Genomic DNA, 72,089 nt, shown 5'->3' with positions numbered 1-72,089 from the left:
CTGAGAAGCTCCTGGATCTGGGAACATTGGTGAAAAGGACCTTTTCCCAGGGCCAACAGAGAGAGAAAGCCTTCTCCTGGAGCTGGAGCCCTGAATTTGAGCTTCTAGCCTCCTAAACTGTGAGAGAATAAATTTCTGTTTGCTAAAGCCATCCACTTGTGGCATTTTTGTTATAGCAGCACTGTCTTACAACTAAGACAGTGAGTGAGGGAGACAGAGAGACAGGAAACAAGAGTGACAGGTAGAGAAAATAGAGCTATGTACATACAGGCTCTTAAAATATATAATTTGTTAGAAGTTTAATAAAGACACACATAGCTAAGAGGACAGAACAAGAAGGAAGAAGCTCTCTGGTGTATATGAGCTTAATAAAATCATTGACTAAACTAATCCATAAAGTCACATGGTATTAAGTTACAAGTAGTTTAACTATGACAGTATGAGTCAACTACTACATATTCTGTTCTGTTTTAACTCTGAAGACTAAGATGATTCAGGCTAAACACATCATTTTCCAACTGATCTAAAATCAAATCTCCATGCAAGAAAAGAGTATCAGTAGACTGCAACCAAAAATGGCAGCCAATCTTTATGTGATTCCATGTGGGGATCTATAGAACCCTGAGTGGGCTTCATGAAAAGGCCTCAGGCAGCTGCTCACACTTATGGATACAGCCCTTGAAAACAGGCCAACAGAACTCGCAGACAAAGCAGACCAGATCTTTCCAGAACTCAGCTCTTCTGCACAGCGACACAGAAATTGGACAAAAGCTGGCCTACTGCAAATGAAAATTTTACCATGCTTATGGAAATAGTGGAGTCCTTGAGTGGCACAAACAGTTAACATTCTCAGCCATTAACAGAAAGTTTGGAGATTCAAATCCACCCAGTGGCACTGTGGAAGAAAGGCCTGGTGATCTACTTCTCAAAACCAGCCAATGAAAATTCCCTGGGTCACAACAGTCTGGTCTTCAACCAATCATGAGGATGGTGCAGGACCAGGCAGGGTTTTGTTCCACTGTGCATGGAGACACCAGTTGGAGGCCAAATCTACGGCACCTAACAGCACCAACAATGGCATTTGTCACACTGTCCTGCAGCCTATTCAGATGCTCATGTCATCCCCAATGAGACTACAAGCTCACGAAAGACAGAAACTACATTTTATTCATCTTAGTATTGACAGTGCCTAAAACCATGGCTCATGGTGTCACATAAAAGGTATTCAGTAAATATTTGCCAAATGAAGGGATAGTGTGGAGGTGTGATGTCTCCATGACACTTGTCATGGAATGTTAACCAGAAATAACCCCTAAGTCCCACTGCCATCTGGAACATGAATGATTTCACAAACAAAGTGCCTGGGTGTCGGTGTTTTTATCCCAAGTGGGAATCAAGTTTCAATGTGGCTCCCACTCAGAAAGTGACCTTCTGTTTAAAGGGTTCAAGAGGCCCCTCCTACTAAATGGGCAGGCTCCCCAAAAAAGAAAAGATAAATGAGCGGGTTCCCTGGGTGATACAACAGTTAACATGCTTAGCTGCTAACCAAAAGGTTGGAGGTTCCAATCCACCTAGAGGGGCCTCAGAAGGAAGGCCTAGCAATCTATTTCCAAAAAATCAGCCACTGAAAACCCTATGGAGCATAGTTCTACTCTGAATGCACAGGGGGCCACGATGAGTCGAATCCACTCAACAGCAACTGGAGAGACACAGGCAGAATCCTCATCTCAACAGAGAGAGCAGATGGAGGGCTGAGTGGATGCCTTGTTGTTGTTGTTAGGTGTCATTGAGTCAGTTCCCACTTATAGCGACCCTATAGGACAGAGTAGAACTGCTCCGTAGGGTTTCCAAGGAGCAGCTGGTGGATTTGAACTGCTGACCTTTCTGGTTAGCAGCTGAGCTCTTAACCACTACACCACCGGCGGATGCATTAGAAAGAGACAGAAGAGCTGTGAGCGTGAGCCCATGGACAAAAACAAGCCTCGGGTTAATAAGCAAAACAAGAAAGCAACAGTTTGTAGGATGTTTTCAAGGGAAGCCAAACTCCATAAAAACCGCTTGAGCAGAATTATATTTAAAGTGAAATCCAAACCTTTGCTGATGAAAAGCCTAAAAGTTTTCCATACGTAAAACCAGTCTCCCAAACAAAAGCAGCAGCCAGTCCAGCACAGACACGGGGCGACAAGAAGGGTGTGAGACGTGGGAGAGGCTCAGCTGAGCCCCAGAGAAGAGGCTAAGAAGTCCAAGCACCAGTTTTTCATGAACACAAACAGGAAGCTGATATTATTTGTATTTGTAGATATTTTTATGGATTTATATTGCAGATGATGGATAGAATTCCTGAATGTAAATTCATTCTCAATAAATCATTATATTGTCTTCAGGAAGTCCTGAGTTAAAGAATCCCTCTAGCGTGATCTAATATAGATAAGAGCCTATAGACCCCTGTCTTAGTCATCAAGCGCTGCTATAACAAATACTACCAATGGATGACTTCAACAAAGAGAAATTTACTCTCTCACAGTCTAGTAGGCAACAAGTCCAAATTCAGGGCATTGGCTCCAGGGGAAGGCTTCCTCTCTCTGTTGGCTCTGCAGGAAGGTCCTTGTCATCAATTTCCCCTGGTCAAGAAGCTTTGCAGATGCAGGTACCCTGGGTCCGAAGAATGCACTCTGCTCCCGGTGCTGCTTTCTTGGTGGTATGAGGTCCCCATGTCTCTCTGCTCGCTTCTATCTTTTATATCTCAAAAGAGATTGGCTTAAGACACAATCTAATCTTGTAGATCTCATCAATATAACTGCCACTAATCCAGCTCATTAACATTGTAGTGATAGGATATACAACACACAGGGAAATCACATCAGATGACAAAAGGGTAGACAGTCATATACTACTGGGAATCATGACCTACCCAAGTTGACAGATATTTTTAGGGGGCACAATTCAATGCACGACAATCCCCCTAACAACTGGGATTGCTAGAGCTTCTCACAGTGAGTGCTGAAGGTCCTTCTAAAGAGAAGGTATCATGGACTCTCACTGTTACTATTAACTTACATTATTATAATGCTACTGAAAAATATAACAACACGAATTTAGGAATAAACCCTTCACATCTAGAGCTCTTATATAACTATAAAAGCAACATAAGAGGTGTGCATTGCTTCAGAGAGGTACTGAGTTTCTATTAAAAATGATGAAAAAAATTAGAAACTGATAGTGGTGATGGTTGCCCGGCATGGTGAACGTAATTAACGTCACTAAGATGTATACAGGTCTAATTAATTCAGAGCTATTGCAGGTTCAATTCCAGGACACCACAATAAAGAAAGTCAAACAATTTTTTTTTTTTTGAGGCGGGGGGGTTTCCCAGAGTATACAAAAGTTATATTTACACTCTACTGTAGCCTATGGTGGCGTAGTGGTTAAGTGCTACGGCTGCTAACCAAAGGGTCGGCTGTTCAAATCTGCCAGGCACTCCTTGGAAACTCTACGGGGCAGTTCTACTCTGTCCTATAGGGTCGCTATGAGTCGGAATCGGCTCGATGGCACTGGCTTTTCTTGGCTGTAGCCTATTAGGAAAACCTGGTGGCACAGTGGTTAAGTGCTATGGCTGCTAATCAAAAGGTTGGCAGTTCGAATCTGCCAGGCACTCCTTGGAAACTCTGTGGGGCAGTTCTACTCTGTCTTACAGGGTCGCTATGAGTCAGAATCGACTCAACAGTAATGGGTATAATGGGTAACCTATTAAGTGTGTAATAGCATTATGTCTAAAAAAGCAATGTACATACCTTAATTAAAAAATACTTTATTGTTAAAAATGCTAACCATCATCTGAGCCTTAAGTGAGTCGTAAACTTTTTACTGGTGGAGGGTCTTTCCTCAGTGATGATGGTTGCTGACTGATCACAGTGGTGGCTGCTGAAGGTTGGGATGGCCATGGTAATTTCTTAAAATAATTCAGCAATGAAGTTTGCCGCATCGATTGACTCTTCCTTTCATAAAAGATTTCTCTGTAACACGTGATGCTGTTTGATAGCATGTTACCCATGGTAGAAATTCTTTAAAAATTGAAGTCAATCTTCTCAAATGTTGCCACTTTATCAACTAAGTTTATGTAATATTCTAAATTCCTTTGCTGTCATTTCAACAATACTCACCTCATCTTCACCAGGAGTAGATTCCGTCTCAAGAACCCACTTTCTGCTCATCCATAAGAAGCAATTCCTCGTCTGTTAAAGTTTCATCATGAGATTGCAGCAATTCAGTCACATCTTCAGGCTCCACTTCTAATTCTAGTTCTCTTTCTGTTTCTACCACATCTGAAGTTACTTCCTCCACTGAAGTCTTGAGCCCCTCAAAGTCATCCATGAAGGATGGAATCAACTTCTTCTAAACTCCTGTTAATGTTGCTATTTTGACCTCCTCCAATGAATCACGAATGTTCCTTTTTTTTTTTTAATTTTTATCGTGCCTTAAGCGCAAGTTTACGAACCAAGTCAGTTTCTCATACAAAAACTTAAATACACCTTGCTATATGCTCCTAGTTGCTCTCCCTCTATTGAGACAGCACACTCCTTCCCTCCACTCTCTATTTTTGTCTCCATTCAGCCAGCTTCTGACCCCCTCTGCCCTCTCATCTCTTCTCCAGACAGAAGCTGCCCACATAGTCTTATGTGTCCACTTGATCCAAGAAGCTCATTCTTCAACAGTCTCATTTCCTATCCCATATTCCAATCCAATCCCTGTCTGAAGAGTTGGCTTTGGGAATGGTTCCTGTCTTGGGCTAACAGAAGGTCTCGGAACCATGACCTCTGGGGTCCTTCTAGTCTCAGTCAGAGCATTAAGTCTGGTCTTTTTACAAGAATTGGAGGTTTGCATCCCACTGCTCTCCTGCTCCCTCAGGGGTTCTCTGTTGTGTTCCCTGTCAGGGCAGTCATCAGTTGTAGCCAGGCACCACCTAGTTCTTCTGGTCTCGGGCTGATGTCATCTCTGGCTTAGGTGGCCCTTTCTGTCTCTTGGCCTATAATTACCTTGTGTCTTTGGTGTTCTTCATTCTCCTTTGGTCCAGGTGGGTTGAAACCAATTGATGCATCTTAGATGGACGCTTGCTAGCGTTTAAGACCCCAGGAGCCATTCTCCAAAGTGGGATGCAGAATGCTGAATAGATTTTATTATGCCAGTTGACTTAGATGTCCCCTGAAACCACGGTTCCCAAACCCCCGCCCCTGCTACACTGGCCTTCGAAGCATTCAGTTTATTCAGGAAACTTTTTTGCTTTTGGTTTAGTCCAGTTGTGCTGCCCTCTCCTGTATTGTGTGTTGTCTTTCCCTTCACCTAAAATAGTTCTTATCTACTATCTAATTAGTGAAAGCCCCTCTCCCTCCCTCCCTCCCTCCCTGCTCTCGTAGCTATCAAATAATATTTTCTTCTCTGGTTAAACTATTTTTCGAGTTCATAAAATAGTGGTCTCATACAATATTTATCCTTTTGCTACCGACTAATTTCACTTAGCATAATGCCTTCCAGATTCCTCCATGTTATGAAATGTTTCACAGATTCGTCATTGTTCTTTCTTGATGTGTAGTATTCCATTGTATGAATGTACTGTAATTTATTCATCCATTCATCTGTTGATGGGCACCTTGGTTGCTTCCATCTTTTTGCTATTGTAAACAATGTGGAATGAACATGGGTGAGCATATATCTATTCGTGTGACAGCTCTTCTCTAGAATATATTGCAAGGAGTGGGATTGCTGGATCGTATGGTAGTTCTCTTTCTAGCTTTTTAAGGAAGCACCAAATCGATTTCCAAAGTGGTTGTACCGTTTGACATTCCCACCAGCAGTGCGTAAGTGTTCCAGTCTCTCCACAACCTCTCCAACATTTATTATTTTGTATTTTTTGGATTAATGCCAGCCTTAGAGTTATATGCAATCTCATTGTAGTTTTGATTTGCATTTCTTTAATGGCTAATGATCACGAGCATTTCCTCATGTATCTGTTAGCCACCTGAATATCTTCTTTAGTAAAGTGTCTGTTCATATCCTTTGCCCATTTTTTAACTGGGTTATTTGTCTTTTTGTAGTTAAGTATTTGCAGTATCATGTAGATTTTAGAGATCAGATGCTGATCGGAAATCTCATAACTAAAAACTTTTTCCCAGTCTATAGGTAATCTTTTTACTCTTTTGGTGAAGTAGGTGTTTGATTTTTAGGAGCTCCCATGTATCTGGTTTCTCTTCTGCATTGTTAGTAGTGTTTTATATACTGTTTATGCCATGTATTAGGGCTAGCATTGTCTCTATTTTTTCTTCCATGATCTTTATCATTTTAGATTTTATATTTAGGTCTTTGATCCATTTTGAGTTAGTTTTTGTGCATGGTGTGAAGTATGGGTCTAGTTTCATTTTTTTGCAGATGGATATCCAGTCATGCCAGCTCCATTTGTTAAAAAGACTGTCTTTTCCCCATTTAACTGACTTTGGGCCTTTGTCAAATATCAGCTGCTCATATGTGGATGGATTTATGTCTGGATTCTCAATTCTGTTCCATTGGTCTACGTATCTGTTGTTGTACCAGTACCAGGCTGTTTTGACTACTGTGGTGGTATAATAGATTCTAAAAACAGGTAGAGTGAGGCCTCCCACTTTGTTCTTCTTTTTCAGTAATGCTTTACTTATCCAGGGCCTCTTTCCCTTCCATATGAAGTTGGTGATTTGTTTCTCCATCGCATTAAAAAATGTCGTTGAAATTTGAATCAGAATTGCATTGTATCTATAGATGGCTTTTGGTAGAATAGACATTTTTACAATGTTAAGTCTTCCTATCCGTGAGCAAGGTATGTTTTTCTACAGATTAAGTCTTTTTTGGTTTCTTGCAGTAGTGTTCTGTAGTTTTCTTTGTATAAGTCTTTTACTTCTCTGGTAGGATTTGTTCCTAAGTATTTTATCTTCTTGGGGGCTACTGTAAATGGTATTGATTTGGTGATTTCCTCCTCGATGTCCTTTTTGTTGGTGTAGAGGAATGCAACTGATTTTTGTAGATTTATCTTATATCCCGATACTCTGCTGAACTCATCTATTAGTATCAGTAGTATTCTGGAGGATTCCTTAGGGTTTTCTGTGTATAAGATCATGTCATCTGCAAACAGAGATACTTTGATTTCTTCCTTACCAATCTGGATGCCATTTATTTCTTTATCTAGCCTAACTGCTCTGGCTAGGACCTCGAGCACAATGTTGAATAAGAACGGCAATAAAGGCCATCCTTGTCCGGTTCCTGATCTCAAGGAGAATGCTGTTAGAATCTCTCCATTTAGGATGAGATTGGCTATTGGCTTTGTATGAATGCCCTTTATTATGTCGAGGAATTTTCCTTCTATTCCTATTTTGTTGAGAGTTTTTATCACGAATGGATGTCGAACTTTGCAAATGCCTTTTCTGCATCAATTGCTAAAATCATGTGGTTCTTGTCTTTTGTTTTATTTATATGATGGATTACATTGATTGTTTTTCTAATGTTGAACCATCCCTGCATACCTGGTATGAATCCCACTTGGTCATGGTGAATTATTTTTTTGGTATGTTGGTGAATTCTATTGGCTAGAATTTTGTTGAGGATTTTTGCATCAAAGTTCATGATAGATATAGGTCTGTAATTTTCTTTTTTTGAGGTATCTTTACCTGGTTTTGGTACCAGGGATATTCTGGCTTTATAGAATGAGTTTGGGAGTATTCCATCCTTTTCTATGCTCTGAAATACCTTTAGTAGTAGTGGTGTTAACTCTTCTCTGAAAGTTTGGTAGAACTCTGCAGTGAAGCTGTCCAGGCCAGGGTTTTTTTTGTTGTTGTTGGGAGTTTTTTAATTACCTTTTCAATGTCTTCTTTTGTTATGGGTTTATTTAGTTGTTCTACCTCTGTTTGTGTTACCTCTGTGTTAGTTTATGTACAAAGTATATTTGTAGAAATTCATCAATTTCTTGTAGGCTTTCAAATATGTTAGAATATAATTTTTTATAGTAATCTGATGTAATCCTTTTAATTTCAGTTGGGTCTGTTGGAATATCTCCCATTTCATTGCTTATTCAGGTTATTTGCTTCCTCACCTGTTTTTCTTTTGTCAGTTTGGCCACTGGTTTATCAATTTTGTTGATTTTTTCAAAGAACCAGCTTTTGGTCTTGTTAACTCTTTCAATTGGTTTTCTGTTTTCTATTTCATTTAACTCTGCTCTCATTTTTATTATTTGTTTTCTTCTGGTGCCTGAGGATTTCTTTTGTTGCTGTCTTTCTATTTGTTCAAGTTGTAGGGATAATTCTTTGATTTTGGCCCTTTCTTTTTGTATGTGTGCGTTTATTGGCATAAGTTGACCTCTGAGCACTGCTATGGCTGTGTCCCAAAGGTTCTGATAGGAATTATTTTCATTCCTGTTGGATTCTATGAATTTCTTTATTCTACCCCTAATGTCTTCTATAACCCAGTTGTTTTTGAGCTGGGTATTGTTCTGTTCCCAAGTGTTTGACTTCTTTTCCCTGCTTTTTCTGTTACTGATTTCTACTTTTATGGCCTTATGGCCAGAGAAGATGCTTTGTAATATTTCGATGTTTTGCATTCTGCTAAGGCTTGCTTTATGACCTAATATGTGGTCTATCCTAGAGAATGTTCCATGTGCACTAGAAAAGAAAATATACTTGTATGCTATTGGGTGGGTTGTTCTGGATATGTCTATGAGGTCAAGTTGGTTGATTGTGGCATTTAGATCTTCCATGTCTTTATTGAGCTTCTTTCTGGATGTTCTGTCCTTTACTGAAATTGGTGTGTTGAAGTCTCCTACTGTAATTGTGGAGCTGTCTATCTCACTTTTCAATGCTATTAGAGTTTCTGTTATGTATCTTGCTGCCCTGTCACTGGGTGCATAAATATTTAATATGGTTATATTCTCCTGCTATATATTGTCCCTTTAATCATTTTATAGTGTCCTTCCTTATCCTTTGTGGTGGACTTAACTTTAAAATCTATTTTGTCAGAAATTAATATTGCCACTCCTGCTCTTTTTTGATTGTTGTTTGCTTGATATATTTTTTTTCCATCCTTTGAGTTTTAGTTTGTTTGTGTCTCTAAGTATAAGGTGTGTCTCTTGTAGGCAGCATATAGACAGATCATGTTTTTTTAATCCATTCTTCCACTCTCTGTCTCTTTATTGGTGCATTTAGTCCATTTACATTCAGTGTAATTATGGATAGGTATGAATTTGATGTTGTTGTTTTGATGTCTTTTTTTGTGTGTTGTTGACAGTGTCTTTTTCTCACTTAATTTTTTGTGCCGAGTAGTTTACGTAGTCTTTCCCTCTTATTCGTTGTAGTTGATTTTGTTTCTGCTGCGTCTTATTTTTTTCTTGTATTTTATTTTGATGAATAGGATTGCTAGTCTCCTTGTGGTTACCTTAATATTTACCCCTATTTTTCTAAGTTTAAAATAAAACTTTATATCGACTTGTCTTCCTCTCCATACAAACGATCTATGACTACATTTCTTAGTCCTTCTTTATTGTTTTAATGTTGTCTTCTTTTATGTAATGATATTGGCTGTTTCCCTGTTTGGGGCGTTTTTTTAATTTTGATTTATTTTTGTGATTTCCCTATCTTGGATGACATCTGATCGCTCTATCCAGTGTTCTAGCCTTGGGTTGATACCTGATATTATTGATTTTCTAACCAGAGAACTCCCTTTAGTACTTCTTATAGTTTTAGTTTGGTTTTTACAAATTCCCTAAACTTCTGTGTATCTGGAAATGTCCTAATTTCACCTTCATATTTGAGAGACAGTGTTGCTGGATATGATTCTTGGCTGGCAATTTTTTTCCTTCAGTGCTTTATATAAGTCATCCCACTGCCTTCTTACCTGCATGGTTTCTGCTAAATAGTCCAAGCTTATTCTTATTAACTATCCTTTGTTGGTGACTTTTTATTTATCCCTAGCTGCTCTTAAAAATCTGTTTATCTTTGGTTTTGGCAAGTTTGATTATGTCTTGGTGACTTTTCTTTTAAGATCTACTTTATGTGGAGTTCGATGAGCATCTTGGATAGATATCTTCTCATCTTTCATGATATCAGGGAACTTTTCTGCCAACAAATATTCAACAATTCTCTCTGTATTTTCTATTATCCCTCCCTGTTCTGGTACTCCAATCACTCATAGGTTATTTCTCTTGATATAATGCCACACAATTCTTACGGTTTCTTCATTTTTTTTTTAATTCTTTTATCTGATTTTTCTTCAAGTATATTGGTGCCAAGTGGTTTATCTTCAAGCTCACCATTCTGCCTTCCACTTGCTCAATTCTGCTCCTCTGACTTTTACTGAGTTGTCTAATTCTGTAATTTTATTGTTAATTTTCTGAATTTCTGATTGCTATCTCTCTATGGATTGTTGCAGTTTATTAAATTTTTCATTATGTTCTTGAATAACCTTTTTAATTTCTTCAACTGCTTTATCTGTGTGTTTCTTGGCTTGTTCTGCATATTGCTTGATCTCATTCATGATGTCATTCCTGATGTCTTGAAGAGTTCTGTATATTAATCTTTTGTATCCTGCATCTGGTAATTCCAGGGAGGCACCTTCATGCTGATGATCCCTCGATTCTTTGTTTTGACAGCTTGTTGACACGATTATGGTCTGCTTCTTTATGTGATTTGATACTGACTGTTGTCTCCGAGCCATATCCTAGCTTCTTGCTTTGTTTTGTTTTGATATGTCCAAATAGGTTGCTTGAGTGAGCTAGCTTGATTATTTTCACCTTTGAAGCTCTAACATCCTGACTTCAGATGGCTAGAGCTGTTACCAGATATATGAGTCTAGGAGTCCATTCACGTTACTTGTATGGATTTAGCTCAGGTATCCAGGTTTTTTTTTTTTTTTTTTTTTTTTTTTTTTTATCCAGGTAGCTGGTCATCAAGTGTGTGGTACAGGCTCTGTCCTACAGTCTTAGAGGGGCAGGAGGGTTGGTGGAGGTACCAGTATCTGGTTGCAGCAGGAGGTCACTCTCTGAACAAGGCAGGCGGCTAACAGCTATCCTCCAAGTGTCTGTGTGGAAAGCATGTCCCTGTTCCCTAGAGTGCACAGGTGGGTGCGTTCTGCAGACAGACCTTGGGCACCCAATGCTTTTGGTTGTAAGGACTGGAGTACCAGTTATCCTTGGACACCTGTCATGGGTGGCTGGGTGACCTGAGTGGAGCCATTAGTCCTTAGGCCCCTGATGTGGGTAGCTGGGGACCCTGTTATAAGGCAAAATGGAGTCAAACATCAAACACCCACCCCTCTACCGCACAGCTGAAATGGTTGCAGTCTGCCAACAAGGGCCTATTCTCCTGAAATAGGCCCACACAAGTCTATTCCGGAGGGGGGAAAGGTATTCAAACTCCATGGACCATTTATGCCTGGACAGGAGCCACTTCTGTCCTGAGCTCCTCAGGTTAGTGGAGGCAGCAGATTATCTTTTTCTCAGTTGTGAATTTATTCCTTCTCCAAGGCAGAATGGCTCCAGGTGCTCAATAAGGCCTATCTCAGGCCCAGGGAAATCAACAGCCACTGAAGCTGGCTTGGGGACCGGGGGTGCTGTAAAATATACAAAGTACTTAGCTTTTGCTGAGAGCACCATTCTTCTTTGGTTCCGGAGGTGTGAGTAGGCTGTGCATCTGGCTGTTTCTCCCTGAGGAAACTGCAGCCAAATGCTACCACCAGCCCACCACAGCCTGAAAGTTCCCAGCAATTCAGGTCCGGTAACTCCTCTCCACTTCTAAACAGTCTCTCCTTCCCCTGCCACTCAGTCCATTTTCTAACTTTGCCTTTGATGTTCAGAGCTTCTAGTTTGTCATAAATGTAATTGTTTCACTTGATTTTTTGGGTCTTTGTTGTAAAAGGGTTCAATGGAAGCATCTGACTACTCCACCATCTTGACCTCACCTCCTCTCACAAATGTTCTTAATGGCATCTAGAATGGTGAATCCTTTCCAGAATGTTTTCCATTTACTTTGCCCAGATCCATCAGAGGAATCATTATCTATGGCATCTATAGCCTTATGAAATGTATTTCTGAAGATCTGAGAGTAGAAATTACTCTTTGGTCCATGGGCTGCAAAATGGATGTTGTGTTAGCAGGCATGAAAACAACATTAATCTCTTTGTACATCTCCATCAGAGCTCTTGGGTGACCAGGTGCATTATCAGTGAGTGGTAATATTTTGAAAAGAATTTTTTTTTTCTGCATAGTAGGTCTCAACAGAGGGCTTAAAATATTCAGTAAACCATGTTGTAAACAGATGTGCCATCATCCAGGCTTTGTTATTCCATTTGTAGAGCACAGGCAGAGTAGGTTTAGAAAAATTCTTAAGGGCCCTAGGATTTTCAGAGTGGTAAATGAGCATTGGCTTCAACATAAAGTCACCAGCTGCATTAGCTCCTGAGAAGAGAGCTGGCCTGTTCTTTGAAGCTTTGAAGCCAGGTACTGACTTCTCCTCTCTAGCTATGAAAGTCCTAGGAAGTATCTTCTTCCAGCATAAGGCTGTTTGGTCTACACTGACAATCCTGTTTCGTGTAGTCACCGTCATAAGTTACCTTAGCTGGATCTTCTGGATAATTTGTTTTAGCTCCTACATCAGCAATTGCTGCTTCACCTTGCACTTCTATGTTATGGAGAGAGCTTCTTTCCTTAAACCTCATGAACCAACCTCTGCTAGCTTTGAACTTTTCTTCTGCAGCTCCTTACCTCTCTCAGCCTTCATAGAACTGAAGAGAGTTGAGACTTTACTCTGAGTTCGGCTGTGGCTTAAGGGAATGTCGTGTCTGGTTTGATCTTCTATCCAGACCACTAAAACTTTCTTCATATCAATAATAAGGCTGTTTTGATTTTTTATCATTTGTGTGTTCACTGAAGTAGCACTTTTAATTTCCTTCAAGAACTTTTCCTTTGCATTCACAACCTGGCTAACAGATTGGTACAGGAAGCCTAGCTTTCAGTCTTTCATGGCTTTTGACATGCCTTCCTCTCTAAGCTTAATCATTTCTAGCTTTTGATTTAAAATGAGAGACATTTGACCCTTCCTTTCGCTTGAACACTTAGAGGTCCTTGTAGGGTTATTAATTGGCCTAATTTCAATATTGTCATGTCTCAGGGAATAGGTAGGCTCAAGGAGAGAGTGACAGATGGGGGCATGGCCAGTTGGTGGAGTAGTCAGAACACACACATTTATTGATTAAGTTCATCGTCTCATATGGGCATGATTTGTGGTGTCCCAAAACAATTACAGTAGTAACATCAAAGATTACTAATCACAGATTTCCATGACAGATACACTAATAATGAAGAAGTTTGAATTATTGAGAACATTATCAAAATGTGACACAGAGACGTGAATTGAGCACATGCTGTTGGAAAAATGTTGCCAATAGATTTGCTCGATGCAGGGTTGCCACAAACCTTTGTAAAAAAAAAAAAATGCAATATTTGCAAAGCACAGTAAAGTGAAGCACAATAAAATGATGTATGCCTATATATAAAAGTGGTTGGAATGGAAAATATTTTGATATATATATTTCACCACAATAAAATTTTTTTGAAGAGCTGAAAAAAAACCTACCTACAAAATAAATACCTAAAAGGAAGTCATTGTTACAGCATATATACATTCATATTTTGAAAAATGTTTTCCTCATAGGTTGTACCAGTTTACACTGTCATCAACAATTCATAATGGTGCATGTTTTCTCACATCTTCTTGAGCAATGAATAAAACATTAATTTCCACTTACTGAAAAGAAACACAAAGTTTACAAATTAAAAAGAAACAAAACTTAAAAGGCCAATAAACTTCAAATTAACTACATTAAATTAATGGCACCAAAAATGTTGTTTGTTGAAACTAATTTGCTGCGTGAACATGTGTTCCAACGTCAGCATTCCTGAGGGGGCATGCCAAGGCTACCGTGAATTTGATGCTACACCTCCATTCATGCAAAGCTCCCAGATGCCATTCACCCTTCATAGAGTCAATACAATTATAAACATAGGTACTGAAATTACACCTGCATGCTAGTGATAAATTCAACATCCAGTTGCCACAACTATTAAATGTGTACCTCTATTTGGAGCTCTGGTTGCACAGGGATGAAGAGCTCGGCTACTAGCTAAAAGGTCAGCAGTTCGAATCCACCAGCGACTCCTTGAAAACCCTTTAGGGCAGTTCTACTGTGTCCTACAGGGTGGTTATGAGTTGGAATTGAATCAGTGGCAACAGGTTTGTTTTTTTGTTTGTTTGTTTTTGGTTTTATATTATATTTATATTAAAGAGGTTAAAAAAAAAAAAAAAGAGGTTAGGCAACTATAAAACTAGAGGGAAGGTGTGGTTCAGTGGTTGAATTCTGGCTTTCCCCGAGGGGGGCCCGGGGATTTCCAGCCAATGCACTTCATGTGCAGACACCATTCGTCGTCAGTGGAGGTTTGCATGTTGTTATGATGTCGAACAGGTTTCAGTGGAGCTTCCAGGTTAAGACAGACTACAGAAAAAGGCCTGGCAATCTACTCCTGAAAATCAGTTAATGAAAATCCTATGGATCACAATGGTCTCATCCACAGTCGATCATGAAGACGATGCAGGATTAGGCAGCATTTCGTCCCATTGTGCCTGGGGCCGCCATGAGTCGGGGATACTCAAGGGCAGCTAACAACAACAATGGTGAGATAATTTGCATAGAAAAAAAAGAATTCCAGTTTGAGAAGCATTACATTAGACAAACCACCAACCCCGGCAGCGTTCTCCTAGGTGTCCAACAAGTCCTTGTGCCCAAGGAAAGACAAACCCACTCCAGTCTCCAGAAACCTTGAAGAAATAGCACTTTCTTGCCGGGGAACATTGCCAGTATTTAGAGTAAATCACAGGGATAGATAATTTCACACTGAGTTTCCCCCTCAAGTCATGGAAGAATTCCCAGAGAGGCGAAGGGCAGAGAATGGCCCAACTAGCTCCTCAGCACACACTCCCCTGGGCAACTTCTCGCTCTGCCTGAGATCACCTCATTTGACCCTGCTCCCAGCTGAGTCTCCAGGAAGTCCAAGTGACCAGCTGACAAACCTCTGTCAATCAGCAAGCTGTTTTACAACTGGCTTGTCCTGCCTTATTTTGTTTTGTTTATTACTGAATTGGCTGGTTCCTTTGCTTCTGTTATAATAACCTCTGAATTTTCTGGATTTCCCAATCTCCTTTTGAGCCGGGAAATGCTTGCCTTTGGGGTTTGGCCCTTTTTTCTTTACTGTGTGATTGCACACGCCTTCTGCCTTGGGGCCTGGGCACAGAGCTGCAGGGATGACAGAGTGTAATGGGTGTGCTCCAGGACATCCTCCAGGAATGAAAACACGTGCTGGGACAGTGGTGTTTGATTTAACTTCTAGTGGAGGAGAGTGAAGTGGGCCGGGTCCTATAGGGTCAAAAAACCCACCAGGCACAGGGCTTCATCTCAATGTGGAAAAATACATGTATACCCTGGAAGCCTCTTCCCTCAGCAGCCTACCCTTTCAGGAGTTTGATTCATGCTTCCATGGAAGATACCTCTCTTATAAGTGATAAAGTCAACCCCAAGTTAGCTTAAATTGTAGATGGAGGCTGTCACTCCATCTTGACATTCTTCCTGTGAGTGACATACTGAAATGTGCTATGCCTTTTATGAAGGATCTTTCAGAGTGCTGCCACTGAATAGCTTTCTGAGTAGACCTGCTCAAACACACACACACACACACACACACACACACACACAGAAATCGGGCAGGTAGTGCCTGTAGCCGCTGATCCATCCCTCCATACTCAGTGGCCATGCAGAAGACCTTCTTAACATGGCTGTTATCTTCTATTGGATGAGGGCAGTGGTGGTTCAGTGGTAGAATTTTCACCTTCCATGCAGAAGACCTGGGTTCGATCCCCAGTCAATGCGCCTCATGTGTAGCCACCACCCATCTGTCAGTGGAAGCTTGTGTGTTGCTGTTGAACAGGTTTCAGTGGTGCTTCCAGACTAAGATGGACTAGGAAGAAAGTCCTGGCAATCCTACTTCCCAAAATCAGCTAGTGGAAGCCCTATGGATCACAATAGTCCAATCCAAAACCCATCACGGGGATGGCACACGTCTGGGCAGCGTTTCATACAAGCGGCTGCCATGAGAACTGATAGCAACATTTTCTATTGCTCTCATGGGGCATATCTGTTCCTTCAAAGCGGGTTCATAGAGAAGAGAGAGGGCTCATCTCTCCCACACTGTGAGACACTCAGGTCGTTCCAGATTTCTAAATAGCCAGAAGGTCATTAGAAAAAGGGTGCCAACCACCAACAGTGATTCTTCCATGAGTAGCACATCCTTCTGACCAGAGCCTGAACTCACCAGAGCCCCCGGAGTGTTAGCACATGACAAGTAGCTTTTATTACTTACAACAAAAAGCTACGAAAGACCTAAATGCACAGAGAGACACCAGAAATTTGTTTAACACAATGTATTTATTGTGACTAGATACTATTTGAATTGGGCTGCATCAGCCTGAAGGTATCGGGAAGATGCTCCGAAGAGGGGACAGTGAAAGCAGGTTATGTAGGCGGGTCCAAGCAGGGTAGTCTCCCGAGGGTCATTGTAAATTCCTCCCGTGTTGGTTTCTCAGAGCACGTGCAGGGCTTCAGGGTCAGTCAGCTGTAAAAACATGTCATTAAGTACATGCCATATATCCTAAATCACAGCTTCCAGTCAGACCCTGGAGTTCCTAATCTTGGAAACTGATCTCCACTAAGCTGCTGTTGTTTGACTTGAAGGTGACTTTAGGAAAACCAGCTCCTTAAAGCCTCAAGGTTCAAAAAGCCACCTATGGGCAAATGGCCTGGATGGGTCATCCCAACTCCATGGACCCAGAAATCTGAATTCCAGGAGAATTAAAATGATTTCACAAAGCAGACAGCACATCAGAACCAATTTGCATCCATTTTTGAGTCAGCCCTACCTATGACTCAAAAAGGCTATCTGGGCAGAGACGTCAACTATTCCAAACATACCCCACTTTGTACCATAGATAAGGGACTTAAAAAGACGGCTTACCTTCTGAGGATCTCCCCAAGCCAGATAAGCTTGGTTAAACCAAACCAAAACCAAACCTATTGCCAACGAGTCAATTCCAACTAAAATCTTCTGCTAGGCATGCGCCACATAGCGCTGTAGCCAAAATGGTCAAAAGCCTTCTCCCAGACATTTTATACTCCAAAGCGTGTGTAATGTGGTACCTGGAGAGCAATGTAGATTTTTCTCACCTGACACTCTAGGAGGGGCTTGGGTTAGACAGCTTGGCACCAATCTAGACAGGTATCTTTTTAGCCCTGCTGACAAAAGTTATACCTCTGAGGGTGGGGGGAAGTGGTTTGTCCCAAGGCCTCATCATGCCTTCCTCCCTTCCTGAGGAGGCCTGTTGCCAAGGTAATCAGCTGGAGACTCCTAACTCATTTTGTTGTTGTTGTTAGGTGCCATCAAGTCAGTTCTAACTCATAGCAACCCTATGTACAACAGAATGAACCACTGCCCAGACCTGTGCCTTCTTCACAATTGTTTCTATGTTTGAGTCCATTGTTGTAGGCACTGTGTCAATCCATCTCATTGAGGGTCTTCCTCTATTTTGTTGACCGTCCACTCTGCCAAGCATGATATCCTTCTCCAGGTACTGATCCCTCCTGATAACAACTCATTTACACATGTTTAGGTGTTGCATGGCTATTTTTGAAAAACAAAAGATACTTTCATTGCTCATGAATTCCAAAGATCATTTTTAGAAAAAAGAGACAAAAGGTCAAACCAAGTTCTTCATCACACACACACACACACACACACACGTACACGTCACATGAAAACTTGTGTTTTCACAAAAGAATCCTCCGAGGCATTCCTCTCTCTGAGTCTACAGAGGCCCATGGTGGGCCCAGGTTTTTCCCAAGGGCCAGCTGGTCTTCTCCCCGTGCAGACCTGGTACCAGGTAGATGGAAGAATTTATAGAGGGCTGAAGCGAAAAAGGCAGAAGTCAATCTCCTAGAAAACAACTCAGTGCCCTTCTGTGAGAGGAGGAAGCAAGGGATTGAGGGAGGAACACTGGACTAAGAGACCTAATAGGAGTCCTGGGCTCCAGGGCTCCTTTACTATTGTGAAGGCCAACATGATTTGCGAAAGTGTTTTGTAAATGGTAAGATACTTTACAAGTAGAAGGCACCACTGCTTTATAAAAGGGAAAATAAATTTAACAAAAATAATCTTCTTTGAAGCATTTTGTACGCAATTTTATTGGACAAGGTAGGATTTGGTCTTAGGGACGAGCAAATGATTAAACCAAATCACCAGCTACATTCCCGTGGCCTGAGTCATGTTCTGGATCAGAGGCTGGTTTAAGTGCAAAGTTTCTGCAATTCAACAACCAAGCCTGGATTCGCCTCACTCAAGTACTTCTAAAACCAAAAACCAAACCTGTTGCCGTCCAGTTGATTCTGACTCATAGTAACCCTTTAGGACAGAGTAGAACTAAGAACTGCCCCACAGAGTTTCCAAGGAGCAGCTGGTGGATTTGAACTGCCAACCTTTTTGTTAACAGTCAAACGCTTAACCACTGCACCACCGGGACCTCCAAGCACTCTAGAGGGGACCAATTCCACAAAACAGTACAAGTTTCCTCTCCTCTTGGTTCTTCAGAAAATGTGGCTTCCATTTTTATTTTCTTCCATGCCCAGGAAGCAATGAGTTTTCACAGGGGCAACTCAAGGACAAAGTCAGGAGAGATGATGGCAAGCATATAATCTAGCACCTCACTTGGGGGCACAGAAGGAAATGCTCTTTGCCTCCCACACATTTCTCAAAAAGATTAATAAAAATTTGCGGAACAGGAAATCTCTCTTTTAGATGGAAACACATCACGCATGCCTTTCCGGTTTTATCATGAGCCTCTAATGATAAAAATTCTACCAAAGATAAGTTTACTTAAGAAGTCTGATTATAACACATTTCCTAATTTCTCCTCCCCAGCTTGAGAGAATTCCAAACTACCCTACTTCCATCCCTCCCCCCATGGCCTCTACTTTTCTCAGGAAAATAAAACTCTGTATTTTCTTTCATTTATCATTCATTTCCCATCTGCTAACCAGGACCTTCTCTACCCTTCCACATTGTAGGTAGAGGCCTGGTGGTACAGTGGTTAAAGCACTTGGCTGTTAACCAAAAGGTCAGCAGTTTGAACCTACCAGGCACTCCAAGGAAGAAATATATGTCATTCTGCTTCCGTAAAGATTTACAGCCTTGGAAACCCTACAGGGCAGTTCTACTCTGTCCTATAGGGTTGCTACGAGTCAGAATCCATTTGACAGCAACAGGCTTGGGGCCTTTTCCCGAACAGGACCTTTTCCTCCCCTCTAGATTGTAAACTCCAACATTCATCTAACTATTCAGGAAAAGAGCGTCAGCAAATAGAAACCACCCCCTCCTTGAAGGACTCCAGGCCCCTCTACAGGTGGGCGTAGATGAGATCCCCGTGGGTCTGTTGCATCTATAGAGTCTCTGGGTGGTACAAATGATTAATGTGCTGGGCTGCTAACTGAAAAGCTGAAAGCTCAAGTCCACCCAGAGGTACCTCAGAAGAAATACCTGGTGATCTAAAAAAATCCAGTCCCCAAAAAATCAGCCATTGAAAATGCTATGGAGCATAGTTCTCCTCTAACACACATGGGTGGTTGCCGTGAGTCAGAATTGACTTGATGGCCAGTGGTTTAGTGGTTTATTGTACCTACAAGGATAACTAAAGAAATGCCATCCATCCCCCCTGACATGGACTGAACCATGTCCCCCAGAAAGGTCCATCATCTTGGCTAGGCCGTGATTTCCAGTATTGTGTGGCTGTCCACCATTTTGTCATCTGATATGATTTTCCTGCATGTTGTAAATCGTATCTCTGTGATGCTAATGAGGCAGGAGTAGAGGCAGTTATATTAAAGAGGCAGGACTGAATCTATAAGATTAGGTTGTGTCTTAAGCAAATCTCTTTTGAGATACAAAAAAGAGAAGTGAGCAGAGAGACATGGGGACCTCACACCACCAAGAAAATAGCACTGGGAGCAGAGTGCATCCTTTGGACTCAAGGTTCCTGTGCAGAGAAGCTCCTAGACCACGAGTGACAAGGACCTTCCTCCAGAGCTGACAGAGAGAGGAAAGCCTTCCCCTAGAGCTGGCGCCCTGAGTTTGGTCTTCTGGCCTACTAGATTGTGAGAGAATTAACATCTGCCTGTTAAAGCCATTCACTTGCGGTATTTCTGTTATTGCAGCACTAGATAACTAAGATACCCCCAACAAAGTTCTTCCCAAGTATTTCTGGAACCCCACGGGAATCTCATGTATTTTAGTGATGTGTTCACTTCAAGGGTGGTGCTGCTCTCTGGCCAGGCACCTGACAATCTTCTATGTCTCCTGCCAGGGTCTTGAGAGCTCCTGACCGTTGCTTCAGGCCATTGTCCCTGTGTCTGCTCTGTGCCACTGACCCTTGGTTGCATCCAAACTACAAAGCTCTGGAGTTGGCAAGCCCCACCAACCCAGCTTGGTCTTCACGCAGAGCTGGAGTAGGCTGAGTTCTGATCAGGAACAGCACATTTGCCCCAGCATCCCAGGCTCCCAATCACACAGCCCTCTGATCTGCCCCTAATCCTCATTCAAAGGCTCACACACCAGCCCTAACAAATGTTTAACCTGAATCTGGTCATAAGAAAACAATCAGAAGAATCCAAATTGAAGATTTTCCAAATGACTGGCCTGGATTCCTCAAAAATCTCCATGTCATGAAAAACCACAAAAGATCTGGGGAATTGTCCTCTAGCCTATAAAGGACTAACGAGACATGACAACTAAATACAATGAATGAATGAATGGTCCTTGATTGAATCCTAGAATTAAAAAAAAAAAGGTCATAAAAGATACTGGGAGCATTGAGGAAATTAGAACATGAGCTACATATTAGATGATTCTGTTGTATCAAAGTTAAATTTTATAAGTGTGGAAGTTGTAGATATGTAGAAAAAATTTGGCCTTTCCTAGAGTACAAACGTATTTATGAGTAAAGGCTCATGATGCCTACAACTAACTCTCAAATGGTTCTGTAAAAATAAATTAACCTGTGTGTGCTACACACATGGAAAGAGAGAATATTGCAAAATGTTAATATTGGTGAATCTAGGTGAAAGGTATATGGTATACTATTTTTGCCTTACCCCTTAAATTTATCTTCTATTCTTTATAAGGATTTTGAGTTTTTTTAAATAAAAAGTTGGGGTTCATGACACCCAGGGGGAGAGACAGACTTTATTGCAATTCTCTACCATCCATTTTTCTCTCCAAGAGAATTATTGCAATTCTCTACCATCTAAACTTTCCCCACTACCCTTGTGTCTTAGGCTGGGTTCCCTAGAGAAGCAAAACCAGTGAAGCTCGTATAGAGAGAGAGAGAGAGATTTATCCCAAGGAAGGGGCTCATATGATTGCAGAGGCTGCCAGGTCTCAAGTCTATGAGTCAGGCATCAGGCTGGAGGCTTCCCCTGACTCACATAGCTGTAGGGGCTGACGAACCCAAGACAGGAAGGTCAGACACCAGGCTGCTGGCTTAAGTCTGAAGAACTGGAGGTCAGATGATGATGAGCCAGTGCAGGATCCAGAGCAAGCAAGTGAGATTTACCAGAACTTGTATCTATCTATCTATCTGTCTGTCTATCTACCTATATGTATATATATGTATATAATGCAGGCTACACCCCACAGGAAACTCCCCTTAAAACTAATTGGCTGATCATGTCAAATCACATCATGAAAGATGACTACATCATTACATAACTGCCAAATTACATCATCACATAACTGCCGAATTACATCATTACAGAACTGCCATTATATAATTGCCAAACCACTGAAAATCATGGCCTGGCCAAGTTGATACACGAACTTAACCCTTACACCTTGGGAAAATAATCTTATGCAAAACAATTCATGAAACAAATATGGTAGCTGGAGTGGGGATAGCTGACCAATAGCTCATTTATTCAACAGATAAAAATACTCTCAATTCCAGTTTGGACATAATGAGGCCTCACTCTACTTGTTAATAGAATTCATTAATTTTATCCTTTAGGTGTGTCTCCACTGGTTGACAAAGAGTGGGGAAAGTTGGTGCCAGTACAAATTATTGGGGCCCAAAAGTCTAGAAGGGAGCCTGGATCCCCCAAACATATCCCCTCTAAAGACTTTTAGCCAGTCTTACCTGCAAGCCTCCCAGTTTCTTTTTCACCAGGGTCAAACCTGTTCTTGGTGGCTCCAAGATGGCACAATGCCCAACAAAGACCACAATTATATATAGCAGAATTGACAGTTTCTAAGTCCACTTTCAAGGATGACTTCAAATTCCTCTTTCATAAGATTCTTTACCTCTGTTCTTTAAAAACACTTCTATTTGTTCCTCTATTAGAACTAGAGTAACTGGATTTCTGACACAACTCTCTTTCAAAAATTCTGTGGTCAAACATTGATGAGACCAATATTTGACCTGGAAAATGCAGTTGTTGTAATTATAGGAATTATCACTGGGTTTCTCATATTACAGTTATTTGTCTACAAGCCCTTTTTTTCCCCAATAAACTATATCTTCCCTCCAGGGAAAGGCTCATGTGTTATTTTTCTTTGTATCTCCTATTTTTTCTCTTCATGAATAAGTGACTCCAGCCACTGCCGTGGTTCCATCTACCACTTGTATGTTGATGATCATGAGTCACTCCCATCTTCTCAGGAGTTTTATATTGTATGTCCAACTCCCTGCTGAACAAACCTTTTCGCATGCCCTACAACTACAAACATGTCATTTTCAAGCCACCAAAGGTAAATTCATAACATGCCCCCACTTCTGCAAAATCCTGTTCTCTCTCTTGTATTCCCAATATCAGTTAATCAAACCTCTGTCCTAATTCATCCTTGCTGCCTCTTTTAGCTCATTTCCTTTTAGCCAATCAGTCACTAAATCCAATTGCTTCTTTTATCTCTTAAATAGCCCTTAGGATAGCCCTTAAATAGCCTACAATCTCCCCAGAGTGTCCCTAATTGGCAAAGGTAAAGTGTAGTTAGCAGGGCCCAGCCCTAGCCTAACACAGCAGAATATGGAAGGGTGGGTTTGGAACTGAGAGTAAGAGCTTCATAAACAGCACAAGTGGGTCATGTACAAGAACCAGTGCAGGTTTTGGGGGGTAAGGAGACAATCATCACTATAATAATACCAGCTACCATTATTTAGTGCCTTTTTTTGGGTTTATGTGAATGGAGTTCCTGGATGCTGCAAGGTTAATGCATTTGGCTGCTAACTGAAAGGTTTGGGCTTTGAGTCTACCCAGCGGTGTCTCAGAAGAAAAGCCTGGTGATCTACTGAAAAATCAGCCACTGGAAACCCTGTGAAGCACAGTTCTACTCTGACATACATGAGATCGCCATGAGTTTGAGTCAACTCTATGACAATTGGTTAACTGGTGTAAAAAAGCCAAAACCAAACCCCTTGCCCTTGAGTCAATTGTAACTCATAACGACCCTATAGGACAGGGTAGAACTGCCCCATAGGGTTTCCATGCAGCTGCTGGTAGATTCAAACTGCCGACCTTTTTGTTAGCAGCCATAGCTCTTATAACAAAGCAAAAACTAAACCCAGTGCCGTCGAGTCGATTCTGACTCATAGCGACCCTATAGGACAGACTAGAACTGCCCCAGAGTTTCCAAGGAGTGCCTGGTGGATTCGAACTGCCGACCCTTTGGTTCGCAGCCATAGCACTTAACCACTACACCACCAGGATTTCCATAGCTCTTATAGGGAGGAGAAATTGGGCGGCCCAAGGAGAACATAGGGAGCTTGCTCTTTTCTGTTTGCTTGTATTTCCTCTCAGCATTGCCTCATATTGGCCTATCACCCTGGAAGCCACATTGGTTTCAGATGGTTGCAATTTCTAGTGTTGTTTAGTATGCCCAGAACCAGCCTCATCACACCTGCTCTGAGGTACCAGCACTAGCTGGGCAGTGCCCCCTTCTCAGAAGTCTGAGTTCCAGCTCAAAAGGGCCACTTCCCCAAGCTTCTGGAATCTAATGACTCCAGCCCCCAATCTGTGTTCCCTCAGCTGTGGAGGTGGTTGTTACTTCCTACGGTTACTCTCTTTGTTACTTCAGGGTTCCTGGTTTGCCTTTTCTGTCCGTCGAAACCTGTTTAATCAATTCCCTAAATTCTCTCTGTTAAAAATTAATTATATATCTCATAAAAAGACCAGACTTAATGGTCTGACTGAGACTAGAGGAATCCCGGCGGTCATGGTCCCCAAACCTTCTGTTGGCCCAGGAAGGGAACCATTCCCAAAGACTGCTCATCAGACATGGAAAGGACTGGACAATGGGTAGGAGAGAGATGCTGATGAAGAGTGAGCTACTTGTATCAGGTGGACACTTGAGACTGTGTTGGCATCTCCTGTCTGGAGGGGAGATAGGAGGGTAGAGAGGGTTAGAAACTGGCAAAATTGTCACGAAAGGAGAGACTGGAAGGGCTGACTCATTAGGGGGAGAGTAAGTGGGAGTATGGAGTAAGGTGTATATAAGCTTATATGTGACAGACTGACTTGATTTGTAAACGTTTACTTAAAGCTCAATAAAAATTACTAAAAAAAAAAAAAAAAAAATACCACGAACGGGTGGGTTGGAAGAACAGGAAAAAAAAAATAATTAATTATATAGTTTCTGTTTTCTTATTGTACCCCAGCAGATACGACACTCTGTGTTGGTTGCTTGGTTTCCTATGAGTGTGGGAAATGGTTGGTAGAACAGAATGAATACTAAATTGAAACCAGAAAGACTAAGGTTTGTATCCTGGCTGCCTTACTTTCCAGCTGAGAAAGCTTAGCCAAAATATTTGGCTTCTTTGAGGGTCCAATTCTCTTATTTGCAAAATGAGATTAATAATGCTGTCCTGTAGGGTTACATGTAGTTGAATGAGATAATGTCTAAAAACTGTCTGGAACCTGATAGATGTTCAAAAAATGCTGGCTATCATTTTACATGCACCAGGAATATATCTTTTCATCTGTGTATCTCTCATAGTTTCTGCTTCCTCCTTTTGGGCATATGAACTCCTCGGAGCAGGTCTGAACTATCTTATTTCAGCTTCCATGGTTCATTTAGGGTGTTTGTTTTAGATGAAAAGGCTGCAGTTCTGCTGTGTTTATTAGCTTGACCCCAACTGACTGAAGAATGAGGAAGTGATAGTTGAGTAAGAACCAAAAACCCACTGCCGTCGAGTCTATTCCAACTCATAGCAACCCTATAGGAGTAAGAAAGGAGTTGGCTTTAAACAGCACAGTAAGTCAGACTGAAAAACAAGCTCTTGTGGGGAGCACCAGTGAGTTGCTTTAGACAGCCTGGTGCTGTCCATCGCTCACTCAGCACTCTCGCTCATGGACTTGCCATCTGACTTTTAGAAGCACATTCAGTAATTGGCTGCAACATCCCTGTAGTGGTGGAGTGCAAATTAAAACAATCTGACTGGGACTGTTTGCTTAAGACTTAGTCAAGCTCATTTGAAGTCATTCCCATGTTTAAAGACTCTTTCAATGTCAAAGAGCATGGCCTGTCATTCACCAAACATTCTCTGGGCACCTGCTGTAGGTAAGGAAGCATTTGGTGGGGGCTGCCAGAATTAAAGGCAAACAAAAACTGTGGTCTTACCTGGTGTGGGATTTCCAGTATAACGGGAGACCAAGCTGACAAGTCCAAACATAAACATAATATCTACTTGTACGATTCCTCTAACTTCCAGAATTTTCCAGGACACCCAGGAAAATTCCTAAATTGGCAGGCGCAGGGCCTGGGGCATAGGTATCACCACTTAAAAGTGTTTTTCAGAGTCTATTGGGAGTTATTTCCCCCATTCTCTCTGCTCACCCACCCTCGCTTGACCCCAATGACCTGCTGCTGCTGCTGCTGCAGGTGTCATCATATCAACTCAAAAGGGGTTTGACCCATCTGCTTGGCTTCCAATCCTTAGGCACAAACAGTTAAGCACTTAACTACTAGCTGAAGGTTGGAGGTTCAAACACACCCAGGGTGCCTCAGAAGAAAGGCCTGGTGATCTGCTTCTGAAAGGTCACAGCCTTAAAAACCCTGTGGAGCAATTCTACTCTGCCCACATGGAGTCACCATGAGTCGGAATCCAATTGACAGCAACCAACAACAACAAGTAGCCCTCAGACCAGCCTTTCCTCTCCACTCAATTGCTCCTTCTCAGCTCAGGAGCTCATCATCTCTCATGCCTGAGCTATTGAATAAGACTCTTAACTGACTCCCTGCTTCCAGTCTTGACCCCTTAAATCCCTCTCCTATTCTGTAGTTAGATGACATCTGAACAGGTCATCCTGGACATAAAACTACTTCCTCTTGTCCACCATCAATGTGTATCATCTCTAATCTCTCAGGACTCTGCTTTCTTTATATGAGAACATTCAGTCAGTCAGCTATTCATTCAACAAACAAATGTACAGCACCAGGCACTGGGCAAGGCACATGAGCCATAGATCCATCCTGGTTTCAAGGATCTGCAATCTTAGTGGTGGACGTATGTAAACAAATGTGTCTTAAATGTACAATGTGATTTAGGTTCTAAGTTGATGCGACATAAAGAAAGGGTGGCCGTTCTAACAAAGAAGTGACCAGAAAGGGTTGCACAGAAATTTCAAAATGGATAGTAGTAGAATGCTATTAAATTTACTAAAACCAAACCAAACCCAGTGCTGTCAAGTCGATTCCGACTCATAGCAACCCTATTAATTTTAGGGAGTATGAATTTGGAGGGTGAAGTGAAGGGATTTCAGGCTCTCCCCTGGTGGTGTAGTGGTTAAGAGCTACAGCTGCTAACCAAAAGATCAGCAGTTCAAATACCCCAGAGGCTCCTTGGAAACCCTATGGGGCAGTTCTATGCTGTCCTATAGGGACACTGTGAGTTGGAACAGACCCCACAGCTGTGGGTTTGGTTTGGTGGGTTTATGCCAGAATAGAAGGTAGGCAAACAAAATGTTGAGGTCTCAAAATACTAAAGCCTGGCAGGCTCTAACCTGGAGAGGTAGAGGGGCCAGAGGGGCCAGGCTGACAGCTAAGGGGCTGATTCGGGACAGAAAAAAAAAAACAAACCTTTTACTGTGGAGTCAGTTCCTTATAGGACAGGGTAGAACCGCCCCATTGGATTTCCAAGGAGCAGCTGGTGGATTTGAACTGCGGACCTTTTTTTGGTTAGCAGCTGAGCTCTTACCCACTGTACCTCCAGGGGACAGAACACAGAGAAAAGTGTTCTACACTTTAACTACCTTTGCTTCAAGCCTCAGGCTAGTCCCTGGTGTTCCAATCGGGTGTTTTACACTGCTTGCTCTAATGTCTGCTCGCTACAAACTTGTCAGCCCTCATGTTGGGATTGTTGAAAGGGGCTACATTTGGAGAAAGCACTCAGAAGAAGCAACCAGGCCCGAACCTTTCTCGCCAGCAGGCTCCTCCCCACCTTCCACTCCAGGAAACAAGTTCTATCCTGAAAACATTGACGGGCCACCCACTACAACATAGCTCTGTGCTCATTACAAACGGGAATAACCAGCACATTTGGACAAACATTTATTGAGCATATATTATTTTCCAAGCATTGCTCTAGCTGCCAGGGAGGAAAATTTATAACGGGACACAGTCCCTGCCATTAAGAGCTGGAAGTTTTTATAGGAAAGCCAGACTTTTGCACGGATTTTAGTGTAATATAGTCAAGGACAAGGGGGAGTTATGCGGAGGATGCTTTGGGGGCACAGACAAGGAGCACTCAGCCCAACCTGAGCCTTCTAGGAAGAATTCAAGAGGTGACAGAGGCTGAGATGAGTCTTCAAAGCTAAGTAAAGGACAGCTATGTGAGTCAGGATCAACTCAATGACATACAACAGCAACCACACGTCAAAAAAGGTCGACAAAAAAATCTTGAAGAACAAGGTAGGAGTAGGACTTGATTTTGCAAATCAAAAAGTTCAATAATGACAAGTGTTACAGAGGTCATAGGGAAATCCACATCTTCAATCACATCTCTTAGGAAAGTAAAAGGGTGAAGCCACTTTGGAAAGCAGTCTGGCAGTTCCTTAAATGATTAAACATAGAGTTACCATATGACCCAGTGATTCCACAACCAGAGAAACGAAAACATGTGTCTATGCATAAACTTGTACACAAATGTTCATAACAGCATTGTTCATAATAGACAAAAGGTGGAAACAACCCAAATGCCCATCAATGGATGAAAGGATAAATAAAATGTGGTCTGTCTATATACAGTGGAACCTTATTCATCCGTAAAGAAAATGAAGTCCTGATACACATCACAACATGGATGACCCTTGAAGACATTATACTAAGTGAAAGAAGTCAGTTATAAAAGACCACATATTATATGATTTCATTTATGTGAAAATTCAGGACAGGGAAATCCACAGAGACAGAAATTTAATTAATGTTTTCTTACCATGTGGGGTATGTGGGGGGTTAGTACATTGATAGCTAAAGGGTATGGTTTTTCTTTCCTTTCTTTTTTTTATGTTGCTTTAGGTGAAAGTTTACAGAGCAAATTAGCTTCTTATTAAACAGTTAATACACACATATTTTTGTGACATTGGTTGCCAACCCTGCAAAGTATCAACACTCTTCCTTTCTCTATCCTGAGTTCCCTGTTTCCATTCATTCAGTTTTCCCTTCTCTTCCTGCCTTCTCATCTTTGCTTTTGGGCTGATATGCCTATTAGTCTGGTATATATGATTGAACTACAAAGCATGTTCCTCACCTGTGTTATCTAATCTTTGGCTGAAGGGTGAGCCTCAGGAGTGGCTTCAGTACTGAGTTAAAAGGGTATCTGGTGCCCATACTCTTGGGGTTCTTCCAATCTCTGTCAGACCACCAAGCCTGCTCTGGTTTTTTTTTTGTGTGTGTGTGTGAATTTGAATTTTTGTTCTACATTTTTCTCCAGCACTGTCCGGAACCATCTATTGTGATCCCTGGTAACCGGGTACCATCTATTTGTTCTGGACTCAGTCTGGTGTGGATTGTGGTTGTTGTGGTCCATTAGCCCTTTGGACTAATTTTCCCTTGTGTCTTTGATTTTCTTCATTCTCCTTTGCTCTGCGTAGGATGGGACCAGTAGATGTATCTTGGATAGCCACTAGCAGGCTTATAAGACCCCAGATGTTACTCACCACAGTCAAATGTAGAACATTTTCTTTATAGGCCATGTTATGCCAATTGAGCTAGGTGTCACCCAAGACCATGGTCCCCAGCTCTCGGCTCAGTAGCTAAGTCAGTTTTTCTTTTTGAGATGACGAAAATGTTCAAAAATCTAATGTGATGATAGTTATACAACTCTGAATATTTACTAAAAACTTTACTGAAGTGAATTGCACACTTCGAATGAATTGCATGGTGCATGAATTATATCTCAATAAAGCTGTTTTTTTTTTTTTTAAAGCTGTTAAGGAGTACGAACAGAAATTCCAGATAGAGGAAAGAATATGAGCAACAGCACAGAAACTTGAAGCAACAGAATGCACGTTAGGAATTACAAGGGCATTAGTGCTAGTGGAGCATAAAGTGTCAGACACGGAGGGGAAGAAGAGGAAATGAGAAAGGTAGAGGCCAGCTTACACAGGACTCAGTATGCCAAGCTAAGAGCTTCACTCGACTCTGTAGTGTTGAGAAGCCACAGAATGGTTTTATGTTGAGGATGATCTGTTTAGATGCCATCTAACTCTAGAATAGAAGATGGGCAGGGTGAAGACTGGAAGCAGGGAGGAAGCAGGTAAGAGTCTTGCTCGCTAGTCCAGGCACAGAGATGATGAGCTCCTAAGCTAGGACGCAGTAGGAGGGTAGGGAGGAGGGGACAGGCCTAAGGGCTATTCATTGTTGATAGTTGCTGGGGAATGAATTCTGACTCATGGTCAGAATGGTCATAGGTGTGCTGAGAACTGCTCCATAGGATTTTTATGGCTCTGACCTTTCCGGAACAGATTGCCAGGCCTGTCTTCCAAGGTGCCTCTGGGTGGGTTTCATCCACCAACCTATCAGCTAGTAGTTGAGGGCTTAAGCATTTCACCACCAGCAACCAGTTATGGTGGGACTTACACTGTGTGCCATCCAGTCCTTTGCCCCTCAGAACCTATGAAGTAGGTACTATCATCTTATCAATTTCACAGACACATAAGCTAATATTAGAGATGCTAAATAACATGCATAAGGTCAGGAGAAGTAGGGGCCTGAACTCAAAGCCAGATGTGTCTGGATGCTGAGGCCTTGCTCTAACTACCACCACACCATGGAAAATGACTCCTGTGCTTTCAGAAACCATGTTCAACAAACCCGTTTAAAATAAAATCTACATACTTATAAGATTTTCAGATTCTAAAACAAAGTTTTGTGCTATAGGTAGTACTTTTAATATTTGGTGTTCCTGTCCCTTTAAGCTTTTCTCTCTTCCTAGAGATAAGCATGTAGTGATATCCTAAGTAGCTCCTGTCTTCTGGGACAGCCATTCATTATGTCTTCACCTCATCAACTCATGATCTTATTTCAAATCTCGTCTGGAAATATCCTCCTTCCCCTCTTGTCCCTCCTTGGCTGCTTTCTTTCACTTGGCTTTCATTAGCACTTGCGTTGTGTAATCCCAGAATTCAGTGGGTACACCTGGTCAAAAGAGCTTTGTTTCAAATGAGATCGTTTCACTGAGCACATTGCAAAAGGTTCTTAAAGCCTCCATCACTTGCCCAAGCTAAAGCCCACGCTTGTCCCTCAAATCTCCACTCCACACCTCAGTCTTGGAAAGGGAACCTTCGAAAGACAATTTCTCCTCTTGGCTGGAAAGACTGTGTGATCCATTTTGCAGTTCACCTGGCTGAAATCATAGTTTGGAAATTATGTGCCTTGAGGGTGTGCCTTTTATGGGTGCATGAAGGGCAACGAGATTTCTCAAAGCAGCAGGCTTTGGGAGAGGAAGGCACACTTTGCCCTTTTGCTAAATATGTGAGCTGAGGGCCCCCTAACGTATCAAGGTTAATACAATGCATTTCACCTTGTCTGATCAGAAAGAACAGAAAAGACAAGATGCCTTTCTCTCCCAGCTTCCTTAGGGTCTGACATATTCGCTAGTGCATATTTCCAGCATAACTTTGAATTTAACTCTGAGGTTCTTCAGTTTTGCTCTCTGGAAGGAAAGGAGATGAATATTAGAAGGCAAAATTTTGGAAGCTACTTCCAGCCAGGGTTTCCTCCATCCAAGTGTTCATTATATCAAAATCATCAATATCTATTTGAAATTAAACTTCCAGAAAAGTATTTTCTGCCTCCACAGACATAGATATTGATGTTACTGCATTGTTTCTCCTTCTTTTCCACCAAATTCTTGGAAACCTTCCTTCTGCAGGTAGGGTATGTATTTGGCATTTCTCAAGATAATTCCTCAGAGTTTCCTTTATTTTCCTCAAGCTCTTTCTCTTCTGTAGGTTCATATTTTACTTTTCTTTTTTTAATCTAGTGGATGAAGAAAGCAAAATGGATTATTTCAGACATAGCACCTCTGTCTTTCCCCACAACGAGGAAAGGACCAAACTCTGCCTTTCTCCTCATTCTTCTTCCTTGTATGTCGGTGAGAAAGTCATTATGTCTTTAATTCCTCTTTTCAATTTATTTGGAGATGGGGTGGTAATAAGAATAATGACTAGGAGGTATTACTCTATCTGATGGTGTTACTCTAAGACTGCACCTATGCTGGGTTTGGAGGGAAGTCTTAGTTTCACAGTGCTGCTATAACTGAAATACCAGGAGTGGGTAGCCTTAGAAAACAGAAATTTACTTTTTCACAGTCTGAATTCAGGGGACCAGCTTTAGGGGAAGGCTCTCTCTCTGTCAGCTCTGGCGGAAGATCATTGTCTCAATTTCTGCAGTCCTGGCATTCCTCAGTTCCTCGGCAGTCCTCACATGGCATCTGTCTTTCCCTGGTCGTGCTTTCTTGTCTCTGTGTCCAGGTTGCTCTTTATATCACTCACAGGTGATTAGGTATAAGACATGACCTACACTGATATGGGCTCATTAACATAACAAAGAAAACCCTATTTGCAAATAGGATTACATCCACAGGTATAGGAATCAGGACTCCAACACATATTTGGGAGAAGTCACAATTGGATCCAGGACAAAGGGAAAGGATAAAGTACACACGAGAGTCACCGAGAGGTGAGCCTTCATACATGAAGAATCCTAGCCCAACAGGTAACAGGTAACTACTTTAATGCTCAAAACTAGAGCACCTCCCAGACTTCACCAATACGTTCATCTGAGGTGGTGAGTCACAAAGTAAGCCATTAGCTCCCTGGTTCCTGAAGTAGGGCCAGGGCATTTGTCCAATTCAGGTTTTCCAGTAATCCTGGCCCACTGGGGCAGGGTTCCAGGAGAACAATTCTGTTGTCATTTTCTTCCTGCTAAACATTCCATAAGGAAGTGGGTGCTTTTCCCGTCAGAGTGAATGCACCTGTATTTGTTTTAAATAATGTTTTGTGAGCTTCCTGGCACCTTGATGGTTCACTAAATAGAATCTGGTGTTTACTCATTTGAGTAACAGACAATGGAAAGGCTTGTACTTTCTTTTAGACAACGGTTTCAGTCTCCTCCCATATCTTCAATTTCTCTCAATGCAAAGGGTTTTTCTGGGATGTTAGGAGATGTGATTGGAGATGGGGGTCCACATTCAAGTATATTTTAGGAAAAGTATATTAAACAAAAAGAGGTGAGCCTCTTGTAACCTATAGGATTTGCAATGTGAATCTCCACACGGGCGACATAATACGCAACATCCTCCACGTCCCTGGACCTAGAATCTTTTTACCATGGAGTAGCTCATGGAATTAGTATTTCATATAATGCATTTTGAGGAACACTGATCTAAGCCACTATTGAGTCGGACCAATGGTTGACTTTAGTTTTCCTTCCATCTCTTGCCTCCAGGCTGCCTTCCAACACACTCCAGAATGGAATATCCCAAGCTAGACCCCAGATCGATCCTTATTGGCACATGAGGCAACGTGGCTACATCAGCAAATAAACACATCATCTAGGTGGTAAATCCAAAAGGAAAGGTCTAGGCAGGACCCTAGCAAAAGGGCTCCCTCTCTATGCTTTTCACTTATGGCTCCTTCACAGGCCTTTGCCCATGTAGAGATCCTTTCAAGCAGAGGGTTGGCAAAGCAGTTAATAGAAAGATAGGTAACAAATAGCAGGATCTGGTGTGACTCGACTCTCCTGCAAAGACCAACCAAGCTCCAGGAAGAATGGCCAGTGATTGGCACCCGTGTGCTATTTTATTTAAAATCTCTTGGCGTTGTTTTGTTACATTGTGGAATACATAATTCCAAGAATTGAAGACAAAGAAGCAAAAAAAACAAAACTAAACAACTCTATAACTCTAACTTGTGTTGTACCAACAGATGCATACTATTCTGTGTCATGGGTTCATTTCACGTCCCCAGACAGTCGTCTACCTACTTCAGTGCTCTCATTTCCACACACATTCCACATGATTAACTCTTTTAAACTCTGACAAGTTACATAACCCAACTGTGCTGCAGTTTCTTCATTTTCAAGGTGGAGGAAAAAAAAAAAAACACGACTTCATTGCTGTTGTATGTTCAAGTCACCTGAACATAAAGTGCTGGGAAACACTTGTATAAATGAGACTGTGAAGGAACAGGCTAGTCTCCCAACAAAGCTCAACCAAGAGGAGCACTGGCCAAGTCAGGAATTCATCTGAAGGTTAAAGATCTTTGCAGCTTTTTGCATTAAAGCCCGGGCAATGCAGGCATCCTTAAAGCAAATATGCTGCCTATTCCAGGTAGCTTGACGTTGCTCCTTGGAAACTCTATGGGGCAGTTCTACTCTGTCCTATAGGGGACTATGAGTCAGAACCTACTTGACAGTAATGGGTTTCGTTTGTTTTTTTTTAATGTAGCAGGAAAGATCTTGACTTTAGATTTGAATCTTGGATTTGCAATTGATGAGCTATGTGACTTTGGGCAATTCCGTAAAACAGGGATAAAGACACCTACCTTGCAGTAAGGAGTACAGATAAGTAACTAGGACCCTTGTGTCTTAGTTATCTAGTGCTGCTATAACAGAAATACCACAAGTGGCAGCTTTAACAAAGAGAAATTTATTCTCTCACTATTTAGGAGGCTAGAAGTCTGAATTCAGGGTGCCAGCTTTAGGGGAAGGTTTCTTTTTCATTTGGCTCTGGGGGAAGGTCCTTGTCTTTTCTCAACTTCCGTTTCTCAGTTCCTTGGTGATCTTCATGTGGTATGGCATATGTCTCCCCCACCCCCTTCCTTGCTGCTTGCTTAATCTGTTCTTTTAAATCTCCGAAGAGATTGATTTAAATACACCCTACACTAATACTACCTCATTAACATAACAAGAAAACCCTATTCCCAAATGGGATTATAACCACAGGTATCGGGGTTAGGATTTACAACACATATTTTAAAATCCATAATCCATTGCCATGGAGTCAATTCCGACTCAGAGCAGCCTTATAGGACTAAGTGTAACTGCCCCATAGTGTTTGCAAGACTGTAAACTTTATGGGAGTAGACTGCTACATCTTTCTCCTGTGGAGTGGCTGATGAGTTTGAACCACTGACCTTTTGGTTAGCAGCTGAGCACTTAACAACTGTGCCACCAGAGTTCTTTACACATATTTGGTGGAGGACACAACTCAATCCATAACACCTTGGAAGACAGTAGATGCTCAATAAACAGGCTATTATACCTACCGCCCCTGTACCTATTGCATCCTATTTACAAACTACTGCTCCCCCACACTTGTCCCCCTGGTTCACTTCCTATCTCCTGTTAACGCAAGTCTTCATACTAAAAAAACCAAACCCATTGCCATCGAGTCAATTCCGACTCACAGCGACCCTGCAGGACAGAGTAGAAGTGCCCTATAGAATTCCCAAGGAGCAGGTAGTGGATTCAGACTGCTGACCTTTAGTTAGCAGCCAAGCTCTTAACCACTGAACCACCAGGGCTTTATACTAATGGAAAATTCAGCAGAGTAACCAAGGTCCTCAGAAGCTGCCCATTGGCTTCTCCCCTCTGTGTGTTCATTCATTCAATCAAGTTTTTCTTGAGCATCCCCCACATGCCAGGCACTAGACATGATCCTCTGTTGTTTTCTAGCATCATCAATGTCAGCCTTCACACCAGACCCACCTGAACCCTCAGCTTTTCCTTCTTATACTGCCCCCAGGTACCAACTCAATGCTGAATCTCTGCCACGTCCTCCTGGACACTTGCACAGACTGTGTACTAGATACAATTCCTGGGGGCAGCATTCACAGTTCTGCCTTCTTACTCGTCATCCCTGCCTACATGCACCTTGGGAATCTTTCTGAGGTGTCTCAGTTATCTAGTGCTGCTGTAACAGAAATACCAAAAGTGGGTGGTCTTAAAGAACAGAAATTTATTTTCTCACAGTTCTAGAGACTGAAAGTCCAAATCAGGGTCTTGGCCCCTGGGTTCTTCATCAGGGTAATCCTGGGCATTCATGGGTTCCTTGGTGATCCTCAGAGGGCATTTCTCCTCCCCTCCTTGTACGAGCATCATCTCTAATCTGCTTTTTACAACATTCAGAAGTGATTAGGTTTAAGACACACCCGATGGGTAAAGCCTCATTAACATAACAAAGGAAACCCTTTTCCCAAAAGGATTACATCCACAGGTATATGAGTTAGGATTCCAACACATATTTTGGAGGGGGAACACAACTCAATTCTCACTAATATGAGGTTTTGCTAATTAGCAACATTAAGAGAGTGAAACCAGAGAACCAAATTCAGCACCACAGCGGGGAGTGAAGACTCTTTCTGCCTGTCAGCCCCAGCTTTTCCCTCATGCAGATCTGCTCCCTGGCTAGGAAGCCACAAGCCTTATTAACATTATTAATCATTGTAAAGCAAACAAGACAGCAAAGAAAGAAAAGACCAAGATGGATGTCAGAGGAGACTCTGAAACTTGCTCTAGAATGTCAAGGAGCTAAAGCAAAAGGAAGAATTTATGAAGTAAAAGAACTGAACAGAAGATTTCAAAAGGCAACTTGAGAAGACAAAGTACAAAGAGCTGGAGATGGAAAACCAAAAGGGAAGAACACGCTCGGCGTTTCTCAAGCTGAAAGAACTAAAGAAAAAATACAAGCCTCGGGTTGCAATAGCGAAGGATTCTAAGGGAAAAATATTAAACGACGCAGGAAGCATCAACAGAAGATGGAAAGGAGGCGGAGCCAAGATGGCGGGAATAGACAGGCGCTTCTTTTTTTTTTTCCGGCAGGCCCTCTTTACAACAAAGACCAAACAAGTGAAACGAGTATATTTGTGACAACCTGGGAGCCCTGAGCTCCAAAGGTAAGCTTAGACAATGAACTGAGGGGCAGGGGGAGGAAGAGACCGTCCAGAAGTGGAGAGGAGTTACCGGACCTGAATCACAGGGAGCCCTCAGGCACCATTCCTGGAGTGGCGGCGGTGGTGGCGGAGGGTTGGTACTAGTGCCCAGCCGTAGTTCCCTCAGGGAGAAGCAGCCAGCCACACAGCCTACTTACGCCTCTGGAACCTGAGAAGAATGGCACTCTCGGCAAAAGCTAAGTATTTGCATATATTTTGCCGCCCACCCCCCGCCGCCCCCTCCAAGCAGGCTTCAGCGGCTGAATCCCTGGGCCTGAGATAGGCCCTGGTGAGCACCTAGAGCCATCCTCCTGGCCTTGTGGAAGGAATAAATTTGCAACTGAGGGGAAAAGATAATTTGCTAGCTCCATTAACCAGGGGAGCTCAGGACAGAAGCAGCTCCTGTCCAGGTATAAACCATCCGTGGACCTTGAGCAACTTTCCCTTCTGCATGGACCTGTGTGGGCCTATTTTGGGAGAATGGGCCCTTGTTGACAAACTCCAACCATTTCAGCTATGCAGTGGAGAGATGGGTGTTTGAGGTTTGACATAGCTTTGCCTACTAAACAAGGTCTTCGCTTATCCACATCAGGGACTTAAGGACTGGTAGCACCACTGAGGTCACCCAGCCACCCGTGACAGGGGTCCAAAGATAACTGGTACCTCCCAGTCCTTACAACCAAAAACTTTGGGTGCCCATGGTCAGTCTGCAGACCCCACCCACCAGCATGCTCTGGGGAACAGGGATGCATTTTCCTCAGAGACACTAGGGGGTTGGTTCTCAGCTCCCTGCCTTGTTCAGAGTGTGACCTGCTGCAGTCAGATACCGGTATATACACCAATCACCTCTGCCCCTCTAAAACTGTAGGACAGAGCCTGTACCACACACTTGATGATCAGCCACCTGGAAACCTGAGCTGAATTCATACAAGAAAACTGAATGGACTCCTAGACTGATATACCTGATAACAGCTCTGCCCAGCTGGGGACAGGACACCAGAGCTCCAAAGGTGAAAATAACCAAGCTAGCTCACTCAAGCACCCCACAGGTGTGTACCAAAACAAAACAAAGCAAGAAGCTATGACACAGTAAGCAAGCATAAACTAATACAATAACTTATAGATGGCTTGGAGACAACAGTCAATAGCAAGTCACATAAAGAAACAGACCATGACCACCTCAACAGGCTCTCAAAACAAAGAATCCAGGGATCTTCTAGATGAAAGTGCATTCCTGGAATTAAGAGATGCAGAATACAAAAGTTTAATGTACAGAACCCTTCAAGACATCAGGAAGGAAATGAGACCATATGCAGAACAAGCCAACGAACACACAGATAATGCAATTGAAGAAATTAGAAAGATTATTCAGAAACATAGTGAAAAGTTTAATAAGCTGGAAAAATCCATAGACAGCATTCAGAAATTCGGAAGATTAACAATAAAATTAAAGAATTAGATAACTCAACAGAAAGTCAGAGGAGCACATAAGGTAGATCTTAAAAGAAAGTCACCAAGACATATTACAATCAAACTTGCCAAAACCAAAGATAAAGAGGGAATTATAAGAGCAGCGAGGGATAAATGAAAAGTCACCTACAAAGGAGAGCCAATAAGAATAAGCTCGGATTACTCGGCAGAAACCACGCAGGCAAGAAGGCAATGGGATGATATATTTAAAAAATTGCCTGCCAAGAATCATATATCCAGCAAAACTGTATCTTAAATAAGAAGGTGAAATTAAGACACATCCAGATAAACACAAGTTTAGGGAATTCCTAAAAACCAAACCAAAACTACAAGAAATACTAAAGGGAGTTCTTTGGTTAGAAAATCAATAATATCAGGTATCAACCCAAGACTAGAACACTGGGCAGAGCAACCAGAAGTCAACCCAGACAGGGAAATCCAAAAAAACAAAGGAAGATTATAAAAAAAAAAGAGCCCAAAACAGGGCAACAGCAATGTTATTGTATAAAAGAAGACAATATTAAAACAATAAAGAAGAACTAAGAAATGTAATCATACACCTTCCATATGAAGAGGAAGATACTGCGATACAAAGAAATAAAAGTTAGTTTTAAATTAAGAAAAATAGGGGTAAATAATAAGGTAACCACAAAGGAGACAAACTATCCTACTCATCAAAATAAAATGTAAGAGAAAAATATAGACTCAGCAGAAACAAAAAAACAGCAACAAATAAGAAGAAAGGACAATATATAAAGAAAATCTACTCAGCACATAAAATTAAGCAGGAAAAAGAAACTGTCAACTCACAAAAAAAGACATCAAAATGATAGCACTAAATTCATACCTATCCATAATTACCCTGAATGTAAATGGACTAAATGCACCAATAAAGAGACAGAGAGTGGCAGAATGGATTAAAAAATGAGATCCGTCTTTATGCTGCCTACAAGAGACACACCTTAGACTTAGAGATACAAACTAAAACTCAAAGGATGGAAAAAAAATACATCAAGCAAACAACAATCAAAAAAGAGCAGGAGTGGCAATATTAATTTCTGACAAAATAGGCTTTAAAGTTAAATCCATCAGAAAGGATAAAGAAGGACGCTATATAATGATTAAAGGGACAATACACTAAGAAGATATAACCATATTAAATATTTATGCACTCAATGACAGGGCTGCAAGATACATAAAATGAACTCTATCTGCACTGAAAAGTGAGATAGACAGCTCCACAATAATAGTAGGAGACTTCAACACACCACTTTTGGTGAAGAACAGGACATCCAGGAAGAAGCTCAATAAAGACACAGAAGATCTAAATGCCAAAATCAACCAACTTGACCTCATAAACATATACAGAACACTCCGCCCAACAGCAACCAAGTATACTTTCTTTTCTAGTGCACATGGAACATTCTCTAGAATAGACCACATATTAGGTCATAAAGCAAGCCTTAGCAGAATCCAAAACATTGAAATATTACAAAGCATCTTCTCTGACCATAAGGCCATAAAAGTGGAAATCAATAACAGGAAAAGCAGGGAAAAGAAATCAAACACTTGGAAACTGAACAATACCCTGCTCAAAAAAGACTGAATTGTAGAAGACATTAAGGATGGAATAAAGAAATTCATAGAATCCAATGAGAACAAAAACACTTCCTATCAGAACCTATGGGACACAGCAAAAGTGGTGCTCAAAGGCCAATTTATATCAATAAATGCACACATCCAAAAAGAAGAAAGGGCCCAAATCAAAGAATTATCCCTACAACTTGAACAAATAGAAAGAGCAACAAAAGAAACTCACAGGCACCAGAAGAAAACAAATAATAAAAATTAGAGCTGAACCAAATGAAATAGAACACAGACAAACAATTGAATTTAACAAGACCAAAAGGTGGTTTTTTGAAAAAATCAACAAAATTGATAAACCACTGGCAAAATTGACAAAAGAAAACCAGGAGAGGAAGCAAATAACCTGAATAAGAAATGAGATGGGCGATATCACAACAGACCCAACAGAAATTAAAAGAATCGTATCAGATTACTATGAAAAACTGTACTCAAACAAATTTAAAAACCTAGAAGAAATGGATGAATTCCTAGAAATACACTACCTACCTAAGATAACACCAACAGAGGTAGAACAACTAAATAGATCCAAAACAAAAGAAGGGATTGAAAAGGTAACCAGTAAACTCCCAACAACAACAACAACAATGAAAGCCCTGGTCCGGACAGCTTCACTGCAGAGTTCTACCAAACTTTCAGAGAAGAGTTAACACCACTACTACTAAAGGTATTTCAGAGCATAGAAAAAGGATGGAATACTACCAAACTCATTCTATGAAACCACCATATCCCTGATACCAAAATCAGGTAAAGACACCACAAGAAAAGAAAATTTAGGCATATATCCCTCATGAACGTAGATGCAAAAATCCTCAACAAAATTCTAGCCCATAGAATTAAAAAACATATCAAAAAAATAATTCACTATGACCAACTGGGATTCATACCAGGTATGCAGACATGGTTCAACATTAGAAAAACAATTAACGTAATCCACCACATAAGTAAAACAAAAGACAAGAATCACATGATTTTATCAATTGATGCAGAAAAGGCATTTGACAAAGTTCAACACTCGCTCATGATAAAAACTCTCAGCAAAATAAGAATAGAAGGAAAATTCCTCAACATAATAAAGGGCATTTATACAAAGCCAACAGCCAACATCACCCTAAATGGAGAGAGCCTGAAAGCATTCCCATTGAGATCGGGAAACAGGCAACGATGCCCTTTATCACCATTCTTATTCAACATTGTGTTGGAGGTCCTAGCCAGAGTAATTATCTAGATAAAGAAATAAAGGGCATCCAGATTGGCAAGGAAGAAGTATCTCTATTTGCAGATGATATGATCTTATACACAGAAAACCCCAAGGAATCCTTCAGAAAACTACTGAAACTAATAGAAGAGTTCAGCAGAGTATCGGGATACAAGATAAACATACAAAAATCAGTTGGATTCCTCTACACCAACAAAAGGAACATTGAAGAGGAAATCACCAAATCAATGTCATTTACAGTAGCCCCCAAGAAGATAAAATACTTGGGAATAAATCTCACCAGAGACGTAAAAGATTTATACAAAGAAAACTACAGTACACTTCTGCAAGAAAACAAAACAGACTTACATAAGTGGAAAAACATACCTTGCTCGTGGATAGGAAGACTTAACATCATAAAAATGTCTATTCTACCAAAAGCGATCTATACATTTAATGCAATTCCGATCCAAATCCCAACAACATTCTTTAATGAGATGGAGAAACAAATCACCAACTTCATATGGAAGGGAAAGGGGCCCCGGATAAATAAGGCATTACTGAAAAAGAAGAACAAAGTGGGAGGCCTTACTTCACCTGATTTTAGAACCTATTATACCACCACAGTAGTCAAAACAGCCTGGTACTGGTACAACAATAGATACACGGACCAATGGAACAGAATGAGAATCCAAACATAAATCCATCCACATGTGAGCAGTTGATGTTTGACAAAGGCCCCAAAAGAGTTAGATGGGGAAAAGACAGTCGTTTTAACAAATGGTGCTGGCATAACTGGATATCCATCTGCAAAAAAATGAAACAAGGCCCATACCTCTCTCCATGTACAAAAACTAACTCAGAATGGATCAGAGACCTAAATATAAAATCTAAAGCGATAAAGTTCATGGAAGAAAACATAGGCACAATGTCAGGAGCCCTAATACATAGCATGAACAGTATAAAAAACATTATTAAGAACGCAGAAGAAAAACTAGATAACTGGGAGCTCCTAAAAATCAAACACCTACGCTCATCCAAAGACTTCGCCAAAACAGTAAAAAAGACTACCTACAGACTGGGAAAAAGTTTTTAGCTATGACATTTCTGATCAGCATCTGATCTCTAAAATCTACATGATACCGCAAAAACTCAACTACAAAAAGACAAATAACCCAATTAAAAAATGGGCAAAAATATGAATAGACACTTCACTAAAGAAGACATTCAGGTAGCTAACAGATATATGAGGAAATGTTCACGATCATTAGCCATTAGAGAAATGCAGACCAAAACTACAATGAGATTTCATCTCACTCCAACAAGACTGGCATTAAGCCAAAAAACACAACATAATAAATGTTGGAGAGGCTGTGGAGAGATTGGAACACTTATATACTGCTGGTGGGAATGTAAAATGGTACAAGCACTTTGGAAATCGATTTGTCGCTTCCTTAAAAAGCTAGAAATAGAACTACCATACGATCCAGCAATCCCACTCCTTGGAATATATCCTAGAGAAATAAGAACCTTTACATGAACAGATATATGCACAACCATGTTTATTGCAGCACTGTTTACAATAGCAAAAAGATGGAAGCAACCAAGGTGCCCATCAACAGATGAATGGATAAATAAATTATGGTATATTCACACAATGGAATACTACGCATCGATAAAGAACAGTGAGGAATCTGTGAAACATTTCATAACATGGAGGAACCTGGAAGGCATTATGCTGAGTGAAATTAGTCAGTTGCAAAAGGACAAATATTGTATAAGAACACTATTATAGAAACTTGAGAAATAATTTAAACTGAGAAGAAAACATTCTTTTGTGGTTATGAGAGAGGGGAGGGAGGGAGGGTGGGAGAGGGCCATTCACTAATTAGACAGTAGATAGGAACTACTTTAGGTGAAGGGAAAGACAGCACACAATACAGGGGAGGTCAGCACAACTGGACTAAACCAAAGGCAAAGAAGCTTCCTGAATAAACTGAATGCTTCGAAGGCCAGCATAGCAGGGACAGGGGTCTGGGGACCATGGTTTCAGAGGACGTTTAAGTCAATTGACATAATAAAATCTATTAAGAAAACATTCTGCATCCCACTTTGAAGAGTGGCGTCTGGGGTCTTAAACACTAGCAAGCAGCCATCTAAGATGCATCAATTGGTCTCAACCCACCTGGATCAAAGGAGAATGAAGAACACCAAGGACACAAGGTGATTATGAGCCCAAGAGACAGAAAGGGCCACATGAACCAGAGACTACATCATCCTGAGACCAGAAGAACTAGATGGTGCCCAGCTATAACCGATGACTGCCCTGACAGGGAACACAGCAGAGAGCCCCGACGGAGTGGGGGAGCAGTGGGATGCAGAACCCAAATTCTCATAAGACCAGAGTTAATGGTCTGACTGAGACTGGAGGGACCCTGGTGGTCATGGCCCCCAGACCTTCTATTGGCCCAGGACAGGAAACATTCCCGAAGCCAACTCTTCAGACATGGATTGGACTGGACAATGGGTTGGAGAGAGATGCTGGTGAGGAGTGAGCTTCTTGGATCAGGTGGACATTTGGGACTATGTTGGCATCTCCTGCCTGGAGGGGAGATGAGAGGGTGGAGGGGGTTAGAAGCTGGTGAAATGGACACAAAAAGAGAGAGTGGAGGGAGAGAGCAGGCTGTCTCGTTGAGGGGAGAGTAATTGGGAGTGTGTAGCAGGGTGTGTATGGGTTTTTGTGTGAGAGACTGACTTGATTTGTAAACTTTCACTTAAAGCACAATAAGAATTATATATAAAAAAAAAAAAAGATGGAAGGAATACACAGAGTCATTATACCAAAAAGAATTAGTCGATATTCAACCATTATATTCAACCATTTCAAGAGGTAGCTTATGATCAGGAACCAATGGTGCTGAAGGAAGAAGCCCAAGCTGCTCTTGGCAAAAAACAAGGCTTCAGGAATTGATGGAATATCAATTGAGATGTTTCGACAAACAGATGCAGCGCTAGAGGTGCTCACTCACCTATGCCAAGAAATATGGAAGACAGCTTCCTGGTCAACTGAGTGGAAAGGATCCATGTTTATGCCTATTGCCAAGAAAGGTGATCCAACCGAGCGTGGAAATTATAGAACAATATCATTAATATCACATGCAAGCAAAATTTTTCTGAAGATCATTCAAAAATGGCTGCAGCAGTATATGGACAGGGAACTGCCAGAAATTCAGGGTGGTTTCAGAAGAGGACGTGGAACCAGGGATATCATTGCTGATGTCAGATGGATCCTGGCTGAAAGCAGAGATACCAGAAGGATGTTTACCTGTGTTTTGTTGACTGTGCAAAGGTATTCGACTGTGTGGGTCATAACAAATGTTGGATAACATTGTGAAGAATGGGAATTCCAGAACACTTAATTGTGCTCATGAGGAAACTTTACACAGATCAAGAGGCAGTTGTTTGGCCAGAACAAGGGGATACTGATTGGTTTAAAGTCAGGAAAGGTATGCATCAGGGTTGTATTCTTTCACCATACCTATTCAATCTGTATGCTTAGCAAATAATCCGGGAAGCTGGACTATATGAAGAAGAAAGGGGCATCCTAAGACTCATTAACAACCTGCGTTATGCAGATGACACAGCCTTGCTTGCTGAAAGTGAAGAGGACTTGAAGCACTTACTAATGAAGATCAAAGACCACAGCCTTCAGTGTGGATTACACCTCAACATAAAGAAAACAAAAATCCTCACGACTGCACCAATGAGCAACATCATGATAAACGGAGAAAAGATTGAAGTTGTCAGGATTTCATTTTACTTGCATCCACAATCAACAGCCATGGAAGCAGCAGTCAGGAAATCAAAAGATGCATTGCATTGGGTAAATCTGCTGCAAAGGACCTCTTTAAAGTGTCGAATAGCAAAGATGTCACCTTGAAGACTAAGGTGCACCTGACCCAAGCCATGGTATTTTCAATCACATCATATGCATATGAAAGCTGGACAACGAATAAGGAAGACTGAAGAAGAGTTGACGCCTTTGAATTGTGGTGTTGGCGAAGAATATTGAATATACCGTGGACTGCCAAAAGAACAAACAAATCTGTCTTGGAAGAAGTGCAGCCAGAACGCTCCTTGGAGGCAAGGATGGCAAGACTGCATCTTACATACTTTGGACATGTTGTCAGGAGGGATCAGTCCCTGGAGAAGGACATCATGCTTAGTACAGTACAGGGTCAGCGGAAAAGAGGAAGACCCTCAACGAGGTGGATTGACACGGTGGCTGCAACAACGAGCTCAAGCATAACAACGATTGTAAGGATGGCCCAGGGCTGGACAGTGTTTCGTTCTGCTGTGCATACGGTCGCTATGAGTCGGAACCAACTCAATGGCACTTAACAAGAAGAACAACAAAGCCAACATATTTGTATTTTCCTTTAATTCTCACAAGAATATTGTGGGAAATGTTATTTCCATTTTACCAGTGAAGAAACATGAGAATTAAATAATTCGCTCAAGGTCCTAAAGTCAGTGAGTGGCTGAGCTAAGACCAAAAGTTGTTCTCCTGGCTCCCGGGCCTGTTTCCTCATGAGGCTGGGGTCCAGCAGCGTCACCAATAGAACCAGGAACAAAAGATGGAATAGATGGACAATAGGGAAAATGATGGGGGTGTTCCATATCTGCACTAATATGGTGGCCACTAACTCCTGGTGGCCACTAACTCAGTTGCATAGAGTGGGCAACTGAGTCAGTCACCTCTGTTTTTCCACAGGTACTCCCCCTTCCCCAGACATCTTTCTCCATTCCTCCCATTCATGAATAGTCTTTCTGTGTTCTTAGAACTCTTGAAGCTGAGGCTGACCCTATTGAACACTGGAAGTGTGGCTAGCATAACTGAGGACCTGAACTTTTTATTGTATTTAATTTAAATAATTTACATTTAGATAGCACATGTGGCTAGTGGCTGCCATATCGGACAATGCAGTTGGGCCTTAGTGCTAAAGCTGAGCTGCATAGAGTGGGCAACTGAGTCAGTCACCTCTGTTTTTCCACAGGTACTCCCCCTTCCCCAGACATCTTTCTCCATTCCTCCCATTCATGAATAGTCTTTCTGTGTTCTTAGAACTCTTGAAGCTGAGGCTGACCCTACACATAGTCAGAATCCAAAGGCTGCTCATATAGTACGATGAGACCTGGAATCCAAACACCCAGCCACCTGATGATCACTTGCTCCTTCATGGGGCCTCAATTTTCCCCATCAGCCTCAGAACTTCCAGGTCATGGCCTTAAAGGCAAAGGCAAATTTGTCACTATTAAGCCATCATCAACCTTGGAAATTAATTAGCTGAGCAGTCGCCTCCCTGGTGTGAAGTGTGTACCCCATTTGTGAAGTATGTAGATCCTGGGAATGAGAGACAGGCTTTGATAGAGAAGGAAAAAGGAAAGCAACATTTTCTAGTATAAGAGCAGATTAGAGGCCCCCAGTGGAATCTAGCCCAAAGTCAGATTTTATTTGGCCAATGCAAACTGTAAAAAAAATGTTTAACTGGATTTCCAGTATTTAAGAATGGTGAAATTTCAAATAAAAATTGGTTTTCTCACTCGTCCTGGACTCTTGGGTGATCTCCTAGCGTCCTGTTTCATTAGCATCATTAGCATCAATCACCCAGCACTGTAACGATGGGGAAGAAGCTGCCCAGTTCTCCACAGGGCCCATATTGCTTCCCCTACAACAATTCTCTTCACTCATTTGGGTGACCTGACAGCCCCTGTAGGCATTTGTGTTTGTGATCCCAAAGTAGGGGTACAGGCCTGGGTAAGGTACTTCTGTGAGGGGTTGGTATAATGCCACAGAGCTAGCTGGGTATCTGGAGGCCCAGGGGTGCAGTGGGGAGGGGATAGAGAAGATGGGTGCAGAGAGGGAGTGAGGGCTAGAGTGAGTGGGCTGGAGGGAACAGGCTGGAACTCACTAAAACGAAATGACACCATCTCCACATTCCACCTCCTACCTTACCTGTGCAGGTATGTGCCAGATATTTCTTGGAACGCCTTGGTCTCCAGCCCCCACAGCTTTGTTCTTCTACCTTTCTTCCAGCCATGCAGGAAGGACAATGCCAGCCACACAGACAGAACTCAAGAAATGTACAGAAGTCGATCACAATCAAACGTACTCAATTCAGAATGCCTCTGTCAGACTCTCAGCTCTTGCTTCAACCTGTCATTCTCCCCGCCGAGGGTTTTTTAAGCTCCCACTGAATCTCTGTAGTCATTCCCCACTGAGATGAGTTTCTTAATTCCTAGGCCTCCCCCAGCGTGCCTGACCCAGCCAAATAGTAGCACAGCACAGGATGGTAACTCCCTCCCTGCCTCTCATCGTGGTCCTGCACCTGGGTCAAAATTCTCCAAGCTCTGGCCTAGCTTACGTCTCTTTCTCTGTCTTTCAGTCGGCTCACTGAGATTTTCTCTATGCACTTGAGAGGAGGGAATCTGAGGAAGGCCACTAGCCCATAAGCTCTACACATTTTCATTTGCATTGGGCTGCGAATCAAACCCACTCAGTGGCTCTGTGGGAGAAAGACCTGGCAATCTGCTCCCGTAAATATTAAAGTCAAAAAACCCTATGTAGCAGTTCTGTTCTGTCACATGGGGTTGCAATGAGTCGGAATCAACTCAATGGCACCTAGTAACAACAAAGTCTATAAAGTCTATGGTACAGAATATGGGTTCTCAAGATAGCAATGCTCTGAGTGAAGATAACAGAAGAGAGCAGGAGAAAAAGAACCACTAGACTAAGGAAGGATCAACAAGAAGTGTTCAAAACATGCTGTGCCTTTTCCTCCCTCTGTTAGTGGATTCACATCATCTATCTGAGCTTCTCTTTCCTGATCTATGAAAAATAATTAATAATATATACTCTGTTGTTGGTTGGTACGATCCTTAGGGACTCAGAATGGCATTTGGCAAGAAAAAGCAAATGTTTATTACACCCGTCGACTCAGTGGTCCCAATCCTGGGGGTTCATTTTAAGGAACCAATTCAGCAGAAACAAACCCTCATGAGCATGAAGAAGTTAGTTCAGCAGGACTTTTAATTATGAAATACTTAATGTCATCTGTCAGCCCCCGTCTGTCACTTTGTTGTACTGTGACGGCTTGTGTGTTGCTGTGATGCTGTAGTCTAGGCCATCAATATTTCAAATGTCAGTAGGATCACCTATGGTGGACAGATTTCAGTGGAGCTTCCAGACAAGGATAAACTAGGAAAAAAGTCATGATGATCTACTTCCAAAAATTCATCAATAAAAACCCTGTATATCACAACTGAACACAGTCTGATACGGTGCTGGAAGATGAGCCCCTAGGTTGCAAGGCACTCAAAATATACAGCGGCCACAGCAATGAACCTGAACATACCAATATCTTTGAAGATGGCACAGGACCAGGCAACATTTGCTTGTATTGTACATGAGGTTGTCATTAGAGCCAACTTATGGCAATTAAAAACAACAATGATACTACCTAACCGTCCACAACAGGGAAATAATGTACTTATGTATAGTATATAAACACAATGCATCATTTTTCAAAAATAAAGATAATACTTATGAAGACTAAGTAAAAGCACATTGGTTAAGAGCTCAGCCATTGACCAAACCCACCCAGCAGCTCCATGGGAGAATGACGTGGCAGTCTGCTTCCATAAAGATTACAACTTTGGAAACTCTATGGGGCAGTTCTACTCTGTCCTATAGGTTTCACTGTAAGTTGAAATTGACTTGACGGCAATAGGTTTGGGTTTTGGTAGTCATCCATACCAATGGAATATTCTTTAACATTTAAAAAAAAAAAAAAAAAAGAGCTATCAAGCCATGAAAAGACGTGGAACAATCGTTAACGTATATTGCTAGATGAAAGAAGCCTGTCTGAAAAGGCTACATTTTGTCCGATTTCAATAACATGACATTCTGGAAAAGACAAAACTATAAACAATGTTGTTATTACGTGCCATTGAGTTGATTCTAACTCATAGTGACCCTATGTGCAACAGAATGAAGCACTGCCAGGTCCTACGGCACCCTCATATTCATTGCCACGTTCGAGTCCATTGTTGCAGCTACTGTGTCAATTCATCTCGTTGAGGGTCTTCCTCTTTTTCACTGACCTTCTACTTTACCATGCATGATGTTCTCCTCCAAGGACTGGTCCCTCCTGGTAACACATCCAAAGTATATGAGACAAAGTCTTGCCATCTTCTCTTCTAAGGAGTGTTCTGGCTGTACTTCTTCCAAGACAGATTTGTTTGTTCTGCTGGCAGTCCCATGGTATATTCAATATTCTTCACCAACACCATACTTTAAAGACATCAATTCTTCTTCAGTCTTCCTTATTCACTGTCCAGCTTTCACACGCATATGAGGTGATTGAAAATACCATGGCTCGGGTCAGGCGCACCTTAGTCCTCAAAGTGACATCTTTGTTTTTAACACTTTAAAGAGGTCTTTTGCAGCAGATTGGCCCAATGCAATGCATCTTTTGATTTCTTGGCTGCTGCTTCCATGGGTGTTGATTATGGGTCCAAGTAAAATGAAATCCTTGACAACTTCAATCTTTTCTCCATTTATGATGATGTTGCTTATTGGTCCAGTTGTGAGGATTTTTGTTTTCTTTATGTTGAGGTGTAATCTACACTGAAGGCTGTAGTCTTTGATCTTAATCAGTAAGTGCTTAAAGTCCTCTTTGCTTTCAGCAAGCAAGGTTGTGTCATCTGCATATCACAAGTTGTAAATGAGTCTTCCTCCAAGACTGATGCCCCATTCTTCTTCAAAAAGCCCAGTTTCTTGGATTATATGCTGAGCATGCTGACTGAATAAGTATGGTGAAAAGATACAACCCTGTCGCATACCCTTCCTGCCTTTAAACCACGCAGTGTTCCTTTGTTCTTTTGGAACCAATTGCCTTTTTGTCTATGCACAGATGCATCATGAGCACAATTAAGTTTTCTGGAATTCCCATTCTTCCCAATGTTATCCATAATTTGTTGTTATCAACAGAGTCGAATGCATAGTCAATAAAACACAGGTAAACATCTTTCTGGTCTTCTCTGCTTTCAGTCAAGAGCTGTCTGACATCAGCAATGGTATCCCTCATTTCACGTCTTCTGAATCTGACTTGAATTTCTGGCAGTTCCTTGTCAATATACTGTTGCAACCATTTCTGAATTATCTTGAGCAAAATTTTGCTTGAGTATGATATTAATGATATTGTTTGATAATTTCCACATTCTGTCGGATCACCTGTCTTTGGGATGGACACAAATATGGATCTCTTCCAGTCAGTTGGCCAGGTAGCTATCTTCCAAACTTCTTGGCATAGATGACTGTCTTCCAAACTTCTTGGCATAGATGAGTGAGCACCTCCAGCACTGCATCCATTTGTTGAAGCATCTCAATTGATATTCCATGAAATCCTGAAGCCTTATCTTTCACCAATGCCTACAGTTCAGCTTGGACTTCTTCCTTCAACACCATCAGTTCTTGATCATATGATACCTCCTGAAGTGGTTGAACGTCAACAAATTTTTTTTGGTGCAGTGACTCTTTGTATTCCTTCCATCTTCTTTTTATGCTTCCCATGTCTAAAAACTATACAGACAGTTAAATGACCAGTGGGTCTGGTTGGGGGCGTCAGGGGGGAGATGAATGGATGGAGCACAGGGGATTTTTAAGACAGTAAAATTATTCTGTATGATACTCTAATGGAGAATTTAACACATTATGTATTTGTCAAAACTCATAGAACTTTAAAGCTGAAGAGTGAGCCTTAATGTATGCAATTTTTTAAAAATTATTTAAGAAATAGAGGGATTCAGAAAAAGAAGTAGAAGGATCCCATGAAGGAATGCAGGAAAGACAAGAGACTCCAACTGTATTCAAATATATGAAACAACGTCACTAAAGGCAGTGGGGGGAGAGATGTTGACCTAAGTAACTTTGGAAATCAGTTGCTGTCTGTAAGACTAAAAGTAAAAGAAACTGCACATACACACTGTCCTTTAGTTGGTAGAATTGTTTCTCACAGGGTTATGAGTTAATAACTTTGATGTTGCTATACAAGTATACTGGAATCGAACAATGAAATAAATGGATGGCAGATAGTGAGAGTCAGGTTTCTCACCGGTGAAGTAAGAATTTACAGGTTAGCGAGGGGAGAGAGTAGGGTAATCAATGTGGTAATGGATTAGAGGTGGAGACATCAATATGAACTCAGGTAAGTGCCATTTTCACTTCCTGGAGCCCATCCCCTCTTGTCCCAAACATTTTATAATTGGACTCACTCTTATTCACCCTTCAAGACTCAAGCCTGCCTGGACTTCTCTCCAAGGCTGGATTAAATACCACTCTAGTGTGTTCTCATGGAATCCTGTACATACCTCTGGTCTGATATTTTTATACCACAGTATCTTAGCTGATATCTTCGCCTGCCTCCCTTAGTGAGCTCTGAGCATTTTCAATCCAGGGTCTCTTATTACATCCTTAGTTCCTAGCACAGAGCTTGCACATGGAGCTTAGGAAATGCTCGTTGAGTGAATCAATGAATGAACAATTGCCCCGTCTATCCCCCAGAAGGACACAGTGAGGATCAAATGAGATAAGGGAGGTGATACCCTGCACTCTGTTTTTGAGTATTTGATTTGGCCCCATAATATGGTTGTGTGGTCAAGAATGTACTTTCTATGAACCTCCACCTCCATCTCAGAGTATAACCAGTGAAGAAAACTTTGCCAGTTCCTGTTTTAGAATCAGGGTGGCAAAGCTTCCAAGATGACATTAGCTCCTGAGCACCTCAAGAGGTGGGATGCTTGACTCAAGTGCCTCATTGAGTTGACAGGCAGTGGCAGCACTCCCCCTGTGGGGTACCACACCTCAAGCTACAGCTGTTCACTGCTGCAACATTGTCGTCACCATCCCATGTAATTCTCATTTCTAAGCACATCTGTTTTAGCCATTAGTTCCTAGGGATTCTGACAGATGAAATGCCATAAATGCCTGCCCAGGCAAACACAAGGCAGCATTTCTCTCATACACAGATACTTCCCTGGCCATTAGCTTAATGACATGGAGTTGGAGCAGCTTCCTTCCACAGTTTGGACCCATTTTCTTCACCCTGGCTGGAGGTCTAATAAGAATCAGCCAGAACCCTGCCAAATCCTCCTGCCTTTCACCACCTCGAAGCTTCACCAACTGTGTCTTCCCAGGCCCCAGCTCCCCTTTATTTGTCAACGCCATCCCCAGCACACGCGCCCACTTGATGAAGAATGACAACTCGCCTACAACTCATTCCCTGCCATCATCCCTCGGCCTTCTCCTGTTTGGGTTTTAAAAGTGTTTTTTTCTTCCACTTTGACCAGAATTCGTTAAATGGCACCCAGCAACCAAACTTGTACAATGGTCACTGATGGTCTTACTTACTGTCCTGTCCTGAAGGTTAATCTGGCAAAGTAGACTTCTTTGAAGAACCATCACCCAGACAGTGCTCCAAAGGTAAGTGGGGTGGTGAACCTCTGCGGGGGAGAGTGGAAGAAGGCTGATGAGAGTGGAAAATAACATTAAATCTAGAATTGGGGCTTCAAATCATCTTTTGAAGTTATGAGGAAGGATCCCTTCATTCATTCCTTTATTCATTCTAAAGATCTGGCTTGACCTATGGTCTCCTGGAAAAGCCTGGTGTTTGTCTGATTCTAACATGGGCCCAGAGTCCCTAGGTGACACAAATGGCTAAGCACTCAACTAATAACCAAAACGTTAGCTGTTCAAACTGAACAGAGGTGCCTCGGAAGAAGGACCTGGAGATCTGCCTCTGAAAGTTCATAGCCTTGAAAATCCTGTGAAGCACGGTTCTACTCTGATGCACATGAGGCCACCATGAGTTGGAATCAACTTGAGGACAACCGCGTTTTTATTGTTTTAATGTGGGCCCAGGGCTCTGTCTCTATCAGAGTCTCCAAAATACCCTCATGCCTTACCCTGGACTTAACCTAGAGTGAAGATTTTGCGGCTGTTCAAACCCACTGAAAGCTTAAATACGGTTTTTTGGGAGAGGTCCAGGAGACGAAATGGCCATTATCAGCAATCTGTTTTCTGAAAAGTCTGAGCCATGAGAATAAACAACCTGGTCCTCATATACCGTGAGGGGGCAAAGGAGGGATTGGAATGTTCATTCGTGTTTTCCTAAAATATCCAGTGAACCATGAACTCTACACCTGAGGTAAACTGGGAATTGCTGTTTTAACAAAGCACAGCTTAGAAAATAATACACACACATTCTGTGACTTGGGCCAGCCCCAGAGAAATTTCTGGCACCATTTTATGGGTGACTAATACTCAAGTTAAAATCAACAAGGGCTTTCCATACACAGCCTGTCTGAGGGCGAAGAGTAGACTTCTCACCTGTCTGCCCTGACGTACTTCATTATGCTTTGCTGTGTTGGATCTGGGAGGAAGTTTTGTTTTCTGGACGTACCCTTACAAGATAGATTTAAGATGTTTATAAGTACTAGTGTCTGATCTAGGCTCTCTCCACTTAGTCAGTTGACGTATCTCTCGGTAGGAAAACAAGAGAGAGCATGTACAACATGAGACAGAAAATGTACTTGTATATTTCATAAATATCATGAAACTCCTCTTTCTGTGTGTGGCTAGTGGGGGAATACCAAGATGACTAAGCCATGGTTGAATGAGAGCAGACATGAAAACAAATAATTAAAATAATGCAGCCACGTGCTGTGGAAACACAAAGAAGGAATAACTAATTTTGTCAGAGGGAGTCAAGAAAGTTTTTGTAGAGGATAACCTCCAAGCTTTATCTTTAAAGGTGAGTTGGAATATTCAGGTGAGAACGAAGAGGGAAAGTGTGCCAGGTAGAGGGAGCAGCAGACACAATGGCATGGAGGCATGAAAGTTCTCTGAGAAATTTGGTTTGTCTGAAGCAAGGTTATATGGAAAGAAACAGGGTAAGTAGGAGACAGATACGGTGGGACAAGGTCAGATGTGAAGGACTTGTATGCCACATTAAAAGGTCTGGACTTAATTGGGTGATAGGGAAATGACAGAGAATTTAAAGCATGGATGTGATTTATCAGCTTTCATAAAGACACATTGGCCACAAGCAAAGTATGACATGGAAAAGGAAGGTCAGAGGCTAGTGCCATAAAAAAAAAAAGGGGTAAGTCTAAAAAAAGGATCCATCAAATCCCACATCTCTGACCAGAGTGTGAAAATAACAAATCCCACTTCTCTAACATCAAATGTGTTGATGGTCCAAATCAATTTATTCTCAGTTCCGCTCCCCTCTGTTCCCCTCTGTTCTGACACCAGCTGCAAGTGCAGCACTTCTACCTCTGACCCTGACCACCTGGAGCCAGGTCAGACCTCACACCTTAAAGGGCACAGTCCTCCAGACTGCCACGTCTGCCCAAGACCTCAGACTCCAGCCACAAGCTTGGGAGTCCTCACAACACCCTCACTTCTGACCTGCTGGCTACAAATTTGAGGTTTCCCCACTACCCCGTCAGAGTGCCAGCCCTAAGCTCTGGAGTCCCCGGGATCACCTCACTTCTGATCTGTTGGCTCCCTTCACTCCCTTGGTTTTTATAATTCACTAAAATGACTTCTAGAACTCATAGAAAGTTCTATACAGTACTTATGATTACAGTTTTACAATAACAAAAAGGATACAAATAAAGAGGCACACAGGGCGAGGTCTGGAAAGATTCTCTGTGAGAAGTTTCCATCTCTCAAAAAGGGACGCACTACCCTTCCACGTGTATCAATGTCTACTACCAACCAGGAAGCCCATGGAGCGTCTGTGTCTAGAGCCTTTACTGGGAATTCATTAAGTAGGCATGGTTGATTGAATCACGCTCCTCTTCCCTAAGGTTGGCTGTTATCACACAGATGGTCTTTTTGGCCTGGCCAACCCCCACCCATAGGATCACTATAGGTCAGAACCAACTCAATGGCACATAACAACAGCATAGCCCCCACCAAAGAGGCATCTTACAGGGATAAACTGAGAAGTCTGATCTGAAGCCTCTATAAATAAATAAAAATCACTGGAAAAATGCCAAGGCTTTAGAGATTATGGCTCAGAAACCAAGGACAAATGCCCAACTCTTTGCATAAAGTTAACCCCACACCAAGCAAGAGACAATGAAAGTCTGAACTAAGTTACTTGTGGTGGAAATGCTGAGGGCAGCCAGGCGTGTGGCCTTTCGAAAGTGCAATCAACAGCACTCAGTGACTGTTTAGATTTGGAGGCTCAGACAGAAAGGGAATCAAGAATGGTTCTGAGGTTTCCGACTCGGCCAACTCAGTCAATGATGATGGTGAGAAATGAGCTAGGAAATTGAATGCAAGAGACCAACACACAAGAAACTGTTCATCCAAAATGTTTACCAGATAATAGGATATCCAGCAGCCTAGATGAAGGCAATTGTTTCACATAGGAACAATTTTTAAATCCATTGCTATTAAATTAATGTTTTTCTGATTTTGTGGGTGGCATTAGACGTGTTCTTTGGGGAGACATGTGAATACCTGTGTTGCTGCAACGTCTTTCCCTGCCTATGCAGCACACCTGGGGTCAGCAGGAGGGAACTTTGTTTACCTCACCATTTCCACACTTGAGTGCCTGGGGCATGCAGGGCACTGGGGATATCATTTTGAATGCCCAGGAGGGATTGAGACACAACCAGGTACAGTCACCACTGGGGCAGGCTTGAGGGGCAGCAGTGAGAAGCAGGTATACAGGAAGGCCATGAGTCAGGGGCTGACTCCGTCCTGAAAGAGCGGCCATGGGACCTAGTTGCTGAGCCACTTCTGCTCCATCCAACCTGAGCAGCTCCAGAGAATGGCAGCTCAGAGGTGTAAGGCTGGTTGATCACTTTGCATAATTAGCCACCCTCACTGACCACATCTCAGGGCCAGCCTTAGCTGTAGGTGGAGGAGTTCCTGTCATCTAAGAGGCATCAGTCTGAGAATATCAAATGTAAATTTAATGAGGTGAGAAGAAAAGATTCGAATCAGAGATGCAAAGAGCAAGGACTAATGCGGCCTGGCAAAAGGAGATATCATCAGGGTCAGGGTGGGGGTGGAGAAAAGGCTTCCAGAAAGCTGTGAGGCTGGAGGTGGTTACTGAAAAATGGGGAAGGTTCTAATCAAGTCAGAGAGGAACAAGGAAGGCACTCCAAAGAGTGTCACAGTAGGAAGAAAGGCATGGCAAGAGGAGACCCAAGGTGAATTCACCTCTCCTGGTGGACAGGAGAGGTCTTCCTGGTATTAGGTGAAGCTGGAAAGGTACAGTGGGGTGAATCCTAGAGGGCACTGACTAAGCAACAAGGTGGTCCAGATGCAGCTACTGAGGAGCCATTCAAGGTCTTTGAGCAGGGGTTGACTTTTGAAGATGGTCATTTTATCGGTGATGTCTGAGATACATAGGCTGGGGAGAACCAAGAGAAAAGGGGATCAGTTAGGAGATCACTGAAATATGCAGTAGGAACCTGACATTGGTGGTTCAGTGGTAGAATTCTTACCTTCCACGTGTGAGACCCGGATTTGGGTCCTGCCCAGTGCATCTCATATGCAGTCGCCACTCATCTATCAGTGGAGGCTTGAGTGTTACTATGATGCTGAACAGGTTTTAGCAGAGCTTCCAGACTAAGACTGACTAGGGAGAAAGATCTGGTGATCTGCTTCTGAAAATCAGCCAATGAAAACCTTAGGGATCACGGAGAGCTGATCTGCCACTAGTCATGGGGATGGCTCAGGACTGGGAAGCTTTTTGCTCCATTGTGCACGAGGTCTCCATGAGTCAGAGGTTGACTCAACGGCAGCTAATAAGAGCACAACAGATGCCAGACACTGAGCCAGCACATTTTTCTATAACCTTACGTGATAGGAGTTATTATTCCCACTTTACAGTTGGCAAAAGTGAATCTCGGAGAGTTTAAGAAACATGATCTTGTAGATGGCAAAGCCAAGGTTTACAACCAGTCTGTTGAACTTCAAAGCCTGTTGTTTCCCATTGTTCAAATCAGAGAGCTGCAGAGTGGAAAGGATAATGATTCTCAGCCCTGGCTGCATTAGGTTCACCTGGGGAGCTTTTAAGAATCCTGATGCCCAGGCTGCACCCCAGACCAATCAACTCAGAATCTCTGAGAGGGGAACCCAGGCACCAGTATTTTTTTAAAGCTCTCCGGGTGATTCCAAGTGCAGCCAAGTTTGAGAACCAGTGCTGTGAGAGATGTCGCAGAGGAGGAACTGATAACACTTGGCTAGTGAATGGGAAGGCTGAGAAGGAAGGAGCAAAGAAGCTAACTTTAGAATTTGGAACTTGAGTAAAGTTGGAAAGGGATGTTAGTGCAGAAATGAGGAATTTCTTTTCATAGTCGTTTAGTTTCCTGTCATAGTGTGACATCCAGGCAGAAATGCCCAATAGATGCTCGGTCAAGGGAGCCAGGAGCCTCAGAGCTGTCAATATCCCACTACCCCACACCCACTGGCATGCTGGAGCCAGCTCGGACTGGCTCATGAGAGCCAAGTGTTACATTTTTCTGAAATTAGGAAAGCCAGTTGTTACCAGAGCCGTTATTAAAGATTAAATTTAAAAAAACTTACAGTTAAATATATTGTCTTAAAATAGTGTAATCAATACCCCGAACTCAGCTCTCCCTAAGACCTCACTCCCCTTTATCATTGTCTGTGCGGCTGAGGCTATTCGTGTCCATTTTATGTGTATGGCGCAAACACCACGTACTGTGTGCTATTGCCCGTTTCCACCACCTGCCGTGTTGATAGCTTGGAACTGGCCATGCTGGGGAATATTTACATCATGAAATCTGGCAAAAATTACAAATCCAGGCATTTCCCCCCGTAGCACCAGTTGGTAAACATTTACGAGCACATCGTCGTCTGAAACCATGTAATGGTCTGTGCAGAGAAGCTCAGGTGGGAGTAAGCTCTGGGAACCTCATTAAGGCAAAATGGATAGAATAAGGTAGAAACTAAGACTCTACAAATGAGGCGGGCTAGGAAAGGTGAACTGATGCTGGAAACATTTTCCCATTAACTATGAATATCTCCCCAAACACAAGCTTTTTGTACTATTCAGGTCCTTCAGGATTACCACTATTCCAAATAAACCCTTTCTACTTGGCTCCATAAGCCCTGGTGGTGTAGTGGTTAAGTGCTATGGCTGCTAACCAAAGGGTTGGCAGTTTGAATCCGCCAGGCGCTCCTTGGAAACTCTGTGGGGCAGTTCTACTCTGTCCTATGGGGTTGCTATGAGTCAGAATTGACTCGACGGCACTGGGTTTGGTTGTTTTTTTTTTTTTTTTTGGTACTTGGCTCCATGAATAAGGGGCTCCTAGCCAGAAAAGACATATTTTATATACCCAGCACCCAGTGCCACCAGGGTTTCCAAATATTTTTAAAATACTCTGTGTTTACATAGCACTTTAAAGAGCTCACAGTGATTACCTAGGTTCTCATTATTCCTATGAATGCCCTGGGGAGGTAGCTAGGTGGTAGAGGAAATAGGAGTGGATGAAAAAAAAAAAGATGTTAAATTAGAAATCATGGCATTACCTAGCCTTATAAACAATCTTTTTTCTCCCAGTGTTGGAAACCCTGACTTTAGGATTATAAAGTGTCTTGCTTAAGAAGGTTCTAGAATTGGGCTCGCATCACCAGCACTTTTCCATGGGTATGGCTGTTTGCAACAATTGTCTGGCTCTATGCCTCCCATCCTGGCTGCCTAACAGAAGGCCTTGGGCCCAGAGCATTCTCTCTCTGATAAGGAGGCTGGGGATTGGGTCTCCTTCTTTCTCCCAGTTTCTTCTCCTTTTCAGAGAAACCTTCCCCCTGTTCTGGGCACACAGTAACTTTCTCTGTCTCTTGCACATGCATGGGCACCATATGGCACCTGGTCAACCCCACTTCTGTATCTGTTCCTGGTGGGAAGGGAATGGGGTCTCTCATACTATGTCACAAGAAGGGAGCATGCCAGATTGTAGGAGCCAGCCTTGAGGGGTAGAATGAAGAGGAATCAGACTTTGCGAAGCCAAACATGAGCATCTTCATGTGGTCCGCTAGTTCACTACCATTTGCTGACTCATTCTTATGAGAACACAAGCCCCTGGCTTGCAGCCACTATTGCCTACCACCACTATAAAACCTTTGCCCTCCCACTGTGGGGTGCAAAGATCTGCTTTCATCCTGCAACCACCTAGGAATGCCTTGTATATAAGTTTCCCTAATAAACTTCTTCACTGCCATACTGGAGTTGCCCACCTCTTTCTTCAGTCTCTTGGCAGCCTCCGTTTTTTGGAGCCAAGTTTCACGTTACTGGTCCATGCCTGGACAATGGCCTAAGGGTAGTGGAAAATTCCCACTGTCTCCCTTCTCTTCTTCTCATTCTTCTGCTATTTTGGCCCTAGTCCCTAACTTGTGACACCGGTGGTTCAGTGGTAGAATTCTTGCCTTCCATGCAGGGAGCTAGGGTTCAATTCCTGGCCAGTGTAGCTCATACACAGCCACCACTTACGTTTTGCTATGATGCTGAACAGGTTTTAGCAGAGCTTACAGACTAGGAAGAAAGGCCTGAAGACCTACTTCCAAAAATCAGTAGTAAAAATCTTATGGATCACAATGATCTGATTCACAACTGATCATGAGGATGGTGCAGGAGTGGGCAGCATTCTGTCTGTTTGTTGTACTTGGGGTCACCATGTGTTAGAGGCTAATTCAACGGCAACTAACAGTAACAGCCCCTAACTTGGGCCAGGGGTTTGCAGTCTGAACCTGTTATGGGTTGAATTTTGTCCCCCCAAAATATGTGTTGTAAATCCTAACCTTTATGCCTGTGGTTATAATCTCATTTGGGAAGGGGTTGTCTTTGTTATGTTAATGAGACAAGGTCAGTATAGTGTTTGTTTTGAGTCACTCTCTTACAAGATATAAAAAGAGGAGATTAAGGAAGCAGAGATGGGGGAAGAGAGATGCCAAGGCACATGAAGATCACCTAGGAGCAGAAGCTCAGAAGAGACAAGGACCTTCCTCCAGATCTGACAGAGAGAGAGAGCCTTCCCCTAGAGCTGGCACCCTAAATTCAGACTTCTAGCCTCCTAAACTGTGAGAAGATAAATTTCTGTTTGTTAAAGCCACCCACTTGTGGTATTTCTGTTATAGCAGCACTAGATAACTAAGACAAAGCCCATCTGACCCCAGAATTCCAGGGAGTTCAAAAGGCCAGCTGCAGGGAAGTAGATGGGCCCTGCACAGGAGTAGAAGGCACCTGTCAGGAGTCAATTCCCCGTGTGACTCCATGACACTCTGATGGTCATTCCCGGGCTCCTCGCCAATGACACCACTGTCCCTTCTGCACCTGTGGCATTATCTGTCACACTGGGAATCCAAATGGCCTCTCTCACTTCCCTCTGCACTACCCCGTGAGGATCTGGGCAATTTTAAATTGGCCCTCTGCTGCCTGTCCAGAGAAGAATACAAGTCAACTAAATTTTAGCACTTGGCATCTCCTCCATTTATGCGGGATTTACATGCGCTACACAACAGAGATGAGGCATTTGTGGTTCAATGGTAGGTAGAATCCTCACTTTCTATGTGGAAGACCCAGGTTTGATTCCTGGCCAGTGCACCTCATGGACAGCCACCACCTGTCTGTCAGTGGAGGCTTGCATGTCGCTGTGATGTTGAACAGGTTTTAGAGGAGCTTCCAGACTAAGACCGACTAGGAAGAAAGACCTGGTGATCTACCTCCGAAAATCAGCCAGGGAAAATCCTCTGGATCACAACAGTCCAATCCACAACCAACCATGAGGATGGCCAAGGACCAGGCATTGTTTGGTGTCACTGTGCATGGGGTCATCATGAACCAGGTATCTGCTCTTGCAGCTAACCACAACACAACAGAGGGTACAAGGCTGCCGATGGTGAAAATTTAGGGAAAGAATGAAGTGCATGGGTGTGTGTGTGTCAAAAACAGAACAAACTGAAAAAGGCAGAGATAGAAATGAAAAAACAGAGAGAAAGGAGAATTACAGAGACCGCATGAATTCCTGAACAATTTTGTTTTGACTTCTTTTGTTTTTGATTAAGGATTTTATTGTTTGTTGGTTTTAACTGCTGGGAGAGTAGATTTTTAAGGCAAATCTTCCTGATGGGTAACCCTGAGCTCTCCCCACGTTAGACCCACGTGTTGCAGAGCCCTTTCCCTGGAGGCAACCCTGAGGGGAAAGTTACAGCCAAAAAGCACTGCCTTTTTGAACATTTCTCTCTGGCCAAATATTGCGGGATATTCAATCATGGGGAGCCAGTCATGTCTAAAGGAGTCTCCCCTCAGTCCCAGTGAGTCTTTCTAATCTCCACAACAATGGTTTCTGGCCTCCTGTGGCCCACTCTGAGGGCTTCTTCTCACCTAGCGGGGAGGTTCTGAGGAGCTTCCTGAGACAGCAGAACCCACACCTCCTCAGACAATGTCGACTCTCCTTTGAAGCTGTCAGTGGTCCACGCTAGACTCACAAGTCAAAACAGGTCAATCAAGTGGACACGCTACTAACCTTGGAGGCATGAGACCAGGTTTTACTCTTTCTAGTTCAGATCACAGCTTTGATCAGATCACAACTTCTGTGGAGCTCACTTTGCTCATCTGTGAGATGTGTGAAGATGTGATTGGTTTCGGTCATTCCGAATGACAATCATTTATTGAGCACTTACTGCCCTGGGCACTGGGCATAGAAACCAGCTGCCATGGAGTGGATTCCCACTCACAGTGGCCTCGTGTGTGTCAGAGTAGAACAGTGTTTTTCAGGGTTTTCAGGGGCTGATTTTTTGGAAGTAAATCACCAGACCTTTCTTCCAAGGAGCCTCTGGGTGAACTCGAACCTCCAACGTTTTCGTTAGCAGCCAAGCATGTTAACCGTGTGAGCCAACCAGGGACAGTGGTTATAAAAACAAAAGGAGCAATGCAGCCGACGTGGACACAATGTCATCGGGCTTATAGAAGATGCTGTCTAAGGGTCAAAGGCCCCTTCCCATCTGATGTTTTCTACATAATCCCTGAGTGGCAAAGGGCTTCCCTACATCTCTTGAGCTACTGACTTCAGCGCAGAGTAAGTGAAAGGATCTGTTTGTTTTCTTTACATTTGGGCTCCCAGACTTGGCTACTTTGCATTTGCAGTGTGGATGTCTGAAATGTTAACTGAGCCTCACCACAACCTTTGGAAAGAGATAAGTGTTGCAACATCTGCCACTATCCAAAACACCTATTAGGTTTCTGTCTGCTCAGGGCACCCTATGCATTAAGTCAGAGGCACAGCCCAGCTGTCTAGAAGCTCCCAGAAGCCCTGGAGCACACCCACATAAAGGACAAACAACTGGGCGAACACTGATGAAATGGTGCTGTCAGGCAAAGATGGAAATGAAGAACTGGTGGGGAAGTTACCTTTTGGGAAGGTGGACGGTGAAAGGAAAGACTAGAGGAATAAACATAGGCCATGTGAGGGGCTTGGGAAACCCCTAGCACTGTCTCTATTATGCCAGGATTGCCAGGGTTTTTGAATGGTGGGGAGATGGGGTGCAGAGAACTGGGATGGGAACCCAGGACACAAGCCCTCACCCAGTGACTGGTCCACAAAGGCATCCTGACATCAGTGCAAACTACCAAAACCAGGGTACAGACTCTCCGAATACTTAACTGACACAATGGCAGGCTGCTTGGCAATCGCTCCTGGGCTTCCCCCAGCCTCCCTTTATCTTACATAACCAGTCACTGTGGAGTGGATTCCAACTCCTGGTGACCCCAGGTGTGTCCGAGTAGAACTCTGCTCCATACGGCTTTCAATGGCTGATTTTTCAGAAGTAGATCACCAGGCCTTTCTTCCAAGACATCTCTGGGTGCACTCAAACCTCCAACCTTTTGGTTAGCCATTGAGAACAACCGTTTGCACCACCCAAGGGCCATCTGACATAAGGAGCCTTCTGTTGTGCTTCTGTGGGGCGGGGGAGCCGGGGAGGACTGTGGCTGAGGGCTAGTGTGTGACTCAGGAAAATACAACTACGAGGCAGGTCTCAAATGTGTGCCCCACCCCCAAGTTGCCTTGGCTCCTTCCATGATTCCGTCAGTTCACAGGCTCTGACATAAAAGGCAGGAAGTTACATACCCTAAACAAAGCTCCTTAGATGTCAGGAAATTAACCTGGGAAATCAGAGCCAAGAGTGATTAAAGGCACCGCACTCTGAGTTCAAAAACCACCACCATGGCATCTGATCAAAAGCTGTTTCCTGGGCACCCCAGGCTTGGCTCTGCCAAACTGCACATCCCCAAAAGCTGGCCACAGGACGGGCACACCTGTGCGGGGTGCATTTTTCCTGGCACCCATTCAGATCTACAGCGCTCCACTCTTCTCTCCCTCAGAGCTTGGCTGCCTGCCCTTGGCAAGCTTGCCCTCAGAAGAACAGCTGCCTTATAAGGGAAGCGTATCACACACCTAACATCAGAGGGGGTCCGACCAGTGGCCCAGACAAACAAAGTCCTCAAAAGGAGGGGGTGGGGTGAGGAAGCCCGGGTATCCTGACCCTCCCAGCTAAGAAAACAGCCACCTCCTGGAGGGTGGAAAAGTCAGTTCGGAAGGTACCTCAGAATTAAATCATTATTGATGCCCACAGCAGTAATATCTCTTTGAGCCTCGGTTTCATTATCTTTACAATTAAGGGGTTGGAGGAGGTGTTCTCTGTGATACCTTCTAGTTACAATATCCTGGATTCTGAAACAACCTTAACATTCACATCACAATGAAACTGTCAGAGGATTTTACACAGCACCATCTCATTTCATCTCCAGCAATGGGTGTTAATTCCACTTTACACAGGAGTAAAAAGGGGAAGTGGCTTGTCTAATGTATATATCTGGTAGATAAACACCCCCCCCCCAAAAAAAACACCATTGCCTTTGAGTAGATTCCGACTCATAGCAACTCTATAGGACAGGGTAAAAAGTTTTCAAGGAGCAGCTGGTGGATTCGAACTGCTGACCTTTTGGATTAGCAGGGAAGCTCTTAACCGCTGCACCACTAGGGTTCCATCTAGTAGATAGCAGAGCCCAAAATAAACCCTCATTCTGCTGGCTCCTGGTCCAGTGCTCTGCATGTGCCATGGTGTTGCCAAAATGCCTAATATTAAAAAGAAAACCAAACCCAGTGCCATCAAGTCCGACTCCTAGTGACCCTATAGGACAGAGTAGAACTGCCCCATGGAGTTTCCAAGGAGTGCCTGGCAGATTCGAACTGCTGACCCTTTGGCTAGCAGCCATAGCACTTAACCGCTATGCCACCAGGGTTTCCATAAATGCCTAATAGAGGATCAGTAATAATAAGATCCAAGTGTCGTTATTTCTGATTTTTTTTCCACCGGAAAGCAAGTGAGGGTAAGAGGGGAGCCACTTAGTGTGCCAGGCTTCTGGGGAGTGGAACACTCAGATATGTACAACCCCATGTTGTTGTCATTGTGAGTTGCCATCGAGTTGATTCTGACTCATGGTGACCCATGTATATAGAGTAGAACTGCTCCATGGGGTTTCAAGGCTGTGACTTTTCAGAAGCCAGGCCCATCTTCTGAGGGCTCTGGGTGGATTCGAACCACCAACCTTTCAGGTGGTAGTCAAGTACTTAACAGTTTGTACCACCCAGGGACTCCTACAACCCCATGGCGGCCTCAAAGTAATGTCAAAATCACATCTGGAGTCTATGGAGGTTATGGAGTCTATGGAGGTTATGGAGGTTATGGAGTCTATGGAGGTTACTGTAGTTGCATTAGCTGGAGAAGAAAATTGAGAGAAAGGTTGCTTACTTGTTTCTCATCCGCAACATCTTCATCATGACCCTGCCCTGTCCCTGCTCGGAACGGTGTGGTCCTATGGACCACGTGACCCCTGTCTAGAGCTGATTGGACCAGGGAGGGTCACCTGACTGAGAGCCATGCATGGGAGTGGTATTAAGACCTAGAGTGTATAGTTAAACCTCTGCAAGCCTGAAGCCAGGTCAGCTCAGTGGCAAACCCCAACTCAGGCGAGACCAAGTTAGGAGGCAGCAGGGCTGAAGGGAGCGCAGCTTAAAGGAGAAGGAAACTGAACACTGTCAGTGAGAAACAGATGAGAGATGGGAAGGGCGTCCACATTCCACAAGGTTCCCCTGCCACCTTCCGTACCCCTCCCACCCAACTGAACTGGTTCGAATGGGTTTCTCTTTCCTACAACTGAACGGTCCCTGATTAGAACAAGTACCTTCTGGATCTCTTTGAATTTTATGAGAGGTAGCCTCATTCTCTAACTTTAGGCCAGCCGTTTATCAAAAATGATAAATGACATCAGTGTAACCAGTTGTCACGGAGTCGACTGCTGCTCTCGATGACTCCATGCACATCAGAATAGAACTGCGCTCTGTAGGACTTTCAATGGCTGACTTTTTGGAAATAGCTCACCAGGCCTTTCTTCTGAGGCACCTCTGGGTGGACTTGAACTGTCAACGTTTTGGTTAGCAGTTGAGCATATTCATCATTAGCACCACCCAGGGACTTTATACTAGTGAAAACATTCAACAATTAGGACATTTATTCAGCTCGTACTGGGTGACTAGCACTGCCATGTTACATACCGTATACCCTTGGTTCTTGGATAATTTACATTCCTGGTTTTGAGCACTTACAAGCAACCACATGTGGCTGAAATAAAATATTTTCACGATGTGGGTTTGAATAAAGCTCACTGTGTGACACAAATGGTTTGCACTCGGCTGCTCACCGAAAGGTTGGCAATTCGAACCCACCTAACAGCACCACAGAAGAAAGACATGGTGATCTGCTTCTACAAATATAGCCAAGAAAACCCAACGGGGCTCACTTCTACTTGGGGTTACCATGAGTCTGAACCAACCCAGTGACAACAGGTTTGGTTTTTTGGTTTGAGTTTGAATAAGGTACTTGAGTGCAAGAGTGAGTTACTCATCTCGTGAGTGATCCCATACGGCTGGCCAGCACTCATGTCATGATATGGCTTTGCTATTCTCTACTTACTATTTTCAGCATTTCCTGGAGGAAATCATATGGGAAGAGGCCTTCCTGAATTTGGAAATTTGTGATGACCCAGGCTGAATCCTTTGCAAATGCCATGGTTCTATTATACATTAAAACCAAAACCAAACCCATCGTTGTCGAGTCAATTCCAGCTCATGGATAGAGTAGAACTGCCCCACAGGGTTTCCAAGGAGTGGCTGGTGGATTCGAACTGCCAAGCTTTTGGTTAGCTGTGTAGCTCTTAACCACTGTGCCACCAGGGCTTCATCTACTATACATTATTATTGACATAATCTTCAGCAATCTCTGTCTCTTCTACTGTTAACTCTGGGGGACAGGCTCTATGCCTTATGCAACTTTGTGGCCTTTATACCTAGAACACAATACCTCGTACATTTTAAGTGCTCAGTGCATTTAAAATTAATTCTCTCACGTAATTCTCACACACACACTCAAAAACCTCACCCTGTAGATTTATTATTCCCAAATACTCTGTATATTAACAATCAGCTCAAGCTATGCAATGCTACAATAACATACAACCCCAAAATCTCAGGGTTGACAGCCACCAAGGCTTATTTTGCTTGTGTTACACATGCACTAAGGGTCAGCTATATCCCTGTTCAATGTCGTCTTCACTCCAGAACCCAATGAACAAGAGAAGGAAAGATGGCAGAAACCCATAATGGCAGTTACAGCTTCCATACAAAAGTGAGGCAATTATCCACACTCACTTGAGTCAAGCAAATCAAATCACATAACCAAGCCTGATGTCAACAGGGCAGGGATGTATAAGCCTTCCAGAGAAGGGAGGGGCGCCAACAATCACATGGTCACACCTGGCACCATGGGGCAAGGTTGTATAATCCTCCCTCAGAGAGAGAGACAGCAAAATTATGAACAACAATACTAAATATCACACCGTTTTATAAAGCAACAGAGGGGAAGCAATTTGTCTGATCAAGTTTCTTGTTAGTGGCAGACTTGGTATTTGAACAAAGTCTCCAGACTCCAAGTTAAAGGTTTTTTCCACTGCACCACAGCTGTTCCTAGATCTTACCCTGGGAGTGATACATTACATGAGCCTGATCTTGCTTTATGCACACTGCTCACATCAAGTTATCTCACGAAAGCATTTGGCCCTTGAATGTTTTGTTCATAAGGACCCTAAGTCCAAGAGACTCAAAGTTAGCCAAGCTAGGCAAAATTAACAAGCACAAATCAGGAATATGAACAGAGCCAGCACTTACATTCTCAGTAAGTGAAGAGGCACTTTTATAAATGTCTTAGTTTAACCAGACTGAAGATAGGGAGGGGACAGTGACACCTGAGAAGGACAAGAGGCTGTCATTGTCCAGAATGGAAAAGAGAGAAGAATCATGGTCCTGTCTGCTTTCAACACCTCAGGGTGGTGTCACCTGGGTCCCTCCAGCCACTGGTTGATTGCATTGTGCCGTAGCTTGAATGAAGGGTCTGAGAAGCACAGGAACGAGTGCTTGGGAAGAGCCTGGAACTAATAACTTAAAAAGGGCCTTAGCCATGACCTGGTCAGCAATTTTCCAGAGTTAATTATTTCCATCCCCACAAATGTCTCCCCATCCCAAATGGGCACCCTGGTTGCCCATGGTTGCTGACCTCTTTGCTTGCCTCTCTCTGGCCAGGGAGTAGTTTTGCTCAGGGAAGAAGCCTGACATCAGGCGGGTCCCCAAGCCTAGAAAACCAATCCACGTTCTCTGTTTTTTCTGAATCATTTCATTTCTCTTCAGCTGCTTAGGTGACAGCTTTGGTCTTTGGATGGTGCAGGTTATGGAAAGTTCAGCACTATAGCACTTAGCAACAGAGGCTTTACTGAATACCTGTTTCCCATCTCTGCCAATAAAATTTTTCAGCAGATTGGACTTGATTAAAATACACACTGTAAGTCATGAATCCAACCTGCCCAGGATATATCAGGTTGCATTGTGTTATGAAACACATACTGCCCTGGATGTTCTTCCAAAAGAATATGTACAGTAAATGCTGCCCTTCTCCCAGAGAAAAGGTTTCTTTCCAGCTCCCACCTCTCACCATCCCCAAATCAAACTCCCAACAAGCTGAAGCTTGCATATAACAATGATGACTCCGGTACTGCTTGTTGGAATCCTGACAGAACCTCTTCTGTCTTCTCCTTCAGTAGATGGAGTGCAGAGGCAACACTAGGGCACTTTGAAGGACCAAAGTAAGAAGGCTCCATGGAACAATGTCCATGTACCTCATGACTCCCCATTTCTGACAAGCACTTGGCAGACACTCCTATGCAGGCTTCTCAAAAGAGAGTCTAGAGAGCAGGTTCAGAATTGCAGCATGGCTACAGGCCATGGTATGACCAGATGTTTGTAGTCACGGGCCTGTCAGCCATGTCACTTCAATACTAAATTCATAGGCCTTAAACTGATCTCTGAAATTGGACTGAGTTGCTCAAAAGTAAGTCATCTGAAAACATCCCTCATAACACCTGAAATAGCCATTCTGGAGTTGCTGTAATTTTTCCAATTTGCTAGTAGGGCACACAGCCAAAAAGAGATAGAAATATTGTATTGGTACATACATACAATACGACGTTACTCATCCCTAAAGAGAAAATGAAGTCCTGATACATGCTACAACATGAATGAACCTTGAAAACACTATGCTGAGTGAAATAAGTCAGTCACAAAAGGACAAGTATTGCCTGATTCCAGTTATATGAATTATCTAGAATGGCAAGGGTGGAAAGACCAAAGTTTATTAGTGGCTACTAGGGGTGGAGGAGGGGGACAAGGGAACTCAATGCTTAGGGAACACTGAGCTTCTCTTTAGGGTGATGGAAACATTTGGAAACAGATAATGGTGACGATTGAACAGTATAATGAACATCATCAATGTCACTGAATTGTACACGCCAAGAATGTTGAAATGACAACTGTTTTGTTACATATATACTTATCACGGAAACCCTGGTGGTGTAGGGGTTAAGTGCTATGGCTGCTAACCAAATGTTCAGCAGTTCAAATCCACCAGGCACTCCTTAGAAACTCTAAGGGGCAGTTCTACCCTGTCCTATAGGGTCGCTATGATTCGGAATTGACTCTGCGGCAATGGGTATATTTATCACAACAAAAAAATATTATATTAATGCTCAAGGGGAAAAAAAAAGGTTATGAAGGACTTCGCAGAGCGATGGTCTGATAACAAACCAAGAGCATTTAGCAGCCAGCCCTGAAGAAGATGGATTCACAGCCGAGGTTCTTTCCCAAAGCGGACAGCAGCACCTCGTTTTGACACATTCTATGCTGCTTCATTGTAAGCCCCTGTGTGCCATCCACTGTCCCAGGATCGCTATAATACAAAGCTAGATGAGGAATGGTTTCTGACTTTGGGGAGCACAGTCTAGCAGGCAACATAGGACCCACAAGTAAATAGCTAAAATGGCAAATGTTAGGTGCAAAGTGCCACAAGAGAGGTACAGATGTCCAAGGAAAGAGATCACTACCTGCAACGCAACGGGCTTCTCTTTATATACGGCCTTTCTGGCCTTGGGCTTATAATTCTGCCAAAATGATTAGCTGGGCCACAACCTTGAAGGAATTAGTTACTCTACTATGCAAACAGGGTGTGTATCTTAGTCATCGAGTGCTGCTACAACAGAAATACCACAAGTGGATGGCTTTAACAAAGAGAAATTTTTTCTCTCACAGTCTAGTAAGCTACAAGTCCAAATTCAGGGTGTCATCTTCAGGGGAAGACTTCCCCTGTTGGCCCTGGAGGAAAGTCCTTGTCATCAATCCTCCCTTGGGCTAGGGGCTTCTTCAAGCAAGAACTCTGGGCCCAAAGGACCCACTTTGTTCCTGGTGCTGCTTTCTTGGTGGTATGAGGTTCCCCATCTCTGCTGGCTTTCCTTTCCTTTTACCTCTTGTCAAATAAAAGGTGGTGCAGGCCACACCCCAGGGAAACTCCTTTTACATTGGATCAGGGATGTGACCTGAGCAAGGGTGTTACATCCCGCTCTAATCCTCTTTAACGTAATCTAATCTTGCCTCATTAACCACAGACAGAGTTTAGGATTTACAACACATAGGAAAAATATCTCAATCACAAAATGGAGGACAACCAGACAATTCTGTGAATCATGGCCCAGCCAAATTGATATATATTTGGGGGGGGGGACATAATTCAATCCATGACAGTGTGTAAAACCACCCAATAGAATTAAGTGACCTTCTGGGAATTGGTTGATTACTATGCAAATTAAGTGACTATGACAGTTTGCGGTCTGGTGGTAGGGCCATAATTTGAAATTGACAAGAAGTAGGCTTACATAAGGGCCAATCACACAGAGGTTGAGAAGGACCTCAGTACCATCAAGAAAAGTCTGGAGCGGAGCGCATTTTTGGACCTGGGGTCCCTGTGCTGAGAACATCGTAGACACAGGAGAGAGAGACCTATAACACTGGAGATGGCGAGATGGTGAGAGACAGCAGCAACCATGATAGCAGCACAAGCAGCAGCAGCACAAACAGTAGAAACAGAGAGACAGGCAGGAGGCAGCTGCAGTGGGCTTGCAGAGCAAGAAAGAGATGAACGCCTTGGGCCAGGAGGCTTGCTGACAGAGTAGGGTGCTTCCAGGCACTTGTCAGCTGAGCTAAAAAGCTGTGACACTTGCTCCAACAGAGCAGAGGCCAAGAGAAGTCCCAGCAGTGGACACGACCAAGAGAAAGCCTGCCTGCAGGCATGGCCAAGAAGCAGCAGAGAGCTGTCTTAGTTGGAAGCTGTCCTGATTGAAGAACTGCATCCTGTCTCCTGAGTTGTTACCTCCAAGCCGATCCTGATCCTGAATTGTAAACTGTTGCTTCCCCTAAAAACCCTGTAATGGTGAGGGTCTATGTGGCCACTGCAATAAACTATTGAACCCAGCAGAGAAGTAGAGAGTGCCATGGGGGGGAGGGCGGGGGGCAAGGAGGGGAGAAGGCTGGTGTCAGAAACAGTGGAAAAGTTGGAGAGTGAAGGAATGTCTGACCTCTATGTCATAGGAATTAGCTTTATGCTGATCTTAATTCCCATGCCTCCTCCTGAAGTTAGATGAGTTCAGACACTACTAGATTACACTATCCCATGCTGGTGAGACTATGGGCAGCTTTATGATGGAGAAGTATTTGAACTCAGTCTTAAAAGGGGGTAAGGTTTAAAGATTATTTCAGGGCAATAATCTGAGGTTCACCCAGCCTCAACAGCTCCAGAAAATCTGGATTCCACTGAGAATTTGAAACTCTGTTACACATTTTCCCCCTTTTGGGTAGGATTCTTTTCTTTGAAACAAACAAACAAAAAATTGGTCTATCTTAATTAGTAAAATACATCTGCTTTGAGCGTTGTGCTCTTCTAAAGAGTTATCCACATGAGATCAAACTGGCAACAGAAACTCCAAAGATTGGACAGGAAGCTTAAGGGGAAATGAGTTTAAGATAATGAGAGAGGAATAATTTGGAAAAGGATAGCAAATGAATGATAGCACGGCTTGAAAAACGTAACCAGTGTCACTGAAATGTACATGTAGAAATTGTTGAAATGGTGTATTTTTGGCTGTGTACACTTTCACCAAAAAAATTAAAGGGGTGAGAGGAATTAGGCATGTGGAATTGAGGAGAAAGAGAATTCGTCAGCTCCTGCCATAAATGTAGCAGAGTTGCTGGAGCCTTGCCCAGATCCTCTTTGCCGCCGTGCTGCACCCACTTCTGAGCTGCTGTGAACTTTGGCTGCTCATGGCACACAGGTGCTCTCCTTTTTTGGAGGGTTGCCTTTGGCTGATCAGAGAGCCTCACCAAGGACCTTGACCCCACCCTGCTCTGAGGATGGCCCACAGCCAAAGATTGATTGAGATGGGCACAATAGGCCAAATTTGTGCTGCAAGGTGGAGACAATTCTTCAGCGTGGCTTATGAAGAGACCACTCCACCCCCCAGCAGATCAGACCCAAGCTCATCTCCACTGA

The sequence above is a fragment of the Elephas maximus genome, chromosome 14, assembly GCF_024166365.1.
Source record: "Elephas maximus indicus isolate mEleMax1 chromosome 14, mEleMax1 primary haplotype, whole genome shotgun sequence".
NCBI lineage: Eukaryota > Metazoa > Chordata > Mammalia > Proboscidea > Elephantidae > Elephas > Elephas maximus.
This window is presented reverse-complemented; position numbering follows the sequence as displayed.